This window comes from Megalobrama amblycephala, unplaced genomic scaffold (assembly GCF_018812025.1).
Source record: "Megalobrama amblycephala isolate DHTTF-2021 unplaced genomic scaffold, ASM1881202v1 scaffold332, whole genome shotgun sequence".
NCBI classification, from domain to species: domain Eukaryota; kingdom Metazoa; phylum Chordata; class Actinopteri; order Cypriniformes; family Xenocyprididae; genus Megalobrama; species Megalobrama amblycephala.
This window is the reverse complement of record NW_025953345.1, coordinates 112,114-184,202: the sequence shown is the minus strand read 5'-3', so window position 1 is coordinate 184,202 and position 72,089 is coordinate 112,114. Positions and strand designations below refer to the sequence as shown.

Genomic DNA, 72,089 nt, shown 5'->3' with positions numbered 1-72,089 from the left:
AATGGCAATGGCTATTACTGTAATTATTTTCATGTCATTTTACTGTACATTTTTGGATCAAATTAAAGGCAAAACTCCACTATATAAGTGCATTCTAACTCTTGCAGCACCCAGTTGACTTGGTGGCAGACAACACCCTGAGGACAACCAACAGAGATGCAACCGAAGATGGAGACCCAGATGGAGCTGATGAGCTCATGTGCAGCCGATGGTCCCGGTGACCGAGGTGGAGCCGGGAATTCTGAGGACAGAGGCTGAGCCGGTGGGACTGAGGATGGAGGCAGAGCTGGGGGGAAGGTAGAGCCAGATGGAGCTGTAGGTGTAGGCAGGTCAATGCTTGACCAAGGGGGAGCCTGAGGGATGAGGGAACCCAGATAAGCTGTATGGCCGATGGTGGATCTGAAGTGTCGAAGGGCCAAAGTGGAGCAGTGGGCACAGAGGCTGGAGGTGGAAACAGGGGATCCTCTGTGCGAGAAGGAGCTGTTGGCCTGAAGACACTTGGCATCTCTTGCTGGCATGTGGAGGATGTAGAAGGCGATGGTGGGGCTGAGGAACTGGCTGAATGAAGAGGTGTGAGAGGAAGGCTGGGTGGGAATTCAGGAAATACAAGGGACACTGGAGATACAGGTGCTGGAGATACAGGAGACTCTGGAGATATAGCCAGATGGTACACCAGAGACCAGACAGGAAGAGGCCCCAGAGTGGAGTCGCAGGTGGGAGGCAGAATAGCACCCCATTGGAAATACAGGGTAGAATCACCTCTCCAAAAAAGTCTATCAAGATCACTTCAACAAATCCTTCAGTTCATCAAAATATTTGCCAGAGTTTGACATACACATTTCTACAGCAGTGGTGTTGTGGGCAGAGTTTTTTTCCCAGCCCTCAAACTCCACAATCACTAACTCAGTGATGAATGGTGTTGCCAGCTTGCACACCTGGTCAGACTCTGTAGTTGGTCTGAGCTACAAAACACTCTGTCCTTATCATTGGTATGGGCTTGTCTCTCATGGTGGCCGGTCTCCACTGTCTGCGGTGGGCTCAAACAGCATCTCCGTCACATCGTTCATCGTTGGTGGTGGTTGGCTGGCCTCTGGCACTGGAGTGGGACTGGTGGTGAAGTCAAACAAAGGAACTAATAAGGGAGTAAATGAACACTGGAAGAAACTAATTACATAATTAACAGACTGACAGAAACTAAGTCAAACTAAGAAACACAACACAGCAGACATGTGACGCTGTAGTCATGTTGACAATTTTATTGATGCTATTACTACTTCTCTGGACCTTGACTGTTGCAACTTTGTTGCTTTCAATGGAGGATGAAAAAACCTCTTGGATTTTGCATAAATATCATAATTTGACATGAAACAAATGTGATATTTGGGTGAACTAACCCTTTAATATAACTCTGATTGTGTTCATCAAAAAGACAAATGTCATTGAAAAGAACATTCCTCCTCCTCTCAATGCTATAACAGGTGCCGCTCTCCCACTCCAGCATGAGATGCAGCCTGTAACACATCAAGCAAAATTTTTGCATTCTCACGAAAATAGCATTCCCCTCCTCTCAATGCTGTGACAGGTGCCTCTTACTTGCTTCAGTGCGAAACACAGCCAGTAGCACTTTAATAATTCGCCACTCAACTCCGGGCATGGCAGGCCATCCCCATGCCGTCGAGCTGGATATCAGAAATAACAGAACGAGTCTACTAGCTCCATTTCGCTCGCAGACCACCACGCTTCTTGGGCATGATTTACTCCTCAGTCTCAGGCAACAGGTCTCATGTCCTCCAAGCCAAAGTGCAGTCTCTGCTAGAAAAAGGTGATGTGGAGATAGTTCCCTCAGAATGCAGAGAATCAGGCTTTTACAGCTGCTACTTCCTCGTTCCAAAGAATGATGGTGGTCTCAGGCCCATTCTTGATCTGTGACGTCTGAACCGGATCCTCATGAGATTAATTTATATTGGTCAATCTGAAAGACTCTGACTTTCATATCTAGAAAGCCCCCCACAAAAGGCCATTCTTGAGATTTGCCTTTGAGGGAGTGGTATACGAATTCCTAAATTCCTTCCATTCATACTCTCTAGAGCTCTGCATAACTTTATGAAGTGTGTAGATGCGGCCCTCTCTTTTTTGCAACAGAACAGAAAATCGGGAGCATGGCAGCCTTTTTCAAGTTGGGGACTATTCTTCCCCTCAATAGATTTCAGAAGCTGCAAGGCCATTTGCAACCACTACAGCACTGGTTGAAAGACATGTTCCACCTTGTGAGTGGCACACAGGCCTGCACCTTCTTAGAGTTCGCCACCACTGTGTTCTTGGTCCCCTTGAAATCGTCCCATTTTTATTAGAACAGGATAATGCTGGGCTCTATTTCCAGAAGGAAAGTGGTCATGACAGACATCTCCAAGATGGGTTTGGGGCCCTGTGTGACTGCAGAATAGCCTTCAGCTCATGGGCGACTCCCTTGATGAATTGGCACATCAACCATCTGATGGGATACGTTGGCACTAGATGTACTAGATGGCACTTTGATATTTAGGGTAAATTCGCCTTTAGTTTTCTCCCAAACTGTACAGTAAAAATATATGACAATAAGTACAGTAATAGTCAGGTTGACCCTGAAGAAATATCAGTTGACAGAATGAGCAAACCTATCAAGAAAATATTTTTATGAGTGTTTGAAAATAAGACATGATGTAAGTGCTAGAATGACCTTTGATGTTTGAAGGTGAGTTTGCCTTTAATTTTCTCCCAAACTCTACAGTAAAATAATATGCCAGAATGAGCAAACCTATTAGTGTTCTAATTTGGGCCATATGTGCTAGAATGCACTTTGACCCTGAATAAATATCAGTTGACAGAATGAGCTAACCTATAAAGAAAATATTATTATGAGTGTTTGAATATGGGCTACAGTGCAAGTGCTTGAATGCACTTTGATATTATGGGTGAGTTTGACTCTAATTTTCTCCCAAACTGTACAGTAAAATGATACAACAATGAGTACAGTAATATCCAGGGTGACCCTGAACCAATATCTGTTAACAGAATGAGCAAACCTTTAAAGAAAAGATTTTCATGAGTGATGGAAAATGGGACATGGTGCAAATGCTAAAATCCACTTTGATATTGTGGGTGACTTTGACTTTAATTTTCTCCCAAACTGTACAGTAAAATGATACGAAAATGAGTACAGTAATATCTAGGGTGACCCTGAATAAATATCAGTTGACAGAATGAGCTAACCTATAAAGAAAATATTTTTATGAGTGTTTGCATATAGGCTACAGTGCAAGTCCTTGAATGCACTTTGATATTATAGGTGAGTTTGACTTTAATTTTCTCCCAAACTGTACAGTAAAATATATGAAAATGAGCACAGTAATATCCAGGGTGACCCTGAATAAATATCAGTTGACAGAATGAGCTAACCTATAAAGAAAAGATTTTTATGAGTGTTTGAATATGGGCTACAGTGCAAGTGCTTGAATGCTCTTAGATATTATAGGTGAGTTTGACTTTAATTTTCTCCCAAACTGTACAGTAAAATGATACGAAAATGAGTACAGTAATATCTAGGGTGACCCTGAATAAATATCAGTTGACAGAATGAGCTAACCTATAAAGAAAAGATTTTCATGAGTGATGGAAAATGGGACATGGTGCAAATGCTAAAATCCACTTTGATATTGTGGGTGAGTTTGACTTTAATTTTCTCCCAAACTGTACAGTAAAATGATACGAAAATGAGTACAGTAATATCTAGGGTGACCCTGAATAAATATCAGTTGACAGAATGAGCTAACCTATGAAGAAAATATTTTTATGAGTGTTTGAATATAGGCTACAGTGCAAGTCCTTGAATGCACTTTGATATTATAGGTGAGTTTGACTTTAATTTTCTCCCAATCTGTAAAGTAAAATGATACGAATTTGTGTACAGTAATAGCCAGAGTAACCCTTAATAAATATCAGTTGACAGAATTGGCTAACCTATAAAGAAAATATTTTTATGAGTGTTTGAATATAGGCTACAGTGCAAGTGCTTGAATGCACTTTGATATTATAGGTGAGTTTGACTTTAATTTTCTCCCAAACTGTACAGTAAAATTATATGAAAATGAGCACAGTAATATCCAGGGTAACCCTGAATAAATATCAGTTGACAGAATGAGCTAACCTATAAAGAAAAGATTTTTATGAGTGTTTGAATATGGGCTACAGTGCAAGTGCTTGAATGCACTTAGATATTATAGGTGAGTTTGACTTTAATTTTCTCCCAAACTGTACAGTAAAATCATACGAAAATGAGTACAGTAATATCTAGGGTGACCCTGAATAAATATCAGTTGACAGAATGAGCTAACCTATAAAGAAAAGATTTTTATGAGTGTTTGAATATAGGCTATAGTGCAAGTGCTTGAATGCACTTTGATATTATAGGTGAGTTTGACTTTAATTTTCTCCCAATCTGTACAGTAAAATGATACGAAAATGAGTACAGTAATAGACAGTTTAACCTAAAATAAAAATCAATTGAAGGAATTAGCTAACCTATAAAGAAAAGATTTATGAGTGTTTGAATATAGGCTACAGTGCAAGTGCTTGAATGCACTTTGATATTATAGGTGAGTTTGACTTTAATTTTCTCCCAAACTGTACAGTAAAAATATATGAAAATGAGCACAGTAATATCCAGGGTGACCCTGAATAAATATCAGTTGACAGAATGAGCTAACCTATAAAGAAAATATTTTTATGAGTGTTTGAATATGGGCCACAGTGCAAGTGCTAAAATGCACTTTGATATTATAGGTGAGTTTGACTTAAATTTTCTCCCAATCTGTACAGTAAAATTATATGAAAATGAGTACAGTAATATCCAGGGTGACCCTGAATAAATATCAGTTGACAGAATTAGCTAACCTATAAAGAAAAGATTTTTATGAGTGTTTGAATATGGGCCACAGTGCAAGTGCTTGAATGCACTTTGATATTATAGGTGAGTTTGACTTTAATTTTCTCCTAAACTGTACAATAAAATTATATGAAAATTAATACAGTAATAGACAGTTTAACCTTGAATAAAAATCAATTGAAGGAATTAGCTAACCTATAAAGAAAAGATTTATGAGTGTTTGAATATGGGCTAAAGTGCAAGGGCTTGATTATGGGTGAGTTTGACTTTAATTTTCTCCCAAACTGTACAGTAAAATGATATGAAAATGAGTACAGTAATAGCCAGGGTGACCCTGAATAAATATCAGTTGACAGAATGAGCAAACATGTAAAAAAAAAACACTTTTATGAGTGTTTGAAAATGAATATTGTGGGTGAGTTTGACTTTAATTTTCTCCCAAACTGTACAGTAAAATGATATGAAAATGAGTACAGTAATAGCCAGGGTGACCCTGAATAAATATCAGTTGACAGAATGAGCAAACCTATAAAGGTACTTTTTACAATTTTTATTTTTGATGTGTGTATGTTTTATATATAAAAATAAAACAATTTACATTAAGCATGTATGATAATTAACATTAAAATTAATAAATAATGTTTAAATAATTATTGTACATATAAAAACACTAAAATCAAAAATTTTAATTTAATAGTAAAATTAATGATCAATATTAATTAACATTACTATTAAGATTAATGTTAACATTAATAATGTAGAACAATAAACGAATATTAAACATTACAATCCAAAAAAATGTAATAAAATTAATAAAGTATGTATAAAACTCATTTTAACATTATTTAATATTCATAATGTATAATAATTAATGTATAATATTGATTAATAAATAATAAAAATAATAGCAATAATAAAAAAAATAATTTAAAAAATCAAATTAATAAATTATTCATAATAATTAATATTAACATTAACATATGATGTATAGCACATATACAAAGAACAAATTCGAAAATAAAAGTCTTTTTTATATAAAAAAATTATTAGAGTCATAAGATGGGGAAAAAAGCAATACATAACTTATCTGATGTCTCTTTACGTTCTTGCCCTTTTTACGGTTAACTGCAAGAGTATAAAGGAAACTGCCGTCTTTAAATGCATTTAGACCGTTTCCAGGACCCATACCGTAAGTGCAGGAATAGACGCACGACCTAAAAAAAAATTGCGGCTGGCTTGACCGTGTATTTTCGACGCGCGGCCCACTTGACCGCAGTGCGTGTCCGTAGTGGTGGGGTAAACTTGCGGAACATCCGCGCTTTGCAATAGTCTCGCTGCCCCCAGGCTGCGGGTTACTCAAATGCAAAAGTGGCCTTGGTCAACAGTAGGTCAGTGTCTAACAAGACTTTTATTTTGAATGACTTTTTTTCTCGTCACAACTTGGATTTTCTGTTTTTAACCGAGACATGGATTAGTGCTGGAGTTGGCCAGTCGTCTGTTTTCGATGAACTTTGCCCAACTAACTGTTCATTTATAAGCACGCCAAGGAGTGTCGGAAGAGGAGGCGGCGTAGCTCTTGTTTTTAGGAACAATTTTAAATTACGGACACTCCCTGCAGGGAGTTTTTCCACCTTCGAACTGCAATGTGTAATTATAGAATCTGTTATGTCACCATTGGTTTGTGTACTGATCTATAGGCCTCCTAAGCCTGACAAAGACTTTATAACAGAATTCTCTGATTTTATTTCTCATTTTGTGTCACTGTATGATCGTCTACTTATACTTGGTGACTTTAATATACATGTTTGCTGTCCGGATAGACCCATGGTTAATGAATTCTGTGGTGTAATAGATGCCTTTGGCCTTACGCAACATATAGATAAAGCTACGCATAAACTGGGACATACACTTGATTTAATTTTATCGTATGGTTTTAAAGTTGATAATATTGTCTTTGAGGAGGCCACTTTTTCTGATCATAAGCCCATTACATTTGACATCACCCTTTTCAGTCACCTGCAAATTGTTAGAGTTCAGGAACATTACTCTCGTCAGATAAATTCTCTTACTGCAACTCAGTTTTCTGATAGTTTTTTGAGTGGAAATGTTGCATCTATTATTGCAACAGCAGCATCGTTCTCCTCTAGTCCAGATGAATTAGTTACCCTTTTTCACTCATCTTGTTCTACCATACTTGACTCTGTAGCACCTTTAACATACACTCGCTCTAAATTAAAATCTCATTATTGGTTAGATGAGGATACGCGCTCTCTTAGGCAGGCGTGTCGTAAAGCTGAAAGGAAATGGAAAAAGGATCATCTCAATGTTTCTTTTCAAATTTTTAAATCTGCATTAGCTTCTTTTCAGGCAGCAGCTAAAATAGCCAGAGCAAAACATCTCTCAGATTTGATCAGTAAACACTCAAATAGACCAAAAATTTTATTTAGTACGATAAACTCTGTTATCAATCCCGTAAATTCTCCAGTTGTTGATGTATCTACTGATACCTGTGAGAGATTTCTTAGGTTTTTTATTAATAAAATTGAGAATCTTAGATCAGTGTTTACACCTACTTCATCTGCTATTTCGTTTGTTAGCTCAGGGGTACTGGTTACCTTTAACCAATTTCAGCCCATCTCTCTCACTGAATTGAGGGATTTAGTGTCACATATGAAACTTACCACCTCATCTTATGATTCTATCCCTTCATCTATTATAAAGGATGTTTTTGATGTAGTTGGCCCCTCCATTCAGGTCATTTTAAATTCATGTCTTGCGTCTGGCACTGTCCCTTCATGTTTTAAACATGCGGTTGTCCAACCCTTGCTTAAAAAACATGATCTCGATGTTAAATGCCTAAATAATTATCGTCCCATTTCTAAGCTTCCTTTTATCTCTAAAGTACTGGAAAAAGCGGTATTGTCACAGTTGCTCCCCTTTTTGACTACTCACAATATATTAGAACCTTTTCAGTCAGGTTTTAGATCACTGCATAGTACTGAAACTGCTTTGCTTAAAGTAACCAATGATCTTCTCCTTACACTAGATTCAGGTGATAATGCCATCCTGATATTATTGGATCTTAGTGCTGCCTTCGACACTGTCGATCATAACATCCTTCTTACTCGCCTTGATCAGCAGGTGGGCATTAGGGAGACTGCGTTACTTTGGTTTCGGTCCTATCTTAATGAAAGGACTTTCTCTGTCTCTATTGGCAATTTCTCCTCATCCTCTGCTTCTGTCTCATATGGGGTCCCTCAGGGATCCATCTTGGGTCCTATTCTTTTTAGTCTATATATGCTCCCACTGGGCGACATCATAAGGAAGCATAACATCTCGTTTCATTTTTATGCGGATGATTCACAATTGTACCTGCCTCTAAAATCTAGCGATTCCATACAGTCTCTTCTGGCCTGTCTCGAAGACATCAAAACTTGGATGGTTAACAACTTTCTCAGGTTAAATAGTGATAAAACGGAAGTGATTGTGTTTGGTTCTCCCAAGGCAAGATGCACTGTGGTGGAAAATTTAGGTCACTTCTCCACATTTATCAAACCTTATGCCAGAAATTTGGGTGTCATTCTTGACTCAGAACTCTGCCTTGAAAAACAGATTAGTTCTGTTGTTAAAAACAGTTTTTATCAGCTCAGAATGATTTCACGCCTGAAGCCATTCTTATCTTTTAACGATCTTGAAAAAGTTATCCATGCCTTCATTACATCGCGGCTGGATTATTGTAATTCTCTCTATCTTGGCCTCCCACAATCATCACTTAGACGTCTGCAGTTAGTACAAAACGCAGCAGCACGTTTTTTAACCGGCACTAGGAGGCGCGAGCATATAACCCCTATTCTGGCTTCCTTGCATTGGCTCCCAGTTCCTTTTAGGATCCAGTTTAAAGTTTTATTGTTTGTTTTTAAAGCACTTAATGGGCTTTCCCCAGCTTATATCACTGACCTTGTACAGCCATATTCAATTCAAAGGTCACTGAGATCCTCAAACAATGGGCTCCTGTTTGTGCCGCGCTCACGGCTTAAACAGAGAGGTGATAGAGCATTCGCAGTTGCTGCTCCACGTTTGTGGAACCAGCTGCCCCAGCATATTAGATCTGCCCCTTCCATTGATGCATTTAAATCCAGGTTAAAAACTTATTTTTATTCTCTGGCCTTCCCTGCTTCTTAAACTGGTATTTCTGCTGTTATGTATTTTTGTGGTGTGTGCCCTGATTTTGAAGATTTCATTTCATTTCATTTTTTTTTTATTTTTTTTTTTAAATTTTATTACTTATTATTCTTTATTTATTGATTTTATATGTGTGTTTTTCATTGTACAGCACTTTGGGCAGTTTGCGCTGTGTGTAAATGTGCTTTATAAATTAAAATTACTTACTTACTTACTATATATATCAAGGCACTTTCTGTTGTACTTCCTTAAATGAAAGGCAACTCTATTACGGTAATGAGAATCAGATTCACCACTGAAAATAAAATAAAATGTTGACATTAAAGTCTGTGTAAAGCAATATTAAAATATGTGTTCAAATTTGAATGATTAAAAAAACAGCAAGTAAATGTAAAAAGTTATCAAAATCTCGAAAAAAATAAGCAGTATTCTCTTCTCTCAAATGCTGAGGCCGTGTCTGCTGTCGGTGCTGAAACCAGCGCTGCACAGATCGATCGGCAGCTGACTTGAAGCAGTGCATGCCAGTTAGAAATTTTGTCCGACATGAGACAGCGCCGATGCCATGTGACTGTGACGTATGACATCAAAGTACCATGAGAGCGATTTGAGAGCAGTCGGATGAGTCAGCCAGCGCAGTTTCTCAAGAGCGTCTGCACGGGCTCTGATGACGACACAGCTGTTCCATGATTGGCCGGATTCACTCAAGACAACGATCACGTTTCGTGTTTATTCTGAAAACTTCAGTTCCACTAATGCTCACAAATCTGTATTTGTATAACAGTTAAAGCTCATTTCATGTAGTCGTGGTGTTATATTGTGTCATGTTTATCAAAATAAAACTGATAAAAAACGTAGACCCCACTACATTGGTATTTAAATAATATATGCTTATGTTGAACTTTATTCTTGTAAACATAGCACTGTAAGCAGTACATAAAGTATTGAATGAAAATGTCGCTGAAATAAGTCAAATATTGCATTTATTTCACTTCAGCTATGATAAAGTATGCAAACGCAGCACTAGAGTCACTATGGGAAGCAGAAAGTGTCTAAATTCACGTCTTCATTTTCAGCTCCATCCTGACTGCACTACTCTAGCCAATCAGTTGCATCCAGCCGCAGCCAATGTCAAACACACCTATTATCTTATTAGGGGCCGAGCCATGCTCGGTGGCTCCAGTGCGTCATCAACAGAACAAAAAAATCCTGAACACAGAATTGGTGAAAAACTGTTTAACGGTCTAACTCCACAATTCAGTACTACATAGTTCACAGTCTTTGTAATGTGTTTCAGCAATACATTTGAAACATTTATAATGTGTTTAGAAACAATTCTCAGAATTGACTTTACATAGACTTTAACCCAAGTGTGCTTGCATACTTCTAAATTACATTACCTGAAAATTAGTGCTGTCAAAAGTACCAACTTCGGTACTAAGTTGATACTGAAATTAAAATGTGACGATAACAGCATTTTCCCCGAGCATTTTGAGCGCTGTTGAGTGGATTCTTAAACACCTCTGATTGGCCATTGTGTTCATACGCTCAATAGATATGTCTGTGATTGGCTACAATGAAGTTTCGGTTCCAAAAATAGTGTGATGGGTGGGCGAAGTATGGGAAGTGTATCCTTTAATAGAAACATCTCATGACAATGAATGCACTGAAAAGACCTTGCGATACTCCTATATGTCACATAGAAATGCAAAAAGAGAGAGAGAGAGAAAGAGATGGACAAAGCTGCACAATCAATTAATCTTTAAAAGATCGCATTGTAGATTTCATCACCGACATGATCTAATTCCTAAATGACAATGATTTGCCGGTCTATATTAAACCTTTGACAAAAATAATATCATGACATTCAAATCTGCATTCGTGCTGCCACTGATCTAGAGAGTTGTCGTTTTTAGATATAAAACTGCTTCACAAACAGTCTTTAACTACACAGTATCATTATTTATGTGTTACAAATACTCCAAATATCACAGAAGTATACAAAAGTTTATTAGGATATAAACGTAGATGTCTTTATTACCGATCAAAATATAATAAATCACCTTTTGAAAGTAACTGGGTGCTTCAAATAAGGACTGTATTGATTGCATTGTTACTAGAGATGCACCGATACTAAATTTCTCTGCCTCTGCCAACACCGATAGCCGATTATTCAGAATGATATCGGCCGATACCGATAGCATGTAAAACGCTGATGCGCACACTAAAGTGAAACAACACGTTTCTGTATCCTGATGGCAGAAGAGGTATGTGAGTGGTTTTGTCATGTTTGGCTGCAGCATTGCTGTTTATTGAATGATAAGACACTGTTGTCGCCAGTGTGTTTGTGTGCCGCTTAGTTAGATGGATTGCAGTTGTGGTATGCTACGCACTTGTTATCACGCTGTGGTGCTGCACCCATTCATAAAGTTGTTGGCTGGATTTTTGCGTGTTGATTACGGCACTGTTTGGAGTACTGGGATCGCGTTGTGTGAGAAATGGTCTCAGATGAGTCTCAGAGAGCCTAAGCTTACAGCAAAGACAATGGCACTGAAAAGTGAAGCACTGCAAAATGATCACAAAGCTAAGGTGAATCAAATGAAGAACTTGATTTTATCAATGAAAGATCTCATGAAATGTGATAAATGCTTTACAAGTCTTCAATGTTGGGATCTTTGAAACGTTTGAAAGATGATGCATCTGTGTTGCACAAAGAAGTACTTCCTTTTATTCCTCCTGATGATCAAAACAAAATGAGTGGTTTGGCTCAGTTTCTAAGCACAATAATGGATTTCTGGAACACGTTGAATCAAGCTAAGAATCTGAGTAGAATACTGCATTTTTTGAGCATTTTGCCACAAAGTTATGCAAATCTTTGCCCATCACTCTCTGTTGTTCATGATACAAGAGCAATGGATAACCCTGATGAACCTCAGCTGCGTTGTGATTCTAATATTCCATCTTCTGATGAACCAGTTTCTTCATTTCATAATATGAATGTTCCAAGTGAATGTCAGAACAGTTATATGGACTATGGTGATGTGCAGAAACAAATACAACCAACAGACAATGTTCCTAATGCGAGTAGAAAAACATCATCAAGGACAACTCATGGATCTCGATGCAGACGATATTCTACTGCTCATCTTAAGTTTGAGGCCAAAATGGCAGCTTTGTTGGTAAATCAGAAAATGTTACAATGCAAACAAGCGTGACAGAAAGAAGAGGAAGATCTGAGGAGGAAAAAAGAACAAATGGAGCTTACTAAAAATCACTGTATCAATGGCCAAGATGAAAGTATATAGCGATGCAAAATCAGAATCAAGTGAATTTACTAACCGCCCTGATACCAATGCCTTAAGGATGAAACATACTTGGAACTAGTTCTCTTAACCCTAATGTGGAATCATTTTTACCTTCAAGTTCACATTCAATGCCACAACAGCCACCTGTATTTTATTCACAGACTCAAGCAACACAAGAGGATTCAAGGCATTTCCCAACTCGGCCAGCTCAACAACAACAGCAACAGATTGTAAGATCTAAAACAAGGTTCTGCATTGCCAATCATTAGTCATGATGGTGGACATGGACCTGGATTGCAAGGTGCACATGGATCAAGTGTACAGGATGGTTTGGAAGGAGTAAGTATCCTTAAGCTTATTGACAAGCAAAATGAAATTGCTGCCCTATTAGTTCAGCAACAGAACTTCACTTCCACCAAGGGAGGTCCCATTCTTTGATGGTGATCCATTACGTTACCACAACTTTATGAGAACATTTGAAGAGGTTTTGGAAAAGAAAACATGTGGCAGTGCAGATTCCTTGCATTTCCTTGAACAGTACACTAGAGGGCAACCTAAGGAGCTTGTTAGGAGCTATCAGCATATGATTCCATCACAAGGGTAAATAAGGGCTAAGGGCTTTGCTCAAGGAGCACTTCAGTAATGAGGTGAGGATAGCCTCAGCTTACATGGAAAAGGCGCTTTCATTGAGAACAATAAAATCTGAGGATGCTAAGGCTCTGCAGGACTACAGCTTATTTCTCAGGAGTTGTTGTAATGCTATGCAGGATATTTGTTACATGAATGAGTTAAATCTTGCCTCTAACATGCAAATTGTTTGAGCTTATAAGGAAGTTTTGCACGGAGAAAAATGGAGAATAGTGGCTTACGATTTACAGGAAAGATGTAACCACCCAGCTTGCTTTTCTGACACTGTGGACTTAGAAAGACAAGTGAAAATAGATCCGATATTTGGAAACATTCAAGATGTTCTGCCTAGTGGAGATAGGAACTTGAATAGCAAACCACCTCCTTCAAAACCTAGAAGCAGTTTTGCCATTACAGGCACTGCAACTGGTGCAAAGGAGTATAGTGGGAAGACTGTGAACAACATCTGTCTTTTCTGTAAACGAGAACATGCTTTGGATTTCTGTAAAAGGCTCGCTGGAAAATCCCATGGCGAAAAGATGAATTTCTTGAAGAAGAAGGGCATTTGTTTTGGATGCTTATGTAAAGGACATATCAGCTGCGACTGTAAGGAGTGAAGCATATGTAAGATATGCCACCATAAACACCCAAGCCCTCTTCATATTCTTTCATCAGAGAAACGGGGCATTCAGTATAATAAAGATGAGTGAAAGTCAACAGTGGGAAGTGCTTTGGTCTCGCTCCAGTCCAGTTATCTTACTGGGGCTGGAAGTGTCAGGATTAAATCAAGAGCATTATTGTGCTTTACCAGAAGTATACACGCAGAAGACCATGCCTGTAAACAAAGCCAACATTGCCACACAAAACGATCTTGCTTGTTGGCCTCATTTAAGTCACCTATGTTTGCCTTCAATTGATGCTGATGTAGAGTTGTTGATTGATGCTAATGTGCCAGAGGCATTGGAGCCATGGCAGATTATTCGCAGTCAAGACAATGGTCCATGCACCATTAAAACCATGTTTGGATGGGCAGTTAATGGACCAATTAAGCGACAGGAAGAGTATGTTGTCGAGGACCATCCTCGCATGACTGTTAATAGGAGTTGTGGGAGCAACAGTTCAGGGCTGACTTCCCTGAATGTGTCCAAGAGGAACCACAAGGATTGTTAAAGAAAGATCATCAATTCGTGGATTTTGTTTCATGGCCAGCAAGACTGATCAACAGGCATTTTTACATTGGTCTTACACTTAAAAACGAAAAGGTAATCATGCCAAGAAGGAATAGAGCAATCGTTGAATAACTTGCTCTAATTCTCCAAAGAAGGCTTTGAAGAAATGCTTCTTTTCATGCTGATTATACTACCTTTATGGAGAGTGTCATTGCTAAAATGCTGAAAGGGATCCCACAGATGAACTAGAAAGACTTGATGGAAGCTTATGGTACATACTGTACCTCACCATGGTGTGTATCATCCTAAAAAACAAAAGATCAGAGTTGTGTTTGATTGCAGAGCATCATACCAAGGAACATCATTCAAATGAACATCTTTTGCAAGGTCCAGATTTAACAAGTTCACTGGTGAGTGTTCTTGTGCAATTAGGAGTGGAGTATGTTGCCATGATGGCTGACATAGAATTGATGTTTCATCAAGTCAAGGTGCATCCTGATGATTGTGATCTCTTGAGGTTTCTTTGGGGGCCAGGAGGAAACATTGATGGCAATCTGAAAGAGTACAGAATGGTTGTACATTTGTACATTTTTTAATGCGCGGCTTGTCAATGAACTATGGCTCCAAATGCTAATCCATCTGAAAGCACTGCGAGTTTCAGAGAAGCACAAGTTGGTTGGAGGAACTTTATGAATTGGAGAAATTCAAGGTCCTCAGGTGTTTAAAGCCTGAAAACTTTGGAGAAACTACATCTGCCCAATTGCATCACTTTTCAGATGCCAGTGAGAAGGGTTATGGCATGGTGTCCTATTTACTACTTCATAATGATCAACAACTTGCCCATTCCTTTTTTTCTAATGAGTAAAGCAAGAGTTATGCCTTTAAGATCTATCACTATCCCTCATCTAAGGCTCACAGCTGCCACACTTGCTAATCGCATGGACACATTATGGAAGAAGGAGCTTAACATGCAATTTCAGGATTCTGTTTTTGGAGAGACAGCACTTGAAGTACTTTCGAAATGAGACTTCAAGATTCAAATGCTTTGTAGCAAACATAGTTGCTGAAATTCTAAAGGTTTCTGAAGTCACAAAATGGAGGTTTGTGAATTCATCCAACAATCCAGCTGACCTAGCATCCAGAGGTGTATTCATTCTTGAAAAAACAGATATGGATTTCTGGTCCTCCATTTCTTGTTCAACCACAAGAGTTGTGGCCCATGGATCATACTGATGTAGGTCTTTTTGTGACCCAGAAGTGTTTTTGTTAAGGTTAGTTAATAAAAATACAGCTGTTCATAGTTTGTCCATGTTAGTTCACAGTGCATTAACTAATGTTAACAAATAGAATAAAACAAATAATAATGTATTAGTAAATGTTGAAATTAACATTAACAAAGATTAATAAATGCTGTACAAATGCAGTTCATTATTAGTTATAGTTACGTTGCCTAATGTAGTTAACTAATGTTAACTAATTAACCCTATTGTAAAGTGTTACCAAATTTGTTGAGATTGCAAGTCTGTTAAACTCATTTTACAAGTATAATAAACACAAACATGACTTTTTGAGTTAAGTATTGTGCTCCCTTACTACTATTTTTATTGTTTGTTTAATCATTTTAATAGAACTAGCATCGCAACCAGAATAGTTAAGCAGAACCGGAATTGGAGCCGGAAAATTTCTTATGATTCCCAACCCTAATCTTTGATGGTCTTCACCGAGCACTTACACAGACACACACGGGAGCATTTGAAAGTAGGCGTCTATCAGCGTATCCCAAATAGTAGGGCTGGGCGGTATGACGGTATATTCCGTGACGACGGAATAAAATGTCTACCGTTACAGATTTTTCTATTGCGTGTATACCGCGAAGTTTAAATTAGTGGGCGTGGTTAACCTCACGTGTAGCGCGCCGGGACGTGAGAACGATTGAGAAGCTGCACACAAGCCTATATAATAAGAAAAACATGGAGAAAGATAAGCATGCTGATAAAGAAATCCCACAAACCAATCCCGAGCAGCAGGAGGAGGAACTTGTTGTGAAACGAGGCGCGACATCAGTGGTATGGACGTGGTTCGGGTTTACAAAGGCTGACAAAGAGCAGAAAAATGTGATTTGCAAACTGTGTCACGCGAATGTAACCGTTAGCCACGGTAGCACGAGTAACTTGTTTTATCATCTAAAGGTGAAGCATGTCAAAGAATACAATGAAAGCCAACAGATGCGCTCCACATCAGGTGTTCCGTCAACCTCTGGTGCTAAAAGCAAAAAACAATCTCAAACTAGTTTGGCCGAATCATTTACCAGAGGCACTCCATATGACAAAACCTCACGCAGATGGAAAGAAATAACGCAAGCCATTACAATGCATATCTGTAAAGACATGTCACCAGTTTACACAGTGGAAAAGAAGGGATTTCGTGATCTGATCAAAACGCTTGATCCGAGATATGTAATGCCGAGCCGCAAGCACTTTAGTGAAGTAGAGTTGCCGCGGTTGTATGGAGAATGCCGACGGAAAATTGAAGCGGAGCTTCGCGATGCTTTATACTTCTCAACAACAACTGATTTGTGGACAAGCCGAACTACACAGCCATATATGAGCTTAACAATCCACTTCATCAAAGACTGGACATTGTGCAGTAGATGTCTGCAGACTTCCTATTTTCCCGAGGATCACACGGGAGAGATGATAGCTCAAAGTTTAAAGGAAGCGCTTCAGTCATGGGAATTGCGAGAGGATCATCAAGTCTGTGTCACAACTGATAATGCAACGAACAACATCAAAGCACTGCAACTAAATGACTGGACGCGGTTACAGTGTTTTGCTCATCGTCTTCATTTAGCCATTGGTAAGTGTCTAATAGAAATTAATAACAATAATAGTTTTATAATTCTTTGACTTTTATTTTTGTTTTTATTTTATTATTTATACATCTTGTTATTAGGAAGTACCTATGTTGTTAATCTTATTAATAAATCTTAATTATAGAGATAAACGTTTTAAACATTTTTAAATGCATGCTACTTGTCTTGTGTAATTTGTCAGCTATTGCTACATTATGTTTACACATTGCCCTCTACCCTTTTAATCTATTTATACAGAGAGAGGTGTAAAAGTGCCCCAAGTTGACCGCGCAATTGGGGTGTGCAAGAAAATTGTGAGTGCCTTCTCAAACACTTGGAAAAGACAGCGAGAACTGGCCATAGCTCAGGTGCAGCTAGGCTTGCCTCCTCACAAGCTTATCACTGAGAGTCCAACAAGATGGGGATCGCGCCAACAAATGATCGAAAGGGTCATTGAGCAGGAAAAAGCCCTAACACAAGTCCTGCAAGCTGACAAAAAGACCAGACATTTGGCTCTGACATGGCAGGACATGGACGTTCTTGAGTCTGTAAATAAGGCATTATGCCCACTCGTAGAGTTTACAGATGCCCTCTCTGGGGAACAGTATGTAAGCGTTTCATACCTGAAACCCGTGCTTTATCTTTTTAATGAACAGGTTCTTAAGCCACAGGATGATGACACGCAGCTCACCAGGGACATTAAGGTGAACATTCTTGACTATTTGAATGAAAAATATGCAGATGAATCCACCCAGGAGCTGCTTGACATGGCTTCCCTTCTCGACCCTCGCTTCAAAACCACATACATAAATGCAGAACGAGTGGACTACATGAAGACCAGAGCTGCAGCAGAGATGGAGAGTCTTGCAGCTGATCCAAAAAGGCCTGTCGAGGGAGTCTCAGTGCCACTAGCTGAAGATGCTGGAGAAAATTCAGAATGTCCTGCTAAAAAACAGAAGAAAAGTTTGGGAAGCTTCTTCAAAATTGCTTCACGCCAACGGCAAGCTGTCCCCCAGTCAGAAAGGGAGTCCATTGAAATGGAACTTAACAGCTATTTACAGGCAGTTGAAGTGGATGGTGAGACCAACCCCCTGGAATGGTGGAGGCAGCACGAGGCTAATTTTCCACGTGTGGCCAGCCTGGCAAAAAAATATCTGTGCATCCCTGCCACAAGTGCTCCATCTGAGCGTGCTTTCAGCACAAGTGGGAATATTGTCACATGCCGCAGATCAGCACTAAAACCTGAGAGAGTTGACCAGCTTGTTTGTCTTGCACACAATTTGTAATTGTTTTGACAGAATTTTTTATTTATTATTTAATTTATTGAAGTGTTTATATTTATTTTTTTTTTTTTTTTAAATGTTTCAAAAAGAGTTTAAATTTTTTTTAAGTTTTTTTTTTTTTAGAACAAGCGTTTAGATTCTGACATTTTCCCCAAATGTTTACATTTTTATACTTTCTGCAAAATTTGTTTTATGTTACTGAAGTTTTATTTATTTCAGTGCTCCGAGAAAGTATTAATAATCTGTTCTGATATTAATAAAAAGTCTGTTCTCTTTAAACTACACACATGTGGCCTATTTATTGTTATGGTGAGGTTGATCTAAAAGTTCACTCATTCACTACTAATGCTCTAAATAAAAGAAAAATTAATAAAATAAGATGAGAGTCTATTCTTTATTTTTAAAGTGGTATTTAATATATTAAGCAAGTCCCTTTTGTTGATTTACCTGAAACATTATTATTCCGTGATATATACCGCTACCGTGAAATAAAATAACTTATTCCGTGAAATAAATTTTTGGTCATTCCGCCCACCCCTACCAAATAGGATAATATCTGGGTGCTTTATTGTACATACAGTCAGTCGATGAATACGATGAATAGGATGAATATCAAATGCAGCCCGTGTGTGTTTATACCTGCTCGTGGTTTGGGAAATTCTTCATGGCTGTAAGAAGCTGTTGAACTACAGTTCCCACCAGGTGTAAGGGTAATTCCAGTGCCAGCTCCTGTACGGTCAGGATAAACACGCATGCAGTGGCCACAAGCTGAACATGGAGAGAATCTGTGTGGTGTTGCATTCCAGCCAATACAAGCTGCAATAGAAAGAGCATTGTACATTGTATAAAAAGTCATTTAACACACTAGAAAAATATGTTTTTAAAAGAGGCAAGATCTTTTACAGTAAAGTGAGGTTTTAAGAGTACGTATATATTTTTTCATAATGAAGTAAAAGGCCTCAAATATATTCTATATGTAAAATATTAAAATATTTAGTTGAAAAATAAATCAACAAAACTGCTTATTAATCTTTGGGGAAACTTTTGTCTGCCAAATCAAAGGTGCTATCATCATGCAAAAAACAAGAAATGACATTATAGAGAATAGACATCTTAATTAAAGTTGTTATTTTTGTTTTGTTTTTGTGAACAAAAAAGTATTTTCATCGTTTCATAAAATTAAGGTTGAACCACTGTATTCACGTTGACTGTTTTAACAATGTCCTTAGTACCTTTCTGGACCTTGAAAGTGTTGATTATATAGCTGTCTATGGACGAGTCATATACCTCTTGGATTTCATAAAAAAATATCTTAATTTGTGTTCCATAGATGAACGAAGGTGTGGAATGACGTGAGGGTGAGTAATAAATGACTATAAATAATTAAATGTATAAATGAAATAATTTTTGCGTGGACTAACCCTTTAAGATGTTTGTTGTGTTACTCTTTTCACCTTTGTTGAAAAGTGTGCTGTACTTTTCTTGAACATGGTATAAAAAAATGTAAAATGTGTGTTTTAAAGTAGATTTTTCCTTTTCTTTATCATGGACGCTCATATTCGTCACTGATCCTGGTAAGAAACCAGCTTAACCTGTTCAGATTTCATTCACAAATACAGATCATCAGACAACAGAAGAACTGCTAAAAAAAATTTTGTACCTTTAATATGTTTGGCTGAGGTCCTTCCATGTCACTGGTGTGACTGTAGAGATGTGTAAGAACCTCCCGTATAAAACTCTCTCGGTCCCTGTATCTCCTCAAGGCTTCACACAGTTGGGTCAAACTGGACTCTCCAGCCACCTGGATGTGATTACAGATATCTTCCTTTCTAAGAATTTGCGAGTCCTGGTAAAAATCTGCTATTAGTTCTGACATATTTTTATATTTGTCACATGCTCAATGAGATGGCAGTCAAATGTATTTTTCTGCAAGCTATCATGTTGTTTCTAGTCTCTTATAGACAGACTTTTGAATAGCAGCATGAAATGGCTCACTTTTCTGCTTATTCTGGTCAGTTAGACAGGTTTTATGTGCTATTCAGGCTCTGGGTAAATCTGAAATACTAAAAGTAACGGGAGTGGGTCAAGTCTGCTTCACTGTCTGCTCATCAGTAGCTGTTATCAGTCATGCTGCTGCATATTAGATTAAAGGGGTCTTGAATTGCATTTTTGTTTTATTTTATTTTTATTTATTTCCAGATAAGCACTTACAATGTTACTAGGATTTTTACAGGATTTTCGGTGGGTTGCCGGTTGACCGGATGTTAATTTTAAACCCTGGTGGTGGTATTTCTGTCGGGTCCATATTCCTCAAAAAACACTTAGCAAAGCCTGCATCGAATTCCGAGTGGTTTACCAAAGAATCCACAATGAAATGAACTAACAAACAAATAATGCTCTACTGAGACATTCACATACTTTCCTAATATTAGGATCCTTTGGGAGGTAATGACATTTTTAGTCCAGCGATCATGTTTTAGTATCTCTCCCTTATCTCTGCATCACTTCCCTAACATGCGCCAGTGGGTGGCCAAAGAGGAGATGAAGAAGTAGGTACTGATCTGTCTCTCTGCAGGCAGTCTTGTTCTAATGTATTCATATCGATTATGTAATAAAGAGGAGGGAGTGCAAAACAAGTCGCTTTGACAGCTTGGTTTCAATAAAGTTATTTTTCGACTAACAAGCTTATAATAAAACAACCTCTTATATGTCAAAAGATCAAAGAAAATTTGATTTCTCAATTCCCTTTAAGATTTTCAGTCAGTTAGTGTGAACAAAGACTCTTACCTTTAGATTTCCATCTCCACACAGAAGCTCAGAGCCACCTGCACCTGTGGCCAGCAACCCTGCTTCGCCATAAAGATGTAAGCCATTCATCAGCAGTGTCTGGAGACCTTGTCTGCAGACTTTGCTGGAGGTAATACCGTGGAGAACATCTGAGATTGTGATGTCGCTATGTATATGTGAAGCATTCAGTTCTTGAAGCTTGTGAGGGCAGAGAGCCAGTCTGAAGGCCTCAGCTGAGAGGTGTGAGAACTGGATGTATGCTTGCTGCAAGCGCTGGTGCTCCAGATTCTGGAAAATGCCTATGGTTCTGTCATTAAGGACCCCTGAGAGGAATGGGAAAACAGATCGCAACATCATGCAACAGATTTTGCAGGCAACTAAAAGGGTTATAGCAGTGGTTCCCAAACTGGGGTACGCAAAACAAAAAGCTGAATTTTGCTGTTCATTTAATTCTTCCCCACCTTAAAATAACATTAAAACATTAAAATAACATTAAAATAGCATGTATTTCTAACAGGCACAATGCCATAAATACAATTAAAATACCACATCTTTTGTGGTCAAAACTGACTGCATCCATTTCCACATAAGCAGTATGCATAGGTTGCGTGCAGAGTCTTCTGCCTTAGCAAATCGTGCTACATTGCTGCCGTTCTCTACAATGTACAGTAGATTTAGCATTTACTAGCATGATGAACAAATAGCCTGGCACAGAAGGTGTTATTATTAAACGTACATATTAAACGTCTCATTTCATTGATTCCATCATGTCATATTTCTGTCTTCAAAATGTAAAAAATTTATCTCATACATTTTTATGCACTTTTAGGCTAATTGCTGTGTAAATGCATTTATGTCTCTTCTGTATTGATGGCTCTGATGAAGCTCTGATTGGATTTTACTGGTAACTGCCCTACAGCCTTATCATCTAACTGAATTTATCGATTGGAATTAACATGGCATTCATACTTTTAATAAGGTTGCCCCTGGACATCAGTTTATGGGGGTAGGCTAAAGGCTACCACTGCTTAATAGAAAATAAGTTTGTCTTTGTTGCTGTCAGTATTGGTTTTGGAAGTTACATTAAAATGCAGTTAACTCAAAAATATGAGGGCACGCGACAGGTGCTGTTTGAAAGAGCATGATGCATCTGTGTATGTTTAATGCATGGCGTTTGTTTCACCAGCTCCGTTTCTGTGGGCACATTTTGATTTATCCAATTCTGGATACTTCCAGTTGATAACTTACCCTAAGATGAGTAATTATTAATAAGACCACACCAAGAAAAACCCATTATAATCAGTGATGCTGTGACTGTCCACACGGGAAGCGACATGACAAAATGTTCTACTGTAACTGACACCTCGTTCTATTTTGGATCTTTGAAATATGCGTTGTATTTTAAGCGTTTGTCACATGTTGTGCATGTAAAAGTAGGAAATATGAATGTGAAGTGAATTTGTGGTCTCGTTTCAAATGCATTGATCAATATGCTTGCGTCGACTTCACTGTAGCCTATGTGTGCACTGCTTCCAATCTGTGTCCTGACCGGTGTCCGAATCTCAATAAAATCATTATCATTCAGATAATTAATAATGGAAAATAACAAGCACTTCCATTTCAGAGTCCCTGTTATCAGATCTGTTGAAGATGTTGCTGATCATGTTTCCCAGCACAGGACATTTTACAAATCCAGACCAGACGATGTTCTATGGCCATGTCTGGAATAAAAAGTAGCCTATCCATGTCACACAGTACAGTAGGGTGATATTATATGACTTAACCTGTGATATAAGATTTTGGCTATACTACCCATCCAAGTCATTCATCCCAGTGTCAACATCAGTAGGCTACACTTCTCTATTTCTGCCACACCACAAGGTGTCACTGTGGCCTCAACACTTCGCCCTCGCCTACTCTGAGCTCGATTGCTATGTCTGAGGTAAACCATGCCCTCCTCATTACCGTACGGACAAAGAAATGTAAAAATACATAAATGTAAAAATAAAGAAATGTAGAAATGAGAATATATAAATAAAAACATAAATAATTAAATGTGGAAATAAATAAAAATTGAAATGAATAAATGTATAAATAAATAAAAATAAATAAATAAATGTGTAAAGAATAAATATATACAAAAATAAGGAAATGTATAAATAATAATTTTTGTTTTTTTGCTTTTCTATGTATATTTATGTGTATATTTATTTTTGCTTTTTTACATTTCTTTGTATATTTATTTATGTATTTATTTATTTATTTATTTATTTTTAATTTCGGCAGACTTGGCATTCCATAAGCCTTACTGTTATCTATAAGCAAATGTACTCCAAAACAATGACAAAATTCATATGTAGAAGATATAAGCATTCAAAACTTACAGTCTCTCCCTTTCGCCAATATGGATCAATGATTTTGATGATATCACTCTGCACTTCTCATCAGATTTTCTGTCCAATCAAATGCTCTCTAGAATCTGAAGCATCCCTCCCCCTACATTATAAATAGACGCTGAAGCTGCAGCTAAAATCGTTCACTTGTTCACACATTTACTATTTTCTACATGGTGAATGGCACATAGTGCACTATATAGGGGATAGGGAATGATTCAGACAGTGTAAATATACTTTCCATTGGGGCGAATGAAGTCTGGTTTCACGTTAGTGTTACGTGAACCGCTGCAGCACGCACACAGTCTGCTCTGGTCTCAGAGCGGATCATATGCGTGAGTCAGCGCATACCAGAAAATGTATCAGACCCATTTGAATTCTTCACAGAATGTAATATTTTAACGCGATATAGAGGAGATTTGGAGGAAACTGTAGCTTTTCCGAGCTCAATGGCTTTGGTCGAGCTATGATATAAACAAAATGTTATTGGCTCTTTTAAAAAAGGGGAGGAGCTGCTCGATGTCCCACCTTGTCTTCCTGTTTCAGTGGAAATTATGTCAACACATTGAAAAACACTGCACGTTTCAAGGCACTTCAGTGGGCCTTTAAGAAATTAAGGATCCATCTTTGTATGTCGAATAATTTCATGTACAAATTTCATGAGATAGCATTTTCAAGCTGATTTTAGTCAGCCAGTTCTCTAGTATTTTTTTATTTTTTTATTTTTAACTAGTGCTGATTTTGCAGTGAACAATTTGTATGTACTTTGTAACAACAGTTGTTTTATCCAGATCATGTCTTTTTTATTGGGGCAAAAACAAACCTTTTTTATTGTTTTAAGCAAAACACACACACACACACACACACATACATTGGGTACGGAAAGTATTCAGACCCCCTTAAATTTTTCACTCTTTGTTATATTGCAGCCATTTGCTAAAATCATTTAAGTTCTTTTTTTCCCCCCCTCATTAATGTACACACAGCACCCCATATTGACAGAAAAACACAGAATTGTTGACATTTTTGCAGATTTATTAAAAAAGAAAAACTGAAATATCACATTGTCCTAAGTATTCAGACGCTTTGCTCAGTATTTAGTAGAAGCACCCTTTTGATCTAATACAGCCATGAGTCTTTTTGGGAAAGATGCAACAAGTTTTTCACACCAGGATTTGGGGATCCTCTGCCATTCCTCCTTGCAGATCCTCTCCAGTTCTGTCAGGTTGGATGATAAACGTTGGTGGACAGCCATTTTTAGGTCTCTCCAGAGATGCTCAATTGGGTTTAAGACAGGGCTCTGGCTGGGCCATTCAAGAACAGTCACGGAGTTGTTGTGAAGCCACTCCTTCATTATTTTAGCTGTGTGCTTAGGGTCATTGTCTTGTTGGAAGGTAAACCTTCGGCCCAGTTTGAGGTCCTGAGCACTCTGGAGAAGGTTTTCGTCCAGGATATCCCTGTACTTGGCCGCATTCATCTTTCCCTCGATTGCAACCAGTCGTCCTGTCCCTGCAGCTGAAAAACACCCCCAGAGCATGATGCTGCCACCACCATGCTTCACTGTTGGGACTGTATTGGACAGGTGATGAGCAGTGCCTGGTTTTCTCCACATATACCGCTTAGAATTAAGGCCAAAAAGTTCTATCTTGGTCTCATCAGACCAGAGAATCTTATTTCTCACCATCTTGGAGTTCTTCAGGTGTTTTTTAGCAAACTCCATGAGGGCTTTCATGTGTCTTGCACTGAGGAGAGGCTTCCGTCGGGCCACTCTGCCATAAAGCCCCGACTGGTGGAGGGCTGCAGTGATGGTTGACTTTCTACAACTTTCTCCCATCTCCCGACTGCATCTCTGGAGCTCAGCCACAGTGATCTTTGGGTTCTTCTTTACCTCTCTCACCAAGGCTCTTCTCCCCCGATAGCTCAGTTTGGCCGGACGGCCAGCTCTAGGAAGGGTTCTGGTCGTCCAAAACGTCTTCCATTTAAGGATTTTGGAGGCTACTGTGCTCTAAGGAACCTTACGTGAAGCAGAAATTTTTTTGTAACCTTGGCCAGATCTGTGCCTTGCCACATTTCTGTCTCTGAGCTCTTCAGGCAGTTCCTTTGACCTCATGATTCTCATTTGCTCTGACATGCACTGTGAGCTTTAAGGTCTTATATAGACAGGTGTGTGGCTTTCCTAATCAAGTCCAATCAGTATAATTAAACACAGCTGGACTCAAATGAAGGTGTAGAACCATCTCAAGGATGATCAGAAGAAATGGACAGCACCTGAGTTAAATATATGAGTGTCACAGCAAAGGGTCTGAATACTTAGGACCATGTGATATTTCAGTTTTTCTTTTTTAATAAATCTGCAAAAATGTCAACAATTCTGTGTTTTTCTGTCAATATGGGGTACTGTGTGTACATTAATGAGGAAAAAAAATGAACTTAAATGATTTTAGCAAATGGCTGCAATATAACAAAGAGTGAAAAATTTAAGGGGGTCTGAATACTTTCCGTACCCACATATATATATATATATATATATATATATATATATATATATATATATATATATATATATATATATATATATACAGTACAGTCCAAAAGTTTGGAACCACTAAGATTTTTAATGTTTTTAAAAGAAGTTTCATCTGCTCACCAAGGCTAAATTTATTTAATTAAAAATACAGTAAAAAACAGTAATATTGTGAAATATTATTACAATTTAAAATAACTGTTTTCTATTTGAATATATTTCACAAAGTAATTTATTCCTGTGATGGCAAAGCTGAATTTTCAGCATCATTACTCCAGTCTTCAGTGTCACATGATCCTTCAGAAATCATTCTAATATGCTGATCTGCTGCTCAAGAAACATTTAATGTGTACAATTGTACAAAATATTTGTGTACAATATTTTTTTTTCAGGATTATTTGATGAATAGAACAGTGTTTATCTGAAATCTAATCTTTTGTAACATTATAAATGTCTTTACTGCCACTTTTGATTGATTTAATGGATCCTTGCTGAATAAAAGTATTCATTTCTTTAATTTCTTTTATCCTGGCCCTGGTAATATTTTAATTTACTTTGTACATACTGACACCTAGTGGTGCCTTTAAGAACTGTCATTTTAGTAATACAGCAGCCATATTGGATTTTCAGAGCTCATGGTGCAGAGCATAGAGGTGCATCCACGTCCACATCCTTGTTGTTTTGCTCTTGAAAAGGCACAATCTGTAAGTTTAAAAGCTTAATCTATGCAGTAACATATGATTGTTGATTTTTGATAAGTTGTGTGTATGTTTTAGAACTATTTACATGTGAAATGCTGAATGTAACTAAAGGCACATAATTTGATCCTAGATTATTTATTCATCTCACCATTGTTATGTTCTAAATTATTTAAAGGCGATTCATATGTATCTTACATACTGTTTGGAGCTATGTGAAGTTACTGTAGCTTTGTAAAGTTAGCATTTTTTCAATATCTGTGTTCATTTGTGTTACAGTTTCACAAATTGGTCTTCAGTAAAGAGAGTTTGACTCTGATTTCCGTCTGCGTCCTTTACTGAGCCTTTGTTTAGCTCGCTGCCAAAGCAAAATAAGAAAAACGCAAGCTGAGGGCAGAAGATCTTTTCAAAAAATAAAAATTCTTACTGACCCCAAACTTTTGAACGGTATAGTGTATAATGCTACAGAAGCTTTGTATTTCAGATAAATGCTGTTCTTTTGAACTTTCTATTCATCAAATAAAAAAAAGTACACAACTGTTTTCAACATTGAAAATAATCATAAATGTTTATTGAGCAGCAAATCAGCATATTAGAATGATTTCTGAAGGATCATGTGACACTGAAGACTGGAGTAACGATGCTGAAAATTCAGCTTTGCATCACAGGAATAAATTACTTTGTCAAATATATTTAAATAGTACACAGTTATTTTAAATTGTAATAATATTTCACAATATTACTGTTTTTTACTGTATTTTTAATTAAATAAATGTTGCCTTGGTGAGCAGACGAAACTTCTTTTAAAAACATTAAAAATCTTAGTGGTTCCAAACTTTTGGACTGTACTGTATATGCGATTGATTTTTTTGCCAGTTTAACGCATTGAAAATATTAACGCAGCATCCGTTTTTTTGTCATCCTTTGTCTAGCATTACAATATATGAGCACGCTCTTATTCATGCAAATGCTTTTAAACCATTTAAACGCGCCAAAAGAGAACGCACTGTCTGTGAATGTCCTGTGATACACACAACGCAACAGAAAGACGCGCGCCATCGTGGCGCAAGTCGAATGCTGCGTTCACACCGAACGCGTCTGGGGCGTCTGATTTACATGTTAAGTCAATGTAAACGCGCGTCTAGGTGTCCTGCGGCGCGAATCAAGCGTCTAGCGCGGCGCGAATCGGCCGTTGACGCGCGAATGGCGCGGCGCGAATTGAGCGTTCACGCGGCTGACGCGCGAATTGAGCGTCTGACGCCCAAACGCCCGAGTTGAAAAATCTGAACTTTGGCGTAAATTCGCGGCGCGTTAACCAATCAGGGACTCTGCTTTGGTAGTAACGTGTTTATGATGTGATCAGCGGTGGAGACCAGAACAAAGATATCGCTGTGTGTGGCCACCCTGAGCTCTATGATGTGTTATTATATTTTTATCGAGACAGGAATAAAAAGGACCTTGCCTGGAAGAGAATAAGCGAAGAAATCGGACAATCTGGTTAGTTGTAAAACTTTTTGCATGATTTTAGCCGTTGATACTAGCCCACCTTCTAGCTAGCAAAAGCCGGCCGGCATAGCCGAGTATGGCAAGCCAAAGTACTCACAAACGCCTGGTCGGACGTCTGATTGCACACTGACGCGTCAAAAGCGTCTTCGACGTGTGATTTGCGTTAAGAACGCACGTTCTTAACGCGCGCTTTGGTATCATGGAAAACGCGCGTCAAGAACGCGCGTTTTTGTGTACCAAAACGCGCGTTCTCGACGTGTGATTTGCTATTAAAACGCGCGTTCTTGACGTGCGCTTTGGAGTGACCAAAAAACGTGCGCTTTTGACGTGCGTTTATCATAACAAAAATGGGCGTCGAATACGTGCGTTTTGAGTCAGACAAAACGCTCGTTATGAACGTTTAAACAGGTAAACCAAACAGGCAGTGCAAACGTGTGTTTGAAGTGTCCATCAGGCGAAGAGAACGCGCTCTTTCCTTAGTGTTCTCAAAAGTGCATGTCGAAAGCGTGTGCTCACTCTTTAGGGCTTTGAGTCTGTTATGTTTTTTTCGCTATAGCATTATCATTAAACTCAACCAAAACAACATGGAATTATCTAGGATAAATTTGGCAGATGATTATAATGGTTGAGTTATAATACAGTATAATTAATATGAAATATGCATATGAAAACGTAAAACTATTATTTAAAATAGCCGTGGGGGGATGACAGTGGATATACCTTCGATCAAGTTTGTAAGGAGCCAATAAAATACTACACCACATGTATGATCATCTTGGCTATATATTACGGTGGCGTATTGCCTGGCGTAATATTTTTCCACTCAATTATGTCGTAAAACGACATCTTTTCTCATTAAAATGAGATGTTATGTCGTTAAAACGACATATTTTGTACTGACGTGTACGAAAAATACCTGTATACCTTTATCTGATCTATAGAGCTCATATAGCCTATATCAGTTCAATTTACATTTATTTGTTTAGCGCTTTTCACAATACTTAGGCCTATAGTTTTAAAGCCGCTTTATAGGAAATGCTTTAACATTACAATTTGGAGTAATCTGTTATCAAAGGTGACTGTACAAGTTATGGCCTAATTTCAGACATATATAGCCTACATAGGCTATATGTAGTTAGCTAACATTAATTTAAACAATGTATTAAGGTAGAAACAATGAGCGATGCCCAGAAAAATGTATAGGCCTAGCCTATGTATTAAACGCTGTAGCCTACTAAGAAAGCATACTACACAGAAAAATGTATTTGTGCAGAATTTGATCTTTTAATAGCCTATCACTTAGTAGGCTACATTAAGCGACCTTGAGCTTTTTCTTTATAACGGTTTTCTATAAGAGAAAAACACTTAATGTAGGCTAATTAAACGAACTGAGTTCATATTCTGGGCTCATCTGCTTTGCTGTACATAGTATGGTTTAGTATGGTGTTTACTGAGTTTGGTCTTTTATGTCACACATTATACAAGCATTAAGCTTTAAACATGTATTTTAGGCTATTTCCACAACAAATCCATAATGGTATTCAATACAAAACAAGACTGAAAATTGTTATAAAAAGTATAAAATAATCCTAAACAAATTATGGCATTCATTACAAACAATATTTATTTAAAAGCCTAAAACAATTATTTAAATTGAAACTGTTGGGCTCTCATTCGGCACAAATCCAATTGTTTATTAGCACTTGGACATTAAAATATATTTACGCCTATTATGTTGTTAAACAATGCTTTCATGTCCCAAAACAGCACTCACATGCGCAAAAACATGTTTGGAGCAGGGTTATTATATTTGGGGGGCTCAGTCCCAAATGGGGGATTAAAAAAAATATATAGGCTATAGGCCGATAGGCCTATTTAATAAATGTTATGCATGAACAATACATAGGCCTATATCAAGTCAATCCCTATTGAATTTATTTCTAATCATTCTAAATAACCTGCTAATATTCATGAATATTCAATAAGAATTTTTTTGGCTGTATTTATAGATTGGCAATATGTGGCTAACATTTTCTTTTTAATATTTTTTTCCAATACTAATCTTTTGAACACTATTATTTTTTTAAACTCTGCCTTTGTGCAGTAAAATTAACTTGAATGTATGACAAAATTTAGTAGTTTAGGCTTTAAAATATTGTTTGTAGGTAATGAATGCCAATATAATTTATGTTTTTAAGTGTTTTTAAACTCAACGTGCTTTATTTTAGGTTTCAGACATTTAAATACACATTTGAATTAAGTAGGCTACTGCATAAAAAATGCATTTATAGTTTGTTAAATTTCATACACTTATGTCTATGGAAGCTGCAACAATAACCCTTTCAATTATAATTTGACGAAGTGTTTTATTCATATCGTGTAAGAAACAATAGTCTATTCTTCTCCCAGTTCACTGGCCACATACTTTTATGTATTTCGGGGAAGATTTCGTAAATCCGACAGCTCTAACTGCCATGTAGCCTAAACTCATTGCGCAACGAAACACATTCACTTCCACATATTTCATAAGGTATAGTTCGGGGAACACGCCTAACGGTACATCTTCAGTTAAGGTCTACCTTTCTTCGTAGCGTGCTGAGAGACAATGTTATCGGGAAATCCAGGGCTGGATTTCCCGATAACATTGTCTCTCAGCGCGCTACGAAGAAGGTAGACCTTAACTGAATTTTTCAGGCGTGTTCCCCGAAGTAACCCTTAGGAGGTTGCTTAAGGTATATCTTCTTAAGTGCGATGTTACCAGGTGCTGTCCATGGCGCTGAAGCTGAATTGGTTGATATCGATGGCTCGATAATCGATAATTCACTCGATACAGGGGCTGCTTCACTATGTTATGTGAGAAATCAGTGTTCTTTATAAAAAGAAGCACTTTAGAAGTAGAAAATGCATTTATCAGGACTCATTGGATCTTATAAAAAATAATCCAAATTACAAACTAAATCTATATTGTAATTTATATTCTGGGTGTGCGGAGCCCCCATCAACGTGAGTTTAAGGCCACAGTTAGGCTATTTAGAACATAATTTTAGAATGTATTAATTCCTTGGAGACACGTCATGCAGCTGGCAGATATGTATGTAGCTCGTTTATGGGTGTTTCTGCAACTACGGGCACTTTTAAGTCCCAGCAGTGAAATTTTAGATTTATGTTAAAATTTGTCATGTGATGCTTTATAAATATATTCTCATTGCCATTACACACCTTGACAAAAAATATGATTACTAATTAATGTGATTTAATATAATATTATGAAGCATTTATAGCTCAAAACACCATTTTTGTTAATGTCCCACACCTGTGGTCTCAATGTTGAGATACATAAAATAAGCTAATTTAATTACAATTTGACATTATTTCAAATGGAATTGTTGAATATACAGATTAATTTAAATCATCTTAAAATTCTTTGTATTATTTACTGATCACTTTTATGATTTTTTTAACTAAATGTGCCTGTCCCACACTTTTGAGTCCTTACCGCGACAATGAAGAAAAGCTTTTATTATGAAATTTTATCAAACACAAACAAGTCTAGTTTCTATGGAAACAGAAATTATCACATGATCACATTGCTGACAGACTGGGCCACCACACTACTTCACTCAGAAGATGCCAAAAATTAAGGTAAACCTCATCTTTTCTACATAGTATTTATTGTGCGTCCTTACCATTCAGATTAATAATTGTGTATTTTGAACTAAATTTTAAAAATAAATGTATATTACTGTTAAATTCATGTATATTAAGATGCTAAGAGTTAAAACTAGTGTAGTAGGCCTTGCTAGCTGCAATTAGCTAAAATATTAGCCAAAATGTCATTACCGCAACATGTCTTTACCGCAGCAAATTTAGGTGTTGCGGTAAAGACCTTGTGTTGCGGTACAGACAAATTCAATGCTTACTGTATATTAAATTACAAATATTCAGTATATTATTAGTACTGAAGTATATATATTAGTATATATATTAACATGCCATTGTTTAACCCTAGATGAGACCAAATTCATCAACAATACGATCAAAAAAATGCAGAGAGGAAATGAAAAAAGACCCAGAGAGATATGCAGACTATCTGCAGAAGGAAAAAGAGCACTACAAAAAGAGAAAGGAAAGTGGGCAGATAAAAACTGTCTCCCAGCTAACAAAAAGAGAGAAAAACCTGAAAAGAAGGCAGTGGAGGATAAATAAATGAAAACAAAGGGCAAAACAAAAAGTACTGAATGCCTCAAATCAGTTTGTATCAACAAACACACCACCAGTATCCCCATCTGATGAGGACTTACTTGCCGCTCCACTAGAACCTTTACCTAATGTGCAAGCTGCTTTTAAGAGGGGGCTAAGATGTTTGAAAATTGTGCAGAATATTTTACTAAGTCACCAAAATACTATATTTTTCAGATCCACACATCAGTCTCTGGGCAAATCATGTGGAGAGAGCTGAGCTGCTTCTGCAGAAACCCAGATCCATGCACCTGCTTCAGCCCACAGTGCGTCACCTTTGCTTGTGCATCTGAGCCTTCCACAGGAGCCCTCCATCAGCATCATCTGTCATTCCAGGATGTCAATGCGATAAAAACCATTTCTGATGTCAACGAGGGGCTGATTGGTAAATGGTGTGTCGTTGTGTATGACAATGACCCATATCCAGGCATCATCCAAGATGTTGATACTCAAAGTTGTGCTTTGGTCAAAACAATGCACAGGGTTGGGGCCAATAGGTTTTTCTGGCCAATGAAGGATGATGTGATCTGGTACACTCATGAGAATGTTGTTGGGCTTGTGCCAGAACCACAACCAGTGACAGCAAGACACATGAAGCTTACTGACTCAGTTTGGAAGGAACTCTGTTCTCGTTTTAATTAGTTACCTGTACATGTACCAAAAGCCTAAATGTTACAATGAGATTACTTCTCAGTCTGAAATGAGATGTAACTCGGTATGGTACAAAAATGTAACGTTGTGGTGAGATGCAGTTAAAAGAGATGCAGTTAATTTCCGAAGCAGTTGAAAGAGTTAAAATAGTTCATTAAAAGTGTTATTTACTACAAAACTGCTACTATCTTACACATGCAATGTCTGTTAATTTCTTTTTGTTTGTTTCTTTCACTGTTGGTCTCTACAGTAGCCTGTTTTTGATTTCGTGGCACTTTAACATTGTGTCCTTACCGACACAAGATGTCATTACCGCAGCACTGCCCTATTTCTATTTTTTTTTACAGTTTCATTTGCAAAAAAATATTTTAACACTTAAGTTGAAATGAGTTACACATTGAAATTGCAACATCTGTCATAAAAAGTTAAATATGTTATATTTTGTGTGTATGGAAACAATTGACATCTAAGGTTACTGTAATTTTTTTACATGGCATAGAAAAAAACATGAAATTCCCTATTTTGTATATTATTTTTTTACATTAGTATTTACAAAACTGCATAAAATTTGTAAAAGCTATTTAAATATATTACATTTTTTTAGAAATTAATAAAGTAAAATGTATAAAATGAACGTTATTGTAATGTTGCGGTAAGGACCATTTGTAAGAAGATGACCCGAAAAACAAAAAAAAATAAACATGTTCCAGATTAAAATCTTACATTCAATTTTGTGTACATTTTTATATGTATTACAGACTGTGATGGTTAAAATGTAAATTCATAGAGGTTGATTTTTAAAAAAATGGGACAGTCAAAAGTGCCCGTAGTTGCAGAAACACCCTTATATCGTTTTTCCTTTGTTATTCAAAATATTCACAAACTTGTTAACTACACCATGCATTTTATGATATATTCTGATTGTAAAATATGTGGAAGTGAATTTTTGTCGCGCGATGAGTTTGCACCGCAATTCGGAGCTGTCGGATTTAATTAATTTTCCCCGAAATACATTAAAGTATGTGGCTGGTGAACTGGGAGAAGAATAGAGTAAACTTTAATGTTTCATACACAATGTGTATCTGATATTAATAAAACACTTCGTCAAATTATATAATTGAAAGGGTTATTATTGCAGCTTCTATAGGCTAGACATCAGAATTTAACAAACTATAGGCTAAATGTATTTTTATATAGCCTAGTACCTCATTCATATGTGTATTTAAATGACTGAAACCTAAAATAAACCTGATGTGGGGTTGAAAACACTAAATATAGTTGTGATAGGGTGAATTGCCCTAATATGGGACATTTTTTGCATTTCAGACTTCTGTGACATATTGCAATTTGTAGCCAAAACATTAAATTCACACACAATACCATTTTAAAAACCCCAGGATGTCTCCTAATCAAATCAAAAGATAAAATGGAGAGAACACAGTCATAAAAGAAATTATAGAAATATTAGTGCTCTTAGTGCAAGTCGTCTAAAACTATCTGGTGTTTCCTAATGTGGGACAGTTGTATCCCTAATGTGGGACACTGAAAATTCTATGATAAAAGGCCAGAATCTTTGATGATAATAATAAGAATAATGATAATAATAATGATAATGATGATAATAATAATAATCATCATAATAATAAAAGGTCTATGAAAAGGCCAAAGTCTACAATAAAAGGCCAAAATCAATTGATTCATGCAGAATAGTAAAAATCTTCTTAAGTTAGTAATTATCTTGGTTATGGATGGATTGATTGATAATTGAACATCATCAGAAAAATAATACAATATGATAGTTTTGATGCATTTATTGTAAAGACATTAGGCAACTATTTTCATAGGCTATGTTATGTAATATATAGAAAATAATTAAATGCACAGTCAGAATTCTTCACTGTTCTCTTCAACATATAGCCTAGGCTTATTTGAAGGCAAAATAAAAATCTTGCAACCTGCAAAAAATAAATAAAAAAAAACCTTGAACAAACTTTAGGCTAGATTTAACATTGAGTCAAAATTCATAAAAATGCTGCGAACTGCATAAATGTTTATTTGGCATAATGTTTTCTATTTCACTAAACAACAAACACACACAATCATTCTATTATTGCACAACAACACTAAAACACTGTAAATAACCATTTTTGTCCCACAAACCATGCCCCAATACACATTTTTGACTGACTAAAGTACTGTCCCACATTAGGCAATCATACTGTCCCACTTTTTGAAACCACATTTCCTAAAGTGGGACACTAGGAAATTTGATAAAAATATAAAATATATAGTTTACACATACAATGTTATAGTATTTTTTGATGGACATACATTTCATAAGCACATTAGGCCAAAAGATATCATGATTTTTTTGTTTAAAATTAATTTATACTCCTTAATGTCAAGTTTGTCAAAACTCTATGTCATTGACCTTTGGGTGGCTTTCACACAAGGTCCTTCCTTTTTGATGATTGCTACAGTCTCATATATGACTGGACATTTGAGAGGCTATGTGATTTTGATCACATGGCACCACAGCTTCAGATAACCTATAGTTTCACTGACATTCATGTATTTATGCGGGACCTACAAACACTAAACCTTAGGTGTCCCACTTTAGGGCAATTCACCCTATATGACAAGAGCTGAGCGCGTCTTTCTCTGGATCAGAGCTAAAGCACATTTGATGTGAATCTTTGCATTTTATTCTTTGCTATAATCCTAATTGAACACTGGGTGCATTACAACTTCAGAATTATATTCGTATAGACTGTCAGCAGTGATAAGGTATAGTTAAGAGTGGTCCAGACCAGCCTTACGAAAGTATGACTTATAGAAGGTATAAGAACGTTTCGGGAAACACGTATTAACATTAAGGTACAGCTTAAGGTATAATTTAAGAATGACGTAGAGTTAAGAATGTTTGCCCTGATTGTACACAGACTATTTAAAATGAGCAGTGGAACTTTTTCTGTATTTGGTTGACTGTATTTTATTTTGACAATAAACAGGCTGCGATGTCAAGTTATAGTAGGTAGCTACTAAAACTGATATGGCGCCGGCGCGTTCACTTGAATGTTCTTATAAAAGCGTAAACAACTTAAAATACTCAGACATTTATGGTCATAAGAGTAACACCATTCGAATCTGTGTAGGTATAACTATTATTGTAACTATTATTTGTACTCACACAATAAAAAATTGCTTGAAAAATAAAGAAAAGCAATGCCTTTCCGTGAACTTCTCAAAAATGAATCGAATCCGTTCACAGAAGCGCTGCATGATGCAATGAATCCTCATGTTTTTGTTGTTTCTCCTATATAGCCTAGGCTAAAACTAAAGCCCTGGGATTTTTTTTTTCCCTCATTCTAATTTCGTTTAATTCTAATTTAACATAATCTTTTCGAATAATGAAAGGATCGCGTCGGTTGAAGGTCGTTGGGGAAAGGAAATTATATTGAAAATAAATGTAGGCTATATTTTCTTATATTTCAGGTTTATTTCGATTAGCATAAATGTTTTGAATATTTTTTTTTAGTTAACTATAGGCTAATAACCTTACCTATAGGCAAAACATCCACAGAACTGCAGAATACATATACAGAATTTTTCCAGCTGTTTAAACCACGAATATTTCCAAATATTCACGAATTATTTAATCCCGTCTAAAACACAATCTCTGACCGGGAGTCTCAGACTCATCGAGGCCAATAAACCTACAGCTGCAAAAATAATTTACATTATGCTACTTTTAAGAATAATGACACAAATGTTGGAAAAGTAATGTTGACCTTTTTTGAGGTAGGCTATTGTCTCCACTTTCATTCATCAGTTTTATTTTGATAAATAGGTCTATGACAATATAGCATTATTATTGTATCCGTAGCGCCAGGCCTGTTTACCGGTATTTTAGCTAAATTATTTTGAATAGGCCTATAATAAAATGCGACTGAAACACCAATGATAATATTTTTCTCTCAAAAACTTAATTCTGACTTGGTGCATGTGGCATAATCAGGTTCGAGTTATTTTCTAGATTGTAAGTAATGCTAAATAATAAAATTGTGTTTTATTAGGCTATTAGAAACTGCATAGGCTACACGCCTATAAAACACAATACATGATAAAATATTGTGTTCATTACTCTGTGGGCACTGCCATCGATACAGGCATCGAATGGTATTTTACACTATATTTGCTTCTGCTTTTCGAGTGCGGAAGAGTGATAAAGGCATGATAAATTCTCTATTATTGATCAGATAAAGGTAGCCTATACATTCACGTCATATATGCCAACAAAATGTCGTTTTAACGACATAACATCTCGTTATTACGAGAAAAGATGTCTTAACTACATAATTGAGGGGGAAAAAATAGTATGTATGCGGCAATACGCCACCGTAATATATAGCCAAGATGATCATACGTGGTGTAGTATTTTATTGGCTCCTTACAAACTTGATCGAAGGTATATCCACTGTCATCCCCCCACGGCTATTTTAAATAACAGTTTTACGTTTTCATATGCATATTTCATATTAATTATACTGTATTATAACTCAACCATTATAATCATCTGCCAAATTTATCCTCGATAATTCCATGTTGTTTTGGTTGAGTTTAATGATAATGCTATAGCGGAAAAAAACATAACAGACTCAAAGCCCTAAAGAGTGAGCACACGCTTTCGACATGCACTTTTGAGAACACTAAGGAAAGAGCGCGTTCTCTTCGCCTGATGGACACTTCAAACACACGTTTGCACTGCCTGTTTGGTTTACCTGTTTAAACGTTCATAACGAGCGTTTTGTCTGACTCAAAACGCACGTATTCGACGCCCATTTTTGTTATGATAAACGCACGTCAAAAGCGCGCGTTTTTTGGTCACTCCAAAGCGCACGTCAAGAACGCGCGTTTTAATAGCAAATCACACGTCGAGAACGCGCGTTTTGGTACACAAAAACGCGCGTTCTTGACGCGCGTTTTCCATGATACCAAAGCGCGCGTTAAGAACGTGCGTTCTTAACGCAAATCACACGTCGAGGACGCGCGTTTTGCTGTCAAAACGCGCGCTTTTGACGCGTCAGTGTGCAATCAGACGTCCGACCAGGCGTTTGTGAGTACTTTGGCTTGCCATAGTCGAGTTAAATTGCCGCTACAGGTTTCCAATTGACGAGATTATGTGTTTATTCAGAGGATCTGTGCATTATGCTGCGTTCACACCGAACGCGTCTGGGGCGTCAAATTCGCGCCAGACGCCTCTAGTTGGACGCTTGAACATTATGCTTCACACCGAACGCGTCTGGGGCGTCAAATTCGCGCCAGACGCGTCTAGTTGGACGCTTGAACATTTTGAAGTCAGACGCTTCAGACGCGCGTAAAATTCACTCAATTCGCGCGTCTAAACAAAGTGTGTTAATTCAGACGCGAATTCGCGTCATGGGAGGGGCTTTCATCTCTGTCTGCACAGATCCTCTGAATAAACACAATCTCGTCAGTTGGAAACCTGTAGCGGCAATTTAACTCGGTTATGCAGGCCGACTTTTGCTAGCTATAAGGTGGGCTAGTATCAACGGCTAAAATCATGCAAAAAGTTTTACAACTAACCAGATTGTCCGATTTCTTCGCTTATTCTCTTCCAGGCAAGGTCCTTTCCTGTCTCGATAAAAATATAATGAGACATCATAGAGCTCAGGGTGGCCACACACAGCGACATCTTTGTTCTGGTCTCCACCACTGATCACATCATAAACACGTTACTACCAAAGCAGAGTCCCTGATTGGTTAACGCGCCGCGAATTTATGCCAAAGTTCAGATTTTACAACTCGGGCGTATGGGTGTCAGACGCTCAATTCGCGCATCAGCCGCGTGAACGCTCAATTCGCGCCGCGCTATTCGCGCGTCAACGGCCGATTCGCACCGTGCTAGACGCTTGATTCGCGCCGCAGGACACCTAGACGCGCGTTTACATTGACTTAACATGTAAATCAGACGCCTCAGACGCCCCAGACGCGTTCGGTGTGAACGCAGCATTATCCCAGCTAACCAAAATACGTGACTGTTACGTAACTGCAACGTAATTTGGTGACCAAACTTTCGTCGTGGCGACGTAACTAGTTACGTCGTGGCAACCGGAAAAGTGAAAGGTGCCTACGTCGCTACAATGTAACTTTGTGGCGTTGCCAGTTAGTAACTGCGACGTCGTGGCAACGTTGTGTATTATAAGTTGTGTGTTGATAATCAGTTGGTAATTTTTATATTTATTTTATTTTTCTATGGGCGGACATGCAGTAGTTTAACCTAATTTATGTCCTCATTTGCCCAAACTAATTTAAAGGCCACTCCAACAGCTGTGAACGATGAATGCAGACTCAAAATGAATTCAATTCATTTATTTTGAAAAACACACAGAACATGAACAAAACTCCAAATAAAAATAATATAATACACTCAAACTATAAATAAAAACATGTAGCCTACAGCGAAACATAAAATAAAAGCATTCAAGACGTTTTGCACTCAGTATTAAAAGCATATGCTATGCTAGCATAACATTTGGCTAAAACATATATTTCAGACGATCAAGGAAAGATACCATCACAGAGGTAAAAAATATTAACAAATGTACTTAAAGTAGACTGTGGGAAATGTTACTTAACCAATCTGACGCAGTTGTTGAACTTTATTGCTATAAAACTGACGATAAACACGGAGAAATGTCGACGCTGTCCTCTACAGCGGCTTGAATGTTTTCCCGGTTGCTATGGCAACTCTAACGGCCACCTGCACTAACGTAAACATAACAATAAAAAAAGGTTTTGCGTCTTTCTAAAGTTAACTTTATACATTTTTATAAAAGCCATTTATTCGTTGTCACCTCGGAAAAATAAATTCTTCTCTCAGAAAAATTAACTTTACTCTCTTGTCAACATACTGTGGGCGCGCGCGCACTCCATTTGTGGAGGCGCACGCTGTATGTCACGTCACAATATAAAAAGCAGTCATCCATACTCTGACTTGGTGAAAAGAAACATTTTTTTTTCTTAAGGGACATTTCAGTCTTGTGTCTGACGTTTAATTACACATTTTAAATTGCAAATTCTGGTAATAATAACATATAAAGAATGTGTAAATGATGGTAATGAAATTACGAGCACATGACGTTGCTGTTACGTTACCAGTAAGTCATGGAATGACCAATATATTACGAATAGAGGACGTATCTGGAACGTCCTTGGTTTTCTAATAACGTTAGGAGAACGTACTGACGACGTTGTGAGATGGTAATTTGATGGTAATAATATTACGGGCATACAACGTTGTAGTTACGTTACTAGTAAGTCATGGAATTACCAATATATTACGAACAGAGGACGTATCTGGAATGTTCTTGGTAATCTTATAACGTTAGGAGAACGTACTGACGACGTTGTGAGATGGTAATCTGAAGGTAATGAAATTACTGGCATGCAACGTCGTAGTTAAGGACCTTGCCTGGAAGAGAATAAGCGAAGAAATCGGACAATCTGGTTAGTTGTAAAACTTTTTGCATGATTTTAGCTGTTGATACTAGCCCACCTTATAGCTAGCAAAAGTCGGCCTGCATAACCGAGTTAAATTGCCGCTACAGGTTTCCAACTGACGAGATTGTGTTTATTCAGAGGATCTGTGCAGACAGAGATGAAAGCCCCTCCCATGACGCGAATTCGCGTCTGAATTAACACACTTTGTTTAGACGCGCGAATTGAGTGAATTTTACGCGCGTCTGAAGCGTCTGACTTCAAAATGTTCAAGCGTCCAACTAGACGCGTCTGGCGCGAATTTGACGCCCCAGACGCGTTCGGTGTGAAGCATAATGTTCAAGCGTCCAACTAGAGGCGTCTGGCGCGAATTTGACGCCCCAGACGCGTTCGGTGTGAACGCAGCATAATGCACAGATCCTCTGAATAAACACATAATCTCGTCAATTGGAAACCTGTAGCGGCAATTTAACTCGGCTATGGCAAGCCAAAGTACTCACAAACGCCTGGTCGGACGTCTGATTGCACACTGACGCGTCAAAAGCGCGCGTTTTGACAGCAAAACGCGCGTCCTCGACGTGTGATTTGCGTTAAGAACGCACGTTCTTAACGCGCGCTTTGGTATCATGGAAAACGCGCGTCAAGAACGCGCGTTTTTGTGTACCAAAACGCGCGTTCTCGACGTGTGATTTGCTATTAAAACGCGCGTTCTTGACGTGCGCTTTGGAGTGACCAAAAAACGCGCGCTTTTGACGTGCGTTTATCATAACAAAAATGGGCGTCGAATACGTGCGTTTTGAGTCAGACAAAACGCTCGTTATGAACGTTTAAACAGGTAAACCAAACAGGCAGTGCAAACGTGTGTTTGAAGTGTCCATCAGGCGAAGAGAACGCGCTCTTTCCTTAGTGTTCTCAAAAGTGCATGTCGAAAGCGTGTGCTCACTCTTTAGGGCTTTGAGTCTGTTATGTTTTTTTCCGCTATAGCATTATCATTAAACTCAACCAAAACAACATGGAATTATCGAGGATAAATTTGGCAGATGATTATAATGGTTGAGTTATAATACAGTATAATTAATATGAAATATGCATATGAAAACGTAAAACTGTTATTTAAAATAGCCGTGGGGGGATGACAGTGGATATACCTTCGATCAAGTTTGTAAGGAGCCAATAAAATACTACACCACGTATGATCATCTTGGCTATATATTACGGTGGCGTATTGCCGCATACATACTATTTTTTCCCCCTCAATTATGTAGTTAAGACATCTTTTCTCGTAATAACGAGATGTTATGTCGTTAAAACAACATTTTGTTGGCATATATGACGTGAATGTATAGGCTACCTTTATCTGATCAATAATAGAGAATTTATCATGCCTTTATCACTCTTCCGCACTCGAAAAGCAGAAGCAAATATAGTGTAAAATACCATTCGATGCCTGTATCGATGGCAGTGCCCACAGAGTAATGAACACAATATTTTATCATGTATTGTGTTTTATAGGCGTGTAGCCTATGCAGTTTCTAATAGCCTAATAAAACACAATTTTATTATTTAGCATTACTTACAATCTAGAAAATAACTCGAACCTGATTATGCCACATGCACCAAGTCAGAATTAAGTTTTTGAGAGAAAAATATTATCATTGGTGTTTCAGTCGCATTTTATTATAGGCCTATTCAAAAATAATTTAGCTAAAATACCGGTAAACAGGCCTGGCGCTACGGATACAATAATAATGCTATATTGTCATAGACCTATTTATCAAAATAAAACTGATGAATGAAAGTGGAGACAATAGCCTACCTCAAAAAAGGTCAACATTACTTTTCCAACATTTGTGTCATTATTCTTAAAAGTAGCATAATGTAAATTATTTTTGCAGCTGTAGGTTTATTGGCCTCGATGAGTCTGAGACTCCCGGTCAGAGATTGTGTTTTAGACGGGATTAAATAATTCGTGAATATTTGGAAATATTCGTGGTTTAAACAGCTGGAAAAATTCTGTATATGTATTCTGCAGTTCTGTGGATGTTTTGCCTATAGGTAAGGTTATTAGCCTATAGTTAACTAAAAAAAAATATTCAAAACATTTATGCTAATCGAAATAAACCTGAAATATAAGAAAATATAGCCTACATTTATTTTCAATATAATTTCCTTTCCCCAACGACCTTCAACCGACGCGATCCTTTCATTATTCGAAAAGATTATGTTAAATTAGAATTAAACGAAATTAGAATGAGGGAAAAAAAAATCCCAGGGCTTTAGTTTTAGCCTAGGCTATATAGGAGAAACGTCTCGGTTACGTATGTAACCCTCGTTCCCTGAAGGAGGGAACGGAGACGTACGTCAGTAGTGACCGACGAATTGGGATATCGCTTAGAGAGCCCTATCAGCTTCGTGTAAACTAAAACAAGCCAATGGAATTGGCGTGCGATATTTGCATAATGCGCACCGCCCCCGACAGGTGTATATAAATAGGAAGCAGATGCAATCGCACTCTGTTTTTCGCTGAGGAGACAACTGGTGTCCGCGCTACAGCGAGGGTACAGAAACTGTGGCGACGGGACGTACGTCTCCGTTCCCTCCTTCAGGGAACGAGGGTTACATACGTAACCGAGACGTTCCCTTTCAGTCGGTCACGTTCGACGTACGTCAGTAGTGACCGACGAATTGGGATCCCAACTAAAGCGCCACAGTTACGAAACCCCTTCCAGTGCCCAGCGCAAGCTCAGCCGCCCATAGCACCGGCTGGCGGTGAAGGGGGCGAGCTTACACCGAGAGAGTCTACTGCTGTCTAACCACTACCCACTAAGTAAACTAGACACACTGGGGAAGCGAACCCGAAGGGACGCTGCGGAGACCACTACCTACCCAATGGGGGAGGAGTTTACGTGGGAATACACATATGGACTGGCCCGGGGGGCAGTACGCATATGGAGTCCCTGGGATGGCTCCACCTGGTTAGGGGGAGACTCATCTGACAGGTGACAGCAGAGCTGGCTCTGCTAAGGGAAAGACACGGACTCGGCCCGTAGGGAGTTTTAAACCGTGGAAAATACACATATGGGACCGCTCACGTAGAGGGGTCACGACATATGGGCCCCAGCCAACCGACAGCGTCAGCGACGGATGTAGGCCTGGCATCAGACACTCCGCAATGTCCGAGCCGAAGGGGGAGGCGGAGGAGCTCGACAGGGTTCGCCAAGCGGGGAACACGACTGGAGAGAAGTATGCACGTATCCGGCCAGTGGCGGGAATGGCATTGCAAGCCGACACTTAGAGTGGGTACAACACGTCTACCGACTAGTGCATGCGAGTACACGTGAAGATACCGGCTCTACACGTAGGCTATAAAACCTAGCGAACGTGTTGGGTGTCGCCCAGCCCGCAGCTCTACAAATATCTGTCAGCGAGGCGCCATGAGCCAGCGCCCAGGAAGAGGCCACCCCTCTGGTGGAGTGGGCTCTCAACCCGAGCGGGCAAGGCACGCCCTGGGAATCATACGCCAAGGCGATGGCATCCACTATCCAGTGGGCCATCCTCTGCTTGGAGACAGCCTTTCCCTTCTGCTGGCCTCCGTAACAGATGAAGAGCTGATCTGAGGTCCTGAAGCTTCGCGTTCTATCCACGTAAACGCGCAGAGCGCGGACGGGACAGAGCAAAGCTAGGGCTGGGTCTGCCTCCTCCGAGGGCAGCGCTTGCAGGTTCACTACCTGATCTCTGAAGGGAGTGGTAGGAACCTTGGGCACGTATCCAGGCCGGGGTCTCAGGATGACGTGAGAATCACCGGGCCCGAATTCTAGGCACGTTTCGTCGACCGAAAATGCATGCAGATCCCCTACCCTCTTCAGGGAAGCCAATGCAACCAGAAGAACCGTCTTAAGAGACAATAGTTTCAGGTCGACTGATTGCAAAGGCTCAAAGGGATGACCCCGGAGAGCTGTGAGAACCAGGGTCAAATCCCAAGAGGGTACGGAGGAAGGGCGAGGAGGATTTAATCTCCTCGCTCCCCTCAGGAATCTGACGATCAGATCGTGTTTCCCCAGGGACTTACCCTCAACTGCGTGGTGATGTGCGGCGATAGCGGCAACATACACCTTCAGGGTGGAGGGAGACAGCCTTCGCTCCAACCCTTCTTGCAGGAAGGAAAGCACGGATCCGACCGAACATGATCGGGGGTCCTCTCGGCGAGAGGCGCACCATTCGACGAACAGGTTCCACTTCAACGCATAGAGACTCCTAGTGGAAGGAGCTCTAGCGGAAGTGATGGTGTCTACAACCGCTTGCGGGAGATCACTCAGAACCTCCGCATCCCGTCCAGGGACCACACGTGGAGGTTCCATAGGTCGGGACGCGGGTGCCACAGGGTGCCCCGTCTCTGAGTCAGGAGGTCCTTCCTCAGAGGAATCGGCCAGGGAGGGGCTGTCGCGAGGAGAATGAGGTCTGAGAACCAGGTCCGAGTGGGCCAATACGGAGCCACTAACAGAACCTGCTCCCCGTCCTCCCTGACCTTGCACAGGAGTTGTGCGAGAAGGCTCACTGGGGGAAACGCATATTTGCGCAGACCCGGGGGCCAGCTGTGTGCCAGGGCATCCGTGCCGAGCGTGCCGCCGGTCAGGGAATAAAACCACTGGCAGTGGGCAGTTTCCGGGGAGGCAAACAGGTCTACCTGGGCCTCGCCGAAACGCTGCCAAATCAGCTGGACCGCCTGGGGGTGGAGCCGCCACTCGCCCGCAAGTGGAGGCTGCCGTGACAGCTCGTCGGCTGCACGGTTGAGCACACCTGGGACATGAGTGGCCCGAAGGGACCTCAGATACTTCTGACTCCACAACAAGAGATGGCGGGCGAGTTGCGACATGCGACGGGAGCGTAGACCACCTTGACGGTTGATGTACGCAACGGCCGCAGTGCTGTCTGAGCGGACTAGAACGTGCTTGCCTGACAACAGCTTCTTGAAGCGGGCCAGCGCAAGACGTACCGCTAGCAACTCGAGGCAATTGATATGCCAATGCAGCTGAGGCCCCGTCCAAAGACCTGCCACTGCATGCCCGTTGTACGTGGGCCCCCATCCCGTGGCAGAGGCATCTGTGGAGACCACAGCGTGCCTGGACACTTGTTCGAGGGGTACTCCGGCCCGCAGGAACGAAGGGTCCGACCACCGGACAAGGGTGCGACGGCAGCTCGGTGTCACGGGGACACGGAGCGTGCCGCACTGCCACGCCCATCTCGGGACCCGGCCGCGGAGCCAGTGTTGAAGCGGTCTCATATGAAGCAATCCGAGCGGCGTGACCGCGGCTGCAGATGCCATATGCCCCAGGAGCCTCTGAAAATCTTTCAGTGGAACCGCTGTCCTGCGCTTGAGCGAACTCAGGCAGTTCAACACCGACTGGACGCGCGCCTCGGTGAGACGCGCAGTCCGTGCAACCGAGTCTAGCTCGAGACCGAGATAAGAGATCCTCTGCCCGGGGGCGAGTTTGCTCTTGTCCCAGTTGACCCGAAGACCCAACCGGCTGAGGTGAGCTAAAACCATGTCCCTGTGTTCGCACAACTGCTCTCGCGAGCTGGCCAGGATCAGCCAGTCGTCGAGATAGTTGAGAATACGAACGCCCTGTTCCTTGAGGGGAACAATGGCCGCCTCCGCAACCTTCGTAAAGACGCGGGGTGACAGGGCCAGCCCGAAGGGTAGGACTTTGTACTGATATGCCCGACCCTCGAACGCAAACCGGAGGAAGGGTCTGTGTCGAGGCAGAATCGAGACATGAAAGTACGCGTCCTTCAGGTCTATTGCTGCAAACCAATCCCGGGGACGGACGCATTCGAAAATGCGTTTCTGCGTGAGCATCTTGAACGGCATCTTGTGAAGATACCGGTTCAGGACGCGCAGATCCAGGATTGGCCGTAGCCCACCACCCTTCTTTGGTACAATGAAGTAGGGGCTGTAGAACCCCGACTTCATATCGGCTGGAGGGACCGGCTCGATTGCATCCTTCGCCAGGAGGACAGCAATCTCCGCCCGGAGAACAGGTGCACTGTCCAACGACACCTGAGTGAAGTGGACACCCCTGAAAACCGGGGGACGCCGGGCGAACTGAATCGCATAGCCGAGTCTGATAGTGCGAATGAGCCAGCGGGACGGGCTGGGAAGCGTGCTCCACGCCTCCAGACTCCGAGCCAGCGGGACCAAAGGCACCACAGACGCACCGGGGGTGGGGCAGCAAGGCAGAGAGGGACCCGACTCGGACGGCATGGGAGCGGCCCGGAGTGAGGTCGGACTCTGCGAGGCAACAGTGCGAATGGGAGACGGCGCACGGGACGCGGTCTGCGCCACCACACTGTCGCCTACTGGCGAAATGGGAGGGGGTTGCGAGTGGCGAGGCGGGGCCTGGCACACTGGCAAACGCGCCCTCTTGTGACCTGGAGTTTGAGGAAACTGCTCTTTTTGTGGCAAAGTGGGTACCGCTGGACTCCGGAGAGCCAGCGGCGGTAGATGGACAGACGCCACAAAATCCCTCCGGCCCTCCTCCGGGGGTGGGAGAGCAGATGGAATACTCTCCCGAAGGGCAGGAACCTTCCGCTCCAGGTCGCCCGTCTCAGGGCCGAGTTTTCCCCGACCGCTTGCCACCTGGCTTGGCAGAGACGGGCTGGGCACCACGTCCGCGACCGGCACCCTGCTGTTTGGCTGGTGTAGGCTGCTGCTTTGCCGACTTAGCAGGGGCGGAGGAAGACGCAGGCGGGCGCCCTCGGCGACGAGCGGGCTGAGGCTGAGCCACGGGCGGCTGGGTGGAGGCAGCAGCGGACCGCCGTGGCATGACATGTCTGATAGCCTCAGCCTGCTTCTGTGCAGCGGAGAACTGTTGGGCACAGCTCTCCACCGCGTCGCCGAAAAGGCCGACCGGAGACACGGGGGAATCCAGGAACCGATGTTTGTCGGTCTCCCTCATGTCTGCCAAGGTCAGCCAGAGGTGGCGTTGCTGGACTACCAGAGTAGACATCGCCTGGCCAACAGAACGCGCTGTCACCCTCGTTGCCCGGAGGGCAAGGTCAGTGGCAGCGCGCAGCTCCCCAAGCAGCTGTTGGTCAGGACCTTCCTGGGGCATCTGCGACAGCGCTTTTGCCTGATAGACCTGCAAAAGGGCCATCGCGTGCAGGGCAGAGGCAGCCTGCCCACAGGCACTGTAAGCTTTCTCAGTCAGACCGGCTGAGAATTCACAGGCCTGGGACGGGAGACGCGGCTCACCGCGCCCGCCAGCGGCCGTTGGACACAACTGCATCGCAACAGACCGCTCGACTGGCGGGAGCTTCGCGTACCCCCTGGCTTCCCCGCCGTCCAGGGAGGTGAAGGCGGACGAGGGACCAGGCCCTGTACGAGCCCCATACGGAGCTTGCCAAGACCTGGTCACCTCATCGTGTACTTCCGGGAAGAAAGGCATTGGGGCGGGACGCTGGATTTGACCAGCGCGACCCCCCCCAAGTACCAATCGTCCAACCGAGATGGGCCGGGACAGGGTGGAGGGTTCCACTCAAGCCCGACGCACAAGGCGGCCCGGGAGAGCACAGCCGTGAGCTCGGGATCCGACTCGGGCCACGCTACCGTCCCGGGCGGCAGCGCGTCCGGATCTTCCTCCCCCGAGGACTCAGGCTCACCTTCCGATGCAGCAGTCGACATCCGATCCGCCGCCGGCACACCAAAGGTAACGGCTGGACAGTCCGTAGAGGGCCCAGCGGAAACCAACGGTGGCACGATGGGTTGCGGTGCTGATGAGGCGGCAGGGGCCCGAGGAGCGTTTCCGCTCGGCGGGGAAGCCCTGACCGTAAGCCTCAGGTCACCCTTCCTATACACCGCCGAACCGTCATTCCGGCCCGGGCCGGAAAAAACGGTCGAACGGGGCACAGGGGAGGGGGCCCCCGCTTCCTGAGACTTCAGGAAGGAGAGTCTCGACCTCAGCACCGCGATGGGAACATGAACCATTCACAAAAGCTGCTTCAGCGTGCTGAATGCCCAAACACGAGATGCAACGATTGTGCCCATCAGCAGGGACCAGGGAACGACCGCACCCATTAACGCACAGACGAAATGACATACTGTCAGGGTTCGTCTGTAAAGCTCTTTTAGAAGGGGAAAACAGTCAACTCGCTCGTGCCGAAGCACACAGGGAGTGACGCGATGTGCCAGGTACACCACTCCCTGGACACATCGAGGAACCGGCCCAAATCGCAACACACACACTTTCACTCTAGGCGTGTGCTGTGAAAACAGCAGTTGAGAGCTATAGCTCGGATCCTCGGGAGCTCGCGACCTCGCTGTAGCACCGTTACACCGGCACACACGGCTTGCTGTGAATCCTCTTCGAGGCAGTTTAGTTCACACAAACAGTCTTCTTAAACAGGACACCACTGAATGGCTCCGAAGCGAAAGACAGAGTGCGATTGCATCTGCTTCCTATTTATATACACCTGTCGGGGGCGGTGCGCATTATGCAAATATCGCACGCCAATTCCATTGGCTTGTTTTAGTTTACACGAAGCTGATAGGGCTCTCTAAGCGATATCCCAATTCGTCGGTCACTACTGACGTACGTCGAACGTGACCGACTGAAAGGGAACAACAAAAACATGAGGATTCATTGCATCATGCAGCGCTTCTGTGAACGGATTCGATTCATTTTTGAGAAGTTCACGGAAAGGCATTGCTTTTCTTTATTTTTCAAGCAATTTTTTATTGTGTGAGTACAAATAATAGTTACAATAATAGTTATACCTACACAGATTCGAATGGTGTTACTCTTATGACCATAAATGTCTGAGTATTTTAAGTTGTTTACGCTTTTATAAGAACATTCAAGTGAACGCGCCGGCGCCATATCAGTTTTAGTAGCTACCTACTATAACTTGACATCGCAGCCTGTTTATTGTCAAAATAAAATACAGTCAACCAAATACAGAAAAAGTTCCACTGCTCATTTTAAATAGTCTGTGTACAATCAGGGCAAACATTCTTAACTCTACGTCATTCTTAAATTATACCTTAAGCTGTACCTTAATGTTAATACGTGTTTCCCGAAACGTTCTTATACCTTCTATAAGTCATACTTTCGTAAGGCTGGTCTGGACCACTCTTAACTATACCTTATCACTGCTGACAGTCTATACGAATATAATTCTGAAGTTGTAATGCACCCAGTGTTCAATTAGGATTATAGCAAAGAATAAAATGCAAAGATTCACATCAAATGTGCTTTAGCTCTGATCCAGAGAAAGACGCGCTCAGCTCTTGTCATATAGGGTGAATTGCCCTAAAGTGGGACACCTAAGGTTTAGTGTTTGTAGGTCCCGCATAAATACATGAATGTCAGTGAAACTATAGGTTATCTGAAGCTGTGGTGCCATGTGATCAAAATCACATAGCCTCTCAAATGTCCAGTCATATATGAGACTGTAGCAATCATCAAAAAGGAAGGACCTTGTGTGAAAGCCACCCAAAGGTCAATGACATAGAGTTTTGACAAACTTGACATTAAGGAGTATAAATTAATTTTAAACAAAAAAATCATGATATCTTTTGGCCTAATGTGCTTATGAAATGTATGTCCATCAAAAAATACTATAACATTGTATGTGTAAACTATATATTTTATATTTTTATCAAATTTCCTAGTGTCCCACTTTAGGAAATGTGGTTTCAAAAAGTGGGACAGTATGATTGCCTAATGTGGGACAGTACTTTAGTCAGTCAAAAATGTGTATTGGGGCATGGTTTGTGGGACAAAAATGGTTATTTACAGTGTTTTAGTGTTGTTGTGCAATAATAGAATGATTGTGTGTGTTTGTTGTTTAGTGAAATAGAAAACATTATGCCAAATAAACATTTATGCAGTTCGCAGCATTTTTATGAATTTTGACTCAATGTTAAATCTAGCCTAAAGTTTGTTCAAGGTTTTTTTTTATTTATTTTTTGCAGGTTGCAAGATTTTATATTTTGCCTTCAAATAAGCCTAGGCTATATGTTGAAGAGAACAGTGAAGAATTCTGACTGTGCATTTAATTATTTTCTATATATTACATAACATAGCCTATGAAAATAGTTGCCTAATGTCTTTACAATAAATGCATCAAAACTATCATATTGTATTATTTTTCTGATGATGTTCAATTATCAATCAATCCATCCATAACCAAGATAATTACTAACTTAAGAAGATTTTTACTATTCTGCATGAATCAATTGATTTTGGCCTTTTATTGTAGACTTTGGCCTTTTCATAGACCTTTTATTATTATGATGATTATTATTATTATCATCATTATCATTATTATTATCATTATTCTTATTATTATCATCAAAGATTCTGGCCTTTTATCATAGAATTTTCAGTGTCCCACATTAGGGATACAACTGTCCCACATTAGGAAACACCAGATAGTTTTAGACGACTTGCACTAAGAGCACTAATATTTCTATAATTTCTTTTATGACTGTGTTCTCTCCATTTTATCTTTTGATTTGATTAGGAGACATCCTGGGGTTTTTAAAATGGTATTGTGTGTGAATTTAATGTTTTGGCTACAAATTGCAATATGTCACAGAAGTCTGAAATGCAAAAAATGTCCCATATTAGGGCAATTCACCCTATCACAACTATATTTAGTGTTTTCAACCCCACATCAGGTTTATTTTAGGTTTCAGTCATTTAAATACACATATGAATGAGGTACTAGGCTATATAAAAATACATTTAGCCTATAGTTTGTTAAATTCTGATGTCTAGCCTATAGAAGCTGCAATAATAACCCTTTCAATTATATAATTTGACGAAGTGTTTTATTAATATCAGATACACATTGTGTATGAAACATTAAAGTTTACTCTATTCTTCTCCCAGTTCACCAGCCACATACTTTAATGTATTTCGGGGAAAATTAATTAAATCCGACAGCTCCGAATTGCGGTGCAAACTCATCGCGCGACAAAAATTCACTTCCACATATTTTACAATCAGAATATATCATAAAATGCATGGTGTAGTTAACAAGTTTGTGAATATTTTGAATAACAAAGGAAAAACGATATAAGGGTGTTTCTGCAACTACGGGCACTTTTGACTGTCCCATTTTTTTAAAAATCAACCTCTATGAATTTACATTTTAACCATCACAGTCTGTAATACATATAAAAATGTACACAAAATTGAATGTAAGATTTTAATCTGGAACATGTTTATTTTTTTTTTGTTTTTCGGGTCATCTTCTTACAAATGGTCCTTACCGCAACATTACAATAACGTTCATTTTATACATTTTACTTTATTAATTTCTAAAAAAATGTAATATATTTAAATAGCTTTTACAAATTTTATGCAGTTTTGTAAATACTAATGTAAAAAAATAATATACAAAATAGGGAATTTCATGTTTTTTTCTATGCCATGTAAAAAAATTACAGTAACCTTAGATGTCAATTGTTTCCATACACACAAAATATAACATATTTAACTTTTTATGACAGATGTTGCAATTTCAATGTGTAACTCATTTCAACTTAAGTGTTAAAATATTTTTTTGCAAATGAAACTGTAAAAAAAAATAGAAATAGGGCAGTGCTGCGGTAATGACATCTTGTGTCGGTAAGGACACAATGTTAAAGTGCCACGAAATCAAAAACAGGCTACTGTAGAGACCAACAGTGAAAGAAACAAACAAAAAGAAATTAACAGACATTGCATGTGTAAGATAGTAGCAGTTTTGTAGTAAATAACACTTTTAATGAACTATTTTAACTCTTTCAACTGCTTCGGAAATTAACTGCATCTCTTTTAACTGCATCTCACCACAACGTTACATTTTTGTACCATACCGAGTTACATCTCATTTCAGACTGAGAAGTAATCTCATTGTAACATTTAGGCTTTTGGTACATGTACAGGTAACTAATTAAAACGAGAACAGAGTTCCTTCCAAACTGAGTCAGTAAGCTTCATGTGTCACAACATTCTCATGAGTGTACCAGATCACATCATCCTTCATTGGCCAGAAAAACCTATTGGCCCCAACCCTGTGCATTGTTTTGACCAAAGCACAACTTTGAGTATCAACATCTTGGATGATGCCTGGATATGGGTCATTGTCATACACAACGACACACCATTTACCAATCAGCCCCTCGTTGACATCAGAAATGGTTTTTATCGCATTGACATCCTGGAATGACAGATGATGCTGATGGAGGGCTCCTGTGGAAGGCTCAGATGCACAAGCAAAGGTGACGCACTGTGGGCTGAAGCAGGTGCATGGATCTGGGTTTCTGCAGAAGCAGCTCAGCTCTCTCCACATGATTTGCCCAGAGACTGATGTGTGGATCTGAAAAATATAGTATTTTGGTGACTTAGTAAAATATTCTGCACAATTTTCAAACATCTTAGCCCCCTCTTAAAAGCAGCTTGCACATTAGGTAAAGGTTCTAGTGGAGCGGCAAGTAAGTCCTCATCAGATGGGGATACTGGTGGTGTGTTTGTTGATACAAACTGATTTGAGGCATTCAGTACTTTTTGTTTTGCCCTTTGTTTTCATTTATTTATCCTCCACTGCCTTCTTTTCAGGTTTTTCTCTCTTTTTTGTTAGCTGGGAGACAGTTTTTATCTGCCCACTTTCCTTTCTCTTTTTGTAGTGCTCTTTTTCCTTCTGCAGATAGTCTGCATATCTCTCTGGGTCTTTTTTCATTTCCTCTCTGCATTTTTTTGATCGTATTGTTGATGAATTTGGTCTCATCTAGGGTTAAACAATGGCATGTTAATATATATACTAATATATATACTTCAGTACTAATAATATACTGAATATTTGTAATTTAATATACAGTAAGCATTGAATTTGTCTGTACCGCAACACAAGGTCTTTACCGCAACACCTAAATTTGCTGCGGTAAAGACATGTTGCGGTAATGACATTTTGGCTAATATTTTAGCTAATTGCAGCTAGCAAGGCCTACTACACTAGTTTTAACTCTTAGCATCTTAATATACATGAATTTAACAGTAATATACATTTATTTTTAAAATTTAGTTCAAAATACACAATTATTAATCTGAATGGTAAGGACGCACAATAAATACTATGTAGAAAAGATGAGGTTTACCTTAATTTTTGGCATCTTCTGAGTGAAGTAGTGTGGTGGCCCAGTCTGTCAGCAATGTGATCATGTGATAATTTCTGTTTCCATAGAAACTAGACTTGTTTGTGTTTGATAAAATTTCATAATAAAAGCAGTGGGGCCAGAGCCATCTGTCTTTGTCAGTGGAGATAGACTAGATGTGTTAGAACAATTTAAGTATCTTGGTGTGGTCTTTGATTCACATCTTACATTTAAGCAACATGTAAAAAAAAAAATCACAAATATTATAAAATTTAACTTGTCAAATTTCCAACGTATATGGCCTTTTCTTACTGTTGAGTCAGCAAAGGCTTATATGCATGCAATGATATTTACATAACTTAATGTTATACAATCTGGTCTCATACCTTCTGGCCTTTTAACTTCTATGTGACTGCTGTTTACAGTACTTAGTCTTTGTTGTTCTGTGTAATATGTCTACATGTATGTTGTTATGTTTGTAAATAATCTGTATTTTGTGTTTTATGATACCTGCCTTAGGACAACGGATGAAATTGTGCTAATTCCAGCATATTTACACTGATGCTCATTGCTGATTTGTTGATCAATGTGTACTGTCCTAATTCAAATAAAAAATAAAATAAATAAATAAATCATATAATTAAAATAGGAAACAGCCAAGCTGGCAAAATAATATAAAATGTTTAATAGATAAATAAAATTTGTAAATGATTGTTTTGACACACCCATTTTAGATCTTGGAGTCACTACTAATGAGCTGATAACCTTAATCAGGTGTGTTTGATTGAGGGGACAACGTGCAGTGCTGGTGGGCCTCCAGGAATGTGGTTGGGAACCACTATCCTAATTGTTTACATTTTGCATAAAGTATAATAGCTGTCATCGTTCAGATTATTAATGCAAGGTTCATCCAAACTGTATTTAATGTAAAGCTCCAATTAAATTAAGATAATTATTCACTCACAAATAAATCTCTCAATGAGTAAAATTGTCTCTATTGACTACACATTATGTACAGTTGTGCTCAAAATTATTCATACCCTTTGTAAATATAATCAAAGAAGGCTGTGAAAATAAATCTGCATTGTTCATCCTTTTGATCTTTTATTTTAAAACTTTATAAAAATCCAACCGTTCATTGGAGAATAAGAATTTTAAATGGTTAATAATACTAATAATAATCTCATTGTGAAATAAATGATTTTCTATAATACACATTGCTCACAATTAATCATACCCTTTTATTCAAAACTTTTTTAACCTCCTTTTGCCAAGATAGCCATTATATGACTTCTAACAGGGACAGTCAAGTTGATTTTTTTTTATTTTTTTTATCTTTTGCTGTTTGATAGAATCAATGATGCCATGTATCTGAACAAGATGTCCTGGATATCCGGCGGAAAAATAGGCCCACAATATTCCAGCAGTACTTTTCATAGCTCTTATCTTGACAAAAAAAGAGGTTACAAACAGATTAAAAGGGTATGATTAATTGTGAGCAGTGTGTATTAGAGAAAAAAACATTTATTTCATAATGAGATTATTATTAGTATTATTAACCATTTAAAATTCTTATTCTCCAATAAACGGTTGCAGATTTATTTTCACAGCCTTCTTTGGTAATATTTACTAAGGGTATGAATAATTCTGAGCACAACTGTATGTAATGACAAGTAAGTTTATATTTTTAATTATTTCCCTGGTTCAGAAAGTAACAGTGGCTGTGATAAACTTTCACCTTATAAAGACAGTCTAATTTTGTTTCTGTCAAATATGCCTGCTCCTGAGCAAGTTTGAGCTTAATGACTTCAAAGAATCTAACAATCCTGGATCATCTCTAATCATCAACTGTAAATACTGATGATTAATTCACATACGAAAAACAAACCCCTGTTGTTTACCTGTCGATGATGATTATCATTATTAATTTAATCTCCGATCATTATTTTACAGGTGTTCACCTGTTTCCTTATTTGGCTGGTTTGGAAGGATTACAGAAAAGACACAGATGGTTGAATGGTCAATGACACAAAACAGGCAGAAGAAATACAACACAAGTACAAGGGTTAAGTTAAACATGAACTTTTCGTAGTGTCCATGGAAATGTGCAAAACCAATCTGACTGGCTTCTAGTTAATCCTGCCTGACTGTGTAGTGTCATTTTAACATAAAGCTTCCAGAGCCCTCCAAGTGTCAGTCTCCAGCGTTGCAGGCTCATGGACATGTGCTACAAAAATTCTTGGCGAAACTCTCTGCAAAAAAAATAAACCTATATATAATTTACTCATTACTACATGTGACAATAGTGTTTATAGCACCTTAAATTGTAATTTACTTTCCCTAATGTTGCTCCAGTCATGTATGACTTTTTGTTTCATGGAACAACACCTAGTTGTGAGCTGTCGACAAAGCCCTTAAGACCACAGTAGAAGTTGTAACAATTTAAAACATTAACCCCCCCCCAGCATGAAATCAGCATTACAATGTTTCCAATATGCTTCAAATGTATTATCTCCCTTTAATAGTGCTGCAGCTGCTCACCAAGGCTCTCTCAATTTAAAATGGACACACTATCCCTGACATCGCTGCCTATCACTGTTTTATTGTGTATGGGGATGTTCTTTATGTTGATTTTGAGTGATGTTGATTATTTTGTTGCTTACTGTTGTGTACATGAAGCTGAAACCATTCTTTACACTCTTTTTTTCTTATTTGATTCATTTTCGGCTGCTGTGAATGGTTACTTTTGAACTTTGTCAATGCATTATAATCTCAAATCACACAGCTGCACTCATAACTAAAAATAACCTGTAAGGAACGTTCTGGGAACGTTCTCTTTAGGTTATAAAATGAACTCAAAAAATAACCTACAGGGAACGTTCTGGGAACGTTCTCTTTAGGTTATAAAATGAACTCAAAAAATAACCTACAGGGAACGTTCTGGGAACGTTCTCCTTAGGTTGTAAAATTATCCCAAAAAAAGAACCTGCAGGGAACGTTCCCAGAACGTTCTCTTTAGGTTATAAAAATAAAACCAAACAATAACCAACAGGGAACGTTCTGGGAACGTTCTCTTTAGGTTATAAAATGAACCCAAAAAATAACCTACAGGGAACGTTCTGGGAACGTTCTCCTTAGGTTGTAAAATGATCCCAAAAAAAGAACCTGCAGGGAACGTTCTGGGAACGTTCTCTTTAGGTTAAAAAAAAGGGAACCAATAGAGAACGTTCTCAGAACGTTCTTATTTGGTTCCCCAAAAAAATAACCAAACGGGAACCATATGGGAACGTTAGGGGAACGTTCTGTGTTTACTGGGTAATAGTGCACACAATGTCCGATTCCTCTAACCAAGTTTCAACATATATTAGACGTTATGATTTCGATCATATGCGTCGGTGTAGCTATGATGAAACAACCTCATTTCGACATTGAATCGATGTCATATTTTCGACGTAATAACGTTCTGATGTACCGATCAAATAGTGAACGTTGAATCAACATTGAAATTTAATCGGCGACTGATACTGATCTTTACAACCAAAAATAAACGTTGAATCGACGTCCGTTTGCTATCTGGGAATCCATTAAACCGATGCGATTTGAGGAGCGTGTACTAATATTTTCAGTTCCATTCGCTTGCGCGTTGTTTCGAGGACACGCCCACAATAGGAGGATATCATGAATATTCGCGTAAGCGCCACCCAGTGGAACAGAATATTTCAGGAACTGAATATATTGTAACACCGGCCCGCGGGCCATTTACGGCACGCCTACTACCTCTACCCGGCCCGCAACTGATCTCAAAAATAAAACTTAATCTGGCCCGCTAAATTATTATTATTATTCTCTAGTTGCTACCTGTCTGATATGCAAAGAAAAAGTCGCCGTTCTAAGGGGCATTCACATATCGCGTCACATAAGCGGCCGCGCCGCATTCTCCTTTCCAATGCGCTTTCGCTCCTGTGGCGTCTGTCGTTGCTATGCAACCATGAGCCGCGCTCTCAATCGCTTCTATTATGAGCGCGCTTGCCTAAATTACAGTAAAAGCACTCGACTTTAAGTCATGAGCGCCGATTTAAACCACCGAAACGCGTCCGATGCAGCCATTAAATGTTACCGATGCTCAAACGGCATCTTGGACAAATGTGGCCCAGCTGTGTGAGCACAAGCGCTGCAGGTGTCTGTCAAGAAACAAAGTGTACAAATGTATTCAGGGATTGTATTTGTTCAGTACAGTGTTGTTCAGTGCAAGATTTTAATGTTATTTAAACTAACATAAAGTAAGGGAAAATACTTCCACTAGATGTTAAAAACTAATAATGTATGTAACAATGAGAGATTTTTATTTTTTTGGCAAAATAAAGTTGATATATAGCTCCAGTTTTTTTGTTTATTTCTGACCCCTCCACGCCACAAGTGTTGCTGGTTTTGTTCCTAAATTACTGATTTTTTATTCCATATATCTTGTTGGATGTGAGAAGTCGCGCCAGACTATTTCAATTAATAGTATTATATTAGTAATAGTATTATATAATTATATTACACTCTGTAACAATGAGAGAGACACTGCTGTTTACATTTAGTATGGTAAATAAGATATTTATAGTATAGGTATAAAAAATATTTTAGTAGGCCTAATGAAATTTGAAGTAGGCTAAATGAGAAATAATGCAAAGGAAAGTAAATTTTCTGAAATGTTGTGCTTTCTTGCACTTGAAGGATAATATGGCCCTCCTATGAGGTGTCAATCACAGAAACGGCCCCCCGACAATTTGAGTTTGAGACCCCTGCTTTAAGCCTTGTCTGTGAAACTGGGGAAAAGACACCTAATATAAAAGGTGACTGAATAAAATTCTTCAGTAAATACTGAAGTGTTTCACCAACATGTTTAGTTTGGTGTGTTAATTGATTTGAGACCAATTACATTTATTTAGAGAACTGTGCCAAATCGATTGAGAAAAGCTGTATAATGATTAGGATTAAATATGATAAATGACAAGTCTAATAAATCAAATTACATTTATTTTCATATTAAAAATCACAACAGACATGTACCACTCAGTTTAGTGCTTTCAAATACAATTTAAGAAGAAGGGAACAGTGAATACTGCATAGGGCCCCTGTCATTTGGAATGCAGCTAAGGCCTTGGGTTCTTCTCAATACTCAAATTGATGCTTCCTCATTTCCTTGCTCCTCTGTCCTCCAGCCTGTTACCCGAAAATCGAAATCCTCAAGCCTGTGACCAGGAAGTGAGGACCCAAATTCAGAGATGCATTTCAATGTTATTTATTTCGAAAATATAACAAAAGTCAAACTAAAACTACCCTGTAGGAGAAAAACACCAAGGCAGCAGGTAGAGTAGGGCTTGAGCACAAGGCTGGGAGCAGGACACGGCAAGGCTTGGAGCAGGGCAGGACACAACAAGGTTGGGAACAGGATAGCACACATGGAGTATATGAAGAGTTCAGATGCAAAACCCTCTAAATCCATCAGACTTCTTTTCTTTAAGATTAGCATTTTTTACCAGGCTTTTACGATCAAGTTCAGGAGTTTCATTTTAAAGGTAATGATAAGGTTATTAGCTAGTGAATAAAATAACTTTTTTTCAAAAATGTCACTCTAGACAATTTATTGGTTTTTAACAAGTTAGATTTTCTTTTGCGTCAAAACCAGCTAAATCCACTTGTGCTTTTTTTGCAAAAACCTCTAAATCCACCTATTTGGGACAAGACATGGTAAATAGTTGAAAAATCACTAAAGATGCAACTAAAAATCCTGAAAAAGATGAGAGCACTTATCACTTAAAAACTAAACAGTAGACAAACCTCTTTATACAGGGATCTAACACGTCTCTTCTATTCAGCCTCCACTTTTTGCCTCCTCTGTTTATATGGCACAGCTTCCATATGAGACAGAAGAATAGCATCTTGTTTGACTTTGTCTTTGGCGAAATAGAGCTGTTGTTTGATGTATAATAAATCCGATTCCTTCAAAGTAACGGCACTGCACGAAGAACTATTATGACCAAGCCATTTCCACTCAGGCCCGGCTCCACGGGGGGGCCAGGGTGGGCCTGGCCCACCCAATCAGAGGCTTGGCCCACCCAGAGCCATAGAGAGGCTCTGGGCCCACCCTGGCCCCACACCACATAACAGCCAATCACAAAATTAGTGCGATATTCAATTCAGGTCCAGACACGTTATTTTCTAATTTCTGCCCAACCCCCTCTTTCTTTCCCTCAGAGACAGACAGACTTAACGTTAGCTCATCCACTTCGCAACCTTTGAGGTAAACGGACGTGCTGAATTATAAAGCAATAAACGACAGTAACAGCCAATTCATTTTATTAATAAACTGTTAGTGAACTCAATTAAGACACTATAGTAGCCTAATAAAATACAACATGCACAGATTTCTTGTTCCGAAAGGACAAAAGAAAACCATTTTAGCTCACCAGGACACAGCTACCACCTCCTCATCCATTTGCGGCAATGAGGTCGGAGAAATTGATGAGTCGAGTTCATCAGCAGCTTCCGATGGTGTCAAAAGCACAAATACACTAGGGTGACCAGACGTCCCCGTTATAAAAAAACGGACAGTCCCGGTTTTTGGTGCTCCGTCCCCGACTGGAGCTGTCCCCGGAAATGTCTCCGTTTTATATCTTGTTCAAAATAATCCGCAAATACATTGCAAAAAAGTCTGGCCAGCATACAGCATAGAGGTTTCTTAATAGTGCTGTTAAAATATATATTTTTTCTAAACATATCTCTAAAATATATTAAACCGTTCAATACCGCTTCTCTACAGTATCCATATGACAGCGAGTTCACGCACATCGCAGCCTCCTGTCACTCACTCAGCGCAGCGGCAGGCCTCGAGACTCTCGTTCGGTCCGGTTGAAGCGTTTTTGTTATGATAACAACTGATATGACAACTTTAGCATTCATTCATTCAGTGTTTCCCATTAATGACCCTGTGCGCCGCCACCGTTTCATAATGAACCGAAAATTTAAAACATAAATGGTCTCTACATTGTATTTTGCCAATGAACTAAAATCGAAACCGTAATGGCTTTGTGCCTTAATAAAGCACCAAAATACAGTGATTAAGTATATATTTAGTCTGTTTGTGCTGCGTGTTTTAAAGAGAAGTGTGCACTTTGCTCACACGATCAGCTGGCGATTTGGTGATCAAAATTAAAGCTCAAGGATTAGAAATTGGCTACAAGTATTTTAATTAGTAAAGTAAAGTAGCCTAACCAATATATATAGCTATATATATATATATATATATATATATATATATATATATATATATATATATATATATAGAGTGCATTTGTTACAATAGCCTATATGGATATTACTGTCATATGTATAATTATATAGCCTAAAACATTATTATATTATTATTTTATTGTAATAATTGTTTGGCATCCTAAAACACCTAAAACGATGTAGACTTTATATCACAACTAAAAAGATGTTTGAGCCCTCTTTAATGTCCAGGTACAAGTCAATGCTGTTTCTTTGTTCAATGTGCACACTGTACATGAGTTGAAGCTCTTAATTTTGAGCTTCCAAAGTGCACCAGATTGATGCATTTAACCTTAAAATGTACAAAATTTTCTTACGGGGGTGCATGCCCCCGGACCCCCCTAGAGGAGGTATTGGACAAAACTTCTAATTTCGTACAGTATAAACAGCTCGTGCAAAAAAATTAAAATAATAAATGTTGCAAATATTATGTGTGTTATCTCACATTATATTTTGTAATGCGATTTTTTTCAAAATAGTATAATAGTTTATAACAATAACAAACAACCCTAACAATTGCCTTATCTATATCAATAGACATGTGAGATTAAAGCATTAAAATCCAACAACCTTCCACCAATCCGACCGGCCCACCTGGAATATCATTTGGCCCACCTTTCATCTCATATCTGGAGCCGGGCCTGATTTATGTCCTCATTTGCCCAAACTAATTTAAAGGCCACTCCAACAGCTGTGAACGATGAATGCAGACTCAAAATGAATTCAATTCATTTATTTTGAAAAACACACAGAACATGAACAAAACTCCAAATAAAAATAATATAATACACTCAAACTATAAATAAAAACATGTAGCCTACAGCGAAACATAAAATAAAAGCATTCAAGACGTTTTGCACTCAGTATTAAAAGCATATGCTATGCTAGCATAACATTTGGCTAAAACATATATTTCAGACGATCAAGGAAAGATACCATATAATCACAGAGGTAAAAAATATTAACAAATGTACTTAAAGTAGACTGTGGGAAATGTTACTTAACCAATCTGACGCAGTTGTTGAACTTTATTGCTATAAAACTGACGATAAACACGGAGAAATGTCGACGCTGTCCTCTACAGCGGCTTGAATGTTTTCCCGGTTGCTATGGCAACTCTAACGGCCACCTGCACTAACGTAAACATAACAATAAAAAAAGGTTTTGCGTCTTTCTAAAGTTAACTTTATACATTTTTATAAAAGCCATTTATTCGTTGTCACCTCGGAAAAATAAATTCTTCTCTCAGAAAAATTAACTTTACTCTCTTGTCAACATACTGTGGGCGCGCGCGCACTCCATTTGTGGAGGCGCACGCTGTATGTCACGTCACTATATAAAAAGCAGTCATCCATACTCTGACTTGGTGAAAAGAAACATTTTTTTTTTCCTCTTAAGGGACATTTCAGTCTTGTGTCTGACGTTTAATTACACATTTTAAATTGCAAATTCTGGTAATAATAACATAAAGAATGTGTAAATGATGGTAATGAAATTACGAGCACATTGCTGTTACGTTACCAGTAAGTCATGGAATGATATATTACGAATAGAGGACGTATCTGGAACGTCCTTGGTTTTCTAATAAAAACATCTGATTTACATGTTAAGTCAATGTAAACGCACGTCTAGACGTTCTGCGGCATGAATCAAGCGTCTAGCGCGAATCGGCCGTTGACGCGAAAATTCGCGGCGCGTTAACCAATCAGGGACTCTGCTTTGGTAGTAACGTGTTTATGACGTGATCAGCGGTGGAGACCAGAACAAAGATAGTAGTCGCTGTGTGGCCACCCTGAGCTCTATGATGTGTCGTCATATTTTTATCGAGACAGGAATAAAAAGGACCTTGCCTGGAAGAGGATAAGCAAAGAAATCGGACAATCTGGTTAGTTGTAAAATGCTTTGCATGATTTTAGCCGTTGATACTAGCCCACCTGCTAGCTAGCAAAAGATCTGTGATCTGTGAAAAGATCTGTGCAGAAAGAGATGGAAGCCCCTCCCATGACGTGAATTCGCGTCTGAACACACTTTGTTTAGACGCGCAAATAGAGCGAATTTGACGCGCATCTGAAGCGGGTGTGTCTCATACGTTCTGAAAAGTGAAGCCGCGGGCTCTTTGATCGCCCCCTGGAGGCTGGATGCAGTACAGGTCATAAATCCCGCCCTCTCAATGCAGTCGAATGAGACTTCAGTGAAAACTTAAAAATAAATTATGCTTCAAATAAAACTTTCTGAAAGATGGTTTTGGTCATTTAAGGTAGTTGTTATCACGCTGATATATATTCAATTGTTCGTTTTTGTGATGATTTAGATTTTAGCTAGCAATTTGATGCTATAAAAACGGGGCGTGTCGTCGTGATTCGAAGTTGATTGACAGCTTGTCTGAGGACTGTCGGAGCTTCGAGGGGAGTTTGAAGATGTATTAACTAACTGTTAATTTTCGATTTCTTTGTTATTTAGCACCAACAAAATGAGTTGTTCAGCAGTAAACTGTACTAACTGACCTACAGGATCTGACGGATCACTGAACTTTTTTCTGTAACATTAAATGTGGGCGTTATAAGCTAATTAATAAATGTTATTAGTTAAGATAACACACCTAATGTTAACCATGTCGGGAAAAAGCAGGTGATTGTTATCTGGCAGTTACTTATTATTTTTATGGGTATAAAATAATAATTAGCAGGACAAAACTAATGATAGCTTACTCTAATTACAGCAATCGATCTCCTGTAACGTTAGTTGAACTTGATTTAAAATGGCAGGACCGTTTCTGGCGATTTAGAGTTGTTTCTAGTGGCATATTATATTGATTTTATCTACTGAATTTGCTGTTTCAAAAATATTATTGCTCTAGAAACAGAATAGCCTATTATTTTATAGGTAGACTTTTAAATTGTGTATAATTTTTATAGTCTATTTAAAATACATGAATGATGACGCAGTCGTCTGGGCGGAAGTTTGATATCGCGACTCCGCCTCCGGCTCCACGACGATTCCTTCTGCGCATGCCCAGGCTCCAAACCTTTTTTTTTTTGACGTATTGCGTAACGTGTCAGCGCCCATTCATCAGCCCATTTTGGCTTCAGTTCAATACAATGGAAGGAAGCGGCGTCGCGTCGTCCATCTTTTTTTACAGTCTATGATCTGAAGCTTTTGACTTCAAAATGTTCAAGCGCAACTAGACGCATCTGATGCAAATTTGATGCCACAGACGCGTTCGGTGTGAACGCAGCATTAAAACGAAAGTAAAGAGTTGTGAGAAAGTGGGACCCGTGTGAGATCATCTGCATCATGTGCAGCAGCGGCAGCTTAAAGTGACAGCAATAATGCCGTCTGTCATTGAAGATAATGAAAGCACAAAGGTAACAGAGAAAATCACTCACTGCTCTTGACTAAAGAACTTTTGTAGCTTTAATAATGATTAATCTATATTTAATTTAGGCTATAAATCATGCAGTGCAGACTGTTCATTAACTACTCAATTTCTGTATTTTTCTGTTAGACTGTTTTTCTGTTAATCTGTTAGACAGGTAGGAAAGGCAGGTAAATATGACATTTATTATGGGTTAATATGAGGATTGTTCTAAGTTCACTTAAATTAAAAGTTGTTATATTTTTGTAGCCTAATAAATGTAAAAAAATTATATAGCTTTCAATTACACTGTAATGTTGAATGGCCATAATTCATGTTTAAAATTGGGGGGAAAAAATCAATTTCATCGAGACATCAGTAGCTGTAGGCTATTAGTATCAGTGATACTGGCCTTCACTCATAAAAAGATACCATTAAACAAGTATTTAAAATATACTGTCTTCATGTTGTTTCTTTGTTTTAATTTGGAGATTAACTGTGAAATTATAATTTTATATATAAATTATAAGTGTTTTAATTGCGATTAATAGTGATTAATCACCGAAAAAAACTGTGATTAATCAAGTAAATTTTTTAATCGATTGACAGCACATTTTATATATATATATATATATATATATATATATATATATATATATATATATATAGAGAGAGAGAGAGAGAGAGAGATAGATATATATATAGATATAGATATATATAGATAGATACACACACACACACACCGATCAGGCATAACATTATGACCACCTTCCTAATATTGTGTTGGTCCCCCTTTTTCTGCCAAAACAGCCCTGACCGGTCAAGGCATGAACTCCACTAGACCCCTGAAGGTGTGCTGTGGTATCTGGCACCAAGATGTTAGCAGGAGATCCTTCAAGTACTGTAAGTTGTGAGGTGGGGCCTCCATGGATCGGACTTGTTTGTTCAGCACATCCCACAGATGCTTGATTGGATTGAGATCTGGGGAATTTGGAGGCCAAGTCAACACCTTAAACTCGTTGTTGTGCTCCTAAAACCATTCCTGAACCACTTTTGCTTTGTGGCACGGCGCACTATCCTGCTGGAATACCATTTCCATGAAAGGGTGTACATGGTCTGCAACAATGCTTAGGTAGGTGGTGCGTGTCAAAGTAACATCCACATGGATGGCAGGACACAAGGTTTCCCAGCAGAACACTGCCCAAAGCATCACACTGCCTCCGCCTGCTTGCCGTCTTCCCATAGTGCATCCTGGTGCCATGTGTTCCCCAGATAAGCAATGCACACGCACCCGGCCATCCATGTGATGTAAAAGAAAACATGATTCATCAGACCAGGCCACATTCTTCCATTGCTCCGTGGTCCAGTTCTGATGCTCACGTGCCCACTATTGGCGCTTACGCTGGCCTATTTTTCCTGCTTCTAACACATCCACTTTGAGGACAAAATGTTCACTTGCTGCCTAATACAGGTACATCTCAATGAATTAGAATGTTGTGGAAAAGTTCATTTATTTCAGTAATTCAACTGAAATTGTGGAACTCGTGTATTAAATAAATTCACTGCACACAGACTGAAATACTTTGAGTCTTTGGTTCTTTTAATTGTGATGATTTTGGCTCACATTTAACAAAAACCCACCAATACACTATCTCAAGAAATTAGAATACTTCATAAGACCAATAAAAAAAAATTTTTAGTGAATTGTTGGGCTTCTGGAAAGTATGTTCATTTACTGTATATGTACTCAATACTTGGTAGGGGCTCCTTTTGCTTTAATTACTGCCTCAATTCGGTATGGCATGGAGGTGATTAGTCTGTGGCACTGCTAAGGTGGTATGGAAGCACAGGTTTCTATGACAGTGGCCTTCAGGTCATCTGCATTGTTGGGTCTGGTGTCTCTCATCTTCCTCTTGACAATACCCCATAGAGTCTCTATGGGGTTCAGGTCAGGCGAGTTTGCTGGCCAATCAAGCACAGTAACACCATGGTCATTGAACCAGCTTTTGGTACCTTTGGCAGTGTGGGCATGTGCCAAGTCCTGCTGGAAAATGAAATCAGCATTTCCATTGTTGTGGCAAAAAAATCAACTCCGACTCTACTGCATAAGAGACAAACACGTCCAATTGTCTTTAAAGCTTTTATTTCTTGCAAGAAAGGTCAGACAGGTCATACAGAAACACAAGTAGCTGCAGAGTGTAAGACCAAGAACGAAAGCTTCCCCTCACTTTTATATCTCTAACCTCCAAGGCAGAAGCCTCTGTCCTTTTACCATATTTGGAACATCTCTTAGCGGCTGTAACTTTCCACACATTGTTTAGCAGAGACATGTTTTTAACATACATCTTGCATGTCCCCATACCATATCTTGCTCTTTCTATTTCTACCATCTATGTTAACACTATGTTAAACATTACCAATTAAGCCAACATCATACCATGTTCCATAAGCATCATATTTCACAAGAATACAGGTAAAAGGCATATGAAAAATTAAAATTTCCACAACATCATAAAGCTTGTCAGCAGAAGGAAGCATGAAGTGCTCTAAAATAGAGCACCAAAAGACTTTGGTTTTCAAAAAACACAGTGGACCAACACCAGCAGATGACATTGCACCCCAAATCATCACAGACCGTGGAAACTTAACAATGGACTTCAAGCAACTTGGGCTATGAGCTTCTCCACCCTTCCTCCAGACTCTAGGACCTTGATTTCCAAATGAAATACAAAACTTGCTCTCATCTGAAAAGAGGACCTTGGACCACTGGGCAACAGTCCAGTTCTTTTTCTCCTTAGCCCAGGTAAGACGCTTCTGACATTGTCTTTGGTTCAGAAGTGGTGCATGGAATGTGACAGTTGTAGCCCATTTCCTGAAGACGTCTGAGTGCGGTGGCTCTTGATGTACTGACTCCAGCTTCAGTCCACTCCTTTTGAAGCTCTCCTAAGTTCTTAAATCGGCTTTGCCTGACAATCTTCTCAAGCCTGCGGTCATTCCTTTCACTTGTACACCTTTTCATACCACACTTTTTCCTTCCAGTCAACTTTCCGTGAATATGCTTTGGCACAGCACTCTGCGAACAGCCAGCTCTTTCAGCAATGACCCTCTGTGGCTTACCCTCATTGTAGAGGGTCTTGACGATCGTCTTCTGGACAACTGTCAAGTCAGCAGACTTCCCCATGACTGCTGTTGGGATTACTGACCTAAACCCAGTATTTATACCTTGAGAATGGTAATTTAATATGCCTGATCAGTGTGTGCGCGCGCGTGTGTGTGTGTGTGTATATATATATATATATATATATATATATATATATATATATATATATATATATATATATATATATATATATATATATATATATATATATATATATATATATATCAAGATTTTTGGAAGCATCATCATACCCTCATCAGCCATGCTGTGCAGCAGCTGATCAGCCAACTCTTGAGGAAATAAAGGCGGAACTGCAGTAATCCATCCTCTTGTGCAACACGAAGCACTTCCACGTTGTGACACACCCACTTCAAACTAATGTCAGTCAGGGAGGAAGAACTCTGTTCATCCTGAAACAAAAACTCTATGCTGAGAATAGCATTGTATAATTCTTTAATATTGTGACCAATGAATTACATTGATGATGCCTGTTGCCTGATATCTGTTGTCTTAAACAGAAAGTAGATGTTTTCTAGATGAGTCATACAGATGATTATATGAGTTTAAACAAAGACTTTATATTTAGGAAGATGGTGCACTCCTATTACTTATGAATGCGAGAAAGTGCAACACCCAATATGGTGAATAAGCCCCGCCTTCTAAGTGAAAGAGCCAATTGTTGATAAGTAAAGTCATTGCACTGCAGCTGCCATTAGAAGCTCCATGACTATGCATGCACATTGGCTGGTCTAGCATGAAAAACAAGCTTTTTTAAATGCTATTTGAACATAACAAACAAGCTTTATGAGACTGTTGTTGTCAGATTTCATTGGGGTTTTCAAATATGAAATTTAATTGTAAGCATAGTGAACAGTTTTGGAGAATTTGATGTTTCCCCATTCAAAAAGATAGGAGCTGCACTTGGATTCCTGAGAGGAGTTTCAAAGATGGCTACCGAGTGAAATGATTTGTCTTAAAGGGTCTTTGGTTTAAATAAATCATATCAAACCACCAGTAAAATATTTTATTATGCAATGCAAATTTAGAAACATTTGTCATGTCTACTTACATTTGAGGAAACTGTATTCAAATCATTACCATGTTAAACAAATACATTTAATTGTGTTTATAAAACCCACAGGACAAGATGAACACAATCTAACCTAATTCTGTGAAAATAGTGATCTGTGACATTGTATTATGTTGAATTCAAGTTTTTTGGTGTCTATTTGTCAATGCTTTTAGATTTGTGGAGTAAAAAATAGACCTACTGCTTTTATTTTGAAGTGAAAAGTTAAAATTAAACCCTTGGAGTAAGATGAGCCTCCCTGAATTGGCACAGAAGGCCCCAAGTGGCACGATGTTAATAGTGTTATTTTTAAAATTGAATACTTACTGTAATTCATGGGATTATTATTCAAAAATTCCATGAGTTATACATTTTTAGACATCTTTGATTAGACATCATTAAAACCCATAAACTGAGTGAAATCATTCAATTTGAATTCACAGTGTTGTTATTAAGACATATCTTTGAATATAGGCAATTTTATATATATATATATCTGTATAAGTCATATAATAAATTTACCTTTCAGATTAATCTCTTTTACTGGTATTCAGCTGTATCTGTTATTGGTTATTCAGTTAGATATATAAATAAATTGTCAGTTTCAACAAAATGTTCATTTAGCACAGTCAAACCACAGCAGGACAATATCCACATTTAAAATTACAAAATGCTTTTATAGATAATTTAATTGTGTTCTTTGATGTATCAAATTATGAAATTACCTATGTTATAAAATAACTGCCCATTTGCAGATATGATTTAGGTATTTGGCACAAAGTTTTATTTTATTTATTTATTTATTTTATTTTTTTGTGTATAATTTACAAAATTGTAAAACACTGTAAAAAGGAACTGAAAGATTACACGTAATATACTATAAAAATGCACGCAAAATTCACTTTCTCCTACAGGAAGTTATAATACCCAGATAACACATGTATGGCTCTTGAACGTTCCTAAACTTTGTTTGTTTGTTTATTTTTTTAAAGGTTATTCAGAGATCAAACTTGCACAAAGTAAATCTTAGGTAAGATCTCACTTTATCTCTTTGACACCATGTAACTTAGTTTGTTAGTGAGCAATAAACAGAGTAACTCACCATTATAGATGTGTTGCAAAAGGTGACGATGTTCAGTTGGCTTTTCTAATGCAAATGGGCCTAGATTTCTCCTCTAAAGGAATAATCTTATTACTGCAGCTATCGTTGAGCTCTTAAAGATAAGCTATTCTTGGAAGATCACATTTACTGTTGGACCAGTTGCGTTTTTCCTAGAGCGCAACGGTCCCTTTCAGTTTGTCTGTTATTAAAAAACTAACGAGCAACGTGAAATAATGTTGACAGCAGATCACTCGTGATGGGCGTATCTTTAGTGACGTCGATTATTGTGGGCGTGTTTTCAGTGACAGACGCCCTTAGCACAGACTTTTTATTGGTTGCTCTTCAAACGTCATGAAAACTGCATCTCGACAGCAGGCAATAAATTAACAACGAAATGTGGTTGATTAGAACTTTGTGTGTGTGTGTGTGTGTGTGTGTGTGTGTGTGTGTGTGTGTGTGTGTGTGTGTGTGTGTGTGTGTGTGTGTGTGTGTGTTTTTGTGACAGATGAGCTATTTTAACGTGGATTTTGTTCGGATTGATAATACAATATTTAACGATAATAAATAAGGTCTGCTCTTAAGCTTATTTTATCATGACATTTCTGCAGAAAGACCTTGATATCATCCATTAAAATGAAATTTTTATCTTAATAATGTTTTTACTTTGATACATGATATATTCATAAATAATAAATACAAAACATACAGTGACTTAATCGCAAAGCACATCTAATCTAAAAAGACTACAGAAAAGAATTCTGTACAATAAAATAAACAAATTCAAGCTTCAATAATAAAATGCGAAAGATGTGCACAGATTCAGTATTTTATCAGATAACCAAAGTATAATTTAGTTCACTGTATTCCCTGTGCTTGTTCCATGTCAGTAGGTAACACTTCTGGCCTGTGGGCCTGCACCACTGATTTATAATATATAATAATGATAGTATAAACTGTGTAATATATCATTGTGCACCTCTGGCCTGAAACTGCTCAAGAGTTGCTTACTGCAGAGCCAAAATGACATTTAGCTCCACCTCTGTGGACTTAATGGGTAGAGCTTAAATTAGGTTTAGGTCAAACTTCACCCATTACGTCCAGAGAAGGGGAACTGGACATTAAACTCCACCCACTGGCTCTGAATGTTAGCAGCTGCAGGTCTGCAGTTAGAAGGAACCAATTAAAGGGATAGTTCACCCAAAAATAAAAATTTGATGTTTATCTGCCTACCCCCAGGGCATCCAAGATGTAGGTGACTTTGTTTCTTCAGTAGAACACAAATAGAACAAAATGATTTTTAACTCCAACCGTTGCAGTCTGTCAGTCGTATAATGCATGTCAATGGTAACAAAATCTATGAGAGTAAAAAAAAAACATGCACAGACAAATCCAAATTAAACCCTGCGGCTCGTGACGACACATTTTATCCTAAGACACGAAATGATCGTTTGTGAGAGAAACCGAACAGTATTTATATCATTTTTTACCTCTAATACGGTGTTTCCCAACCCTGTTCCTGGAGGCACACCAACAGTACACATTTTGAATGTCTCCCTTATCTGAACCATATATAGAGGCTGCGTCCAAAAACCTAGGTAGCTGTCTTGCTGCCTCGCTGCCTTATAAGAGGATGACTTGTACGGCAGCGTTTGTGCATGAAGGCACCTCACGAAACTGATTTCAGACAGACTTCTGAGGCAGTGTAACAGTTTAATGGTCTACAGCAATATAGTGTGAGCTTTGGTGAAAACTAAACAAATATTTAATTACTACAGTAGTAATTTCTCGATAGAAATGATATCAAAATTGAAATATGGTGGTCAAAATCGTACATTTATACACAAACTGAGCAAACGCAACTTTCGGACTCCATCTTTATTTTTCTAGCTCAACTGTCACAGAATGGAAAGCACAGGATTGTGGGATATCAAAGGCAGCGAAGGATACATATATGCTGCCTTGAAAAATCGATCAGAGGAAGGTATCTCAGGAAACAGGAAGTGAAGCTAACATTTGATTCGGACATGCCTTGATGCCTTCCTACCTTGAAATGTGTCCTCAGAAGGCAGCATTTTCCAGTTTTCAGACGCAGCCATAGTCTTGGAGTTTCTACTAACGAACTGATGAGTTGAATCAGGTGTGTCTGATTAAGAAGATTTGGAAAATGTGTACTGTTAGTGTGCCTCCAGGAACAGGGTTGGGAAACACTGCTCTAATACACCACTATGTACAACTGACTTGAGTGCCCGTACGGCATCCGGTGCATGAGGTGTGTGCGTTTAAGTCGTACG

General features: G+C 39.0%; 1 protein-coding gene and 1 pseudogene across 1 annotated transcript; one reads left to right on the top strand and one right to left on the bottom strand.

Annotated features, from left to right (window-relative positions):
• Positions 1-16,171: 16,171 nt before the first annotated feature.
• LOC125261143 (E3 SUMO-protein ligase ZBED1-like) lies at positions 16,172-18,338 on the top strand. The gene is made up of 2 exons (XM_048179745.1): positions 16,172-17,057; positions 17,311-18,338. The coding sequence occupies exons 1-2, from the start codon at positions 16,172-16,174 to the stop codon at positions 18,336-18,338; spliced, it is 1,914 nt and encodes a 637-aa protein (XP_048035702.1).
• A 128-nt stretch (positions 18,339-18,466) lies between these two features.
• On the bottom strand, positions 18,467-68,352 carry LOC125261142 (annotated as a pseudogene).
• Positions 68,353-72,089: the final 3,737 nt, after the last annotated feature.

Bases quoted from the DNA above. Each gene is read 5' to 3' on its own strand.
- LOC125261143 (XM_048179745.1), top strand. From the start codon at position 16,172: ATGGAGAAAGATAAGCATGCTGATAAAGAAATCCCACAAACCAATCCC. The intron at 17,058-17,310 runs GTAAGTGTCTAA...CTATTTATACAG, and splicing joins TCGTCTTCATTTAGCCATTG to AGAGAGGTGTAAAAGTGCCC.